This window comes from Dipodomys spectabilis, unplaced genomic scaffold (assembly GCF_019054845.1).
Source record: "Dipodomys spectabilis isolate Male_0828 unplaced genomic scaffold, ASM1905484v1 ptg000289l, whole genome shotgun sequence".
In the NCBI taxonomy this organism is placed as follows: Eukaryota; Metazoa; Chordata; class Mammalia; order Rodentia; family Heteromyidae; genus Dipodomys; species Dipodomys spectabilis.
In genome coordinates this window covers 3,489,234-3,561,322 of record NW_024870966.1, presented here as the reverse complement: position 1 = coordinate 3,561,322, position 72,089 = coordinate 3,489,234, and the positions used below count along the sequence as shown (strand labels likewise).

Below are 72,089 nucleotides of genomic sequence, written 5' to 3'. Positions count from 1 at the left end.
TGATTTATGAATTAAAATCACCTATGTAGATAATATACACAAATCTATCTGTCACTATGTTAAATAATAGACTATGAAAGAATCACCGACTAGTCATTAAAAGATATATTAATACAGTTTATCATATCTCCTAAATTTCATATCTGTAGGCCAGGTACCATTGGCTCTTACCTATAATCCTAGCTACTCAGGAGGCTGAGATCTGAAGATTGCAGTTCAAATCTAGCCTGGCAAAACGTCTGTGAGACTCTGATGTCCAACAAACCATCAAAAAGCCTGAAGGAACTGTGGCTCAAGTGGTAGAGTACTGGCTTTGAGCAAATAAAGCTCAAGGTCAGCATCCAAGCCCTGAGTGTAAGCTCCAGGACAAGCACCCAAATCAAAGATTTCATATTCCTTTCTGAGAGGAATTTTATTTTTGGTAAACTAAATAAATAACTTTCTTAATGTGGTCAAAAATACATCAAGGAAACAGACAGCACTGAACAAATGCTGGGCACCAGAGACACTCCTAGTCAAATGTGGACTAAAGCAAGAATGCTAGACTCTAGAAATTCTGACCAATTTAGTAGGAAATACCAAAAAATAAAAATTGGGAAGAGGGAAGTGAAGGGATTATTTATCATAGACAGGATTTTTACATTACTGAAAACACAAGGAAGTCAACTAAAAACATTAGAATTTAATATGGTGGCTAGTTTTAAAAATCATGAGCTCTCCTATGAACTAGCAATAAGTGGTCACAAAATAACAAAGAAAAGAGGTATCATCCAATGGAACTAAAAACATAGGTAAAAAAATAAAATATGAATAAAAAGTATTTTTTAAAATCAAATACAGTCAGGCACTGGTGGCTCACACCTGAAATCCTACCTATTTAGGACCCCAGTTCAAAGCCAGCTCAAAAAGTCCATGAGACTCTTATCTCCAATTAACCAGCAAAAAGAAGTAGAGCTGTGGCTCAAGTAGAACAGCACCAGCTTTGAGAGAAGAAGCCAAGGGAGAAAGCTCAAGGCTCTAAGTTCAAGCCCCAGTACTGATCCATACCCACACCCACAAAATCAGAGAGGGCAGCCTAGAGATTTCCTGAACAAAAATGTACAGGAGTTCTATGGATATAATTACTACAGGATTTAAAGATGTGAGAATGTGCTTAGGTGGAATAAAATATTGTATGTGTACATGTCTGGAACTTTCCAATGTCCAAGTCTGTGGATAGCACTTAACAGCATCTGGGCTCCTTCTTCCCTGGTCCATGCAAGGCCCCCCACACACACTGCCCCGCGGGGCCTCCCTTCCCCACTCCCCGCTCCTCACCCCCCCCCCCCCACCAGGTGCTGTCTGATGCTGTCTGGAGTGTTTTCTCCCACACACAGACCAGCCTCCTCTGCTCTGCCTTTGCAGAAAGCCAAACTAAGCTGCTGGCAAGTCCTCCCCACAAACTTACCCTGTCCCAGAGCCAGCGGCACATGAGTAGGAGGACTTCCTCCTCCCTGGGTGCTTTTAGAAGACCCTTGAACCTCTCTTCCAGTTTGTAGAACATGTGACACCATGGTATGTTGTAAACTGTATAGCAACCAGATTCCTAGGGGGAAGAAAGTTTACTATAAATTTTACTGATACGTAGCACATGGTATACAAATAATATAGAACAGTCATTAAATCTGCTCGTTGCTTTTTGGACAACCTTCAGTTAAAGTACGATTTCCCACAATAGCCAAGCTATGGAAACAGTTCAGATGCCCTACAATAGAGGAGGGTAAAAATTGGTAATTATACACAATGGAATTTTACACAGCCATTAGAAAGAATATTATCATATCATTTTCAGGGAAATTGTTGGACCTAGTTTATGTTTAGTGAGGTAAGCCAGCTAACCTTATATGTAGAAGCTAGATCTAAAATACACCGAGACATGATAAATTACCCAGAACTCCAGGCATCACACACAGTGAGACCAAAGGAGGACCCTTTTAGGGGAGGATCACAATGCCTATGAATTCCAGAAAATGGAAACCAGAGATTTCTTTTTTCTTTTTTTCTTTTTTTGGGTCTTATTTGTTCATTTATCTGTCTTTGGGGGAAAAGGGCACAGACATGAAAGGACAAAGGATAACAAATGCAGCCGTGGTACTCATGAGACGCTTATGGGTGGGTAGGAGAAGAGGGAAAAACTGGAGTGCAGAAAGCGGTCCAAAAAGCAATGTCCTCATTACCTGACTTGTGAACTGGTAACCCCTCTCTATATCACCTCTAAAATAACAAACTTTTTTAAAAGCATGATTTTCTGTTTCTGAATGATTGAACTATGAAGAACAGTACTTCAGAACACATGAAAACCATATGGAAATTGAAACTCCAATACCCAGGAAGAACTGCGTTGGAGCCCAGCCTTGCTCATCCATTTTGTCTATGTTTGCTTTTGCTCTGTCACAGCAGAATTGCTAATTTGTGACAGAGACTGCACGGCCTGCAAAGCCCAAAACATTTACTATTTGGCACTTTGCAGAGGAGGTTTGCCAACTTCTCATCTAGACAATCATCAAAACAATGAATCATGCCCTAATTTGCAGTTTCCAGTCTCCGTGGTGTAGCTACTCCCACTGTGCCAGTGTGACATTACTGAGTGTGGAAATCGGAAGAGGTGGGCCGCACCTCATCATCACACACCCGTGTCAGCCAGACTCTTACTGTGACAAATACCTGAGAGAATAGTGGAAAGGAATGAAGGTTCCTTGCGGCTCACCAGAGGTTTCAGTCCATGATGGGGTGCTCCCATTGCTGGGGGCCTAGACAACACTGAACATCATGGGCGGGAGGCTGTTGTGGAAGACATAGAGTACACGTCATGGAATACAGGAACCAAAGAGAAAGAAGGGGCCAGTGATCAGGTATAACGTGTGTGTGTGTGTGTGTGTGTGTGTGTGTGTGTGTGTGTGTGTGTGTGTCTGGTCAGGTATAACGTGTGTGTGTGTGTGTGTGTGTGTGTGTGTGTGTGTGTGTGTGTGTGTTTCCGCGCGCACGTGCCTGGGCTTGAGCTCAAGGCCTTACACTCTCACTTAACTTTTTTTGGTTAAGCCTGGGGCTCTACCACTTGAGCCATATCTCTACTTCTGGTTTTTTACTGGTTAGTTGAAGCATCTCAGAGATTTGTCTTTCTGGGCTGACTTTAAACCATTGGTCCTCAGATGTCAGCCTTCTGAGTAGTTAAGATTACAGGTGTGAGCCACCAGCACCTGGCAAAGGTGTAACCTTGAAAAGCGGGCTACCAGTGACCTACTGTCTCCAGCTAAGCCCAACCTCCTAAAGTGTCAATCACTTCTCACCCTAGGACCACCGTGTGGGGAATAAAGTTTCAATACTAGAGCCTGTGGGAAATATTTCAGATTTAAATGTCACAATACTGGACAGGATTCAATAGCTCTAAGTAAACTCAAGAACACAGACAGTTCTAAGAAGTAGTTAAAAAAAAAAAAGGAAGTAATGAGTTGGAGTATTTCTTACCTTTTGATACAACTGATTGTAAGTGGATAGAATTTAAATTTTGATAATGTGTTCAACAGCCAACCTACACATTTCCTGAAAGTTTAACAATTGGCTGTTCCAAGCCAGTACCTCAATGACTTGGAGTGCCAGGATGTCAGTCCTCGTGGCTCTTGTTCACACCAAGCCCTACCTACAGAGGGTGAACACCCTTCTCTGTGCGCTGCTCTGCCTCTGTGGTCCTCACAGCCCTACGTCTTGCCACCCTACTTCATTTTATTTTTGGTGCCAGCCTGGGACTTGAACTCAGGGCCTGCATGTTGTCCCTGATCTCTGTTGCTCAAGGCTAATATTCTACCACTCAAGCCACAGCTCCCCTTCAGGCTTTTTGGTGGTTAATCAGAGATAAGAGTTTCACAGGGCTGGGAAGGTGGCTCAGTGGTAGAGCGCTTGCCTTGCATGCCTGAGGTCCCGGGTTCAATTCCTCAGCACCACATAAGCAAAAAGAAAAAAGCCGGAAGTGGTGCTGTGGCTCCAGTGGTAGAGCGCTAGCCTTGAGCTGAAGAGCTGAGGGACAGCTCCCAGGCCCAGAGTTCAGGAAAGAGTTTCACAGACTTTCCTGCCTGAGCTGGCTTTGAACGACAATCCTCAGATCTCAGCCTCCTAAGTAACTTGGATCATAGGCATGAGCCACCTGAGACTTGTACCACCCCACTTTGAACCACAGATCATTCACAGCCATGTTCAGAGCCCTGAACCAGTCTTCCTCTCTCACCATGCCCACACCAACTGGAGGAAAACTCCCTGAAAGAAACACCTGGGAGACCCCAAGTTGGGAAAATCATCTGTCTAATCATGAGATGCAGCAAAGGGTTTGATGAGAGAATTCAATCTCCCTCTTACATTGGATTCTTAATATCCACCCTGAAGGTACTAAGAGGCAGGGCCCTTGGGAAGTGAGCAAGCTATGATGGCACCATGCTCAGGCATGAGATTAGTATATTCTGAAGAGAGGCCCGAGGAAGCTCCTCCTTGACACCTACAGGGACAAAGTAACAATGAGCACAGAGCCAGCCCTTACCAGATGCAATCTGCTGCCAACTTTATCCTGGCCTTTCTGGCCTCCAAAACTGGAAGCAATAAATTCCTGTTGTCTTAAACATTTCCCAGTCTGAAACATTCCATCATAGTAACCTCCAATGAGTAAAAGGCTACCAACAGCACACCTAGCATGGGCCTCAATATCTGTTAACTATGTGTCCCCGTGAGCACAGGGACACCCAGAGCAAGGTGATGTAGTGAGAAATTGAGAGGTTTTCATTTTTATGGTTTTGTATGGTGTATGATGTGTGGCTTACTTACAAAGACCAGGACGATCCAAGTCCTGTCTGAACTGATTGTGGTCTGGATGACTTTGTTCTTTGCTTCTTGTGTGTTTGTTTCCTGTAATAATATGTACTTCAAATACAAAAGGGTATTTCAAATCCTGAAAAAGGAGGTGGAGACATTTTTACACACATGCGCGTGCGCGCGCGCACACACACACACACACACAAACAAACACAGAGTTATTTACATTCACATGTACTGAAAGACTTGTGGTAGAGCCACTATGTGCCAACCCAGGTCACTTTCGGTGAGGAGATGACAAGTCATTTTCACTTTTGTTCACATAGATGTTCTGCATTAATGTGTTCACTTTAAAATCAGAAAACAAAATGAGAATTATTTTTTAAACAAAACAAATATTCTTTCCTTTTTTTCTTTTTCTTTTGACCAGTACTAGGGTTTGAACTCAGGACCTCATGCTTTCTTGGCTGGTACACTATTACTAGAACCACACCTTCAGCCTGGCTTTTTGCTCGTTATTTTGGAGATGAAACCTCTCAGACTTTTCTGCCCAGACTAGATTCAAATCATGATCCTCTCGATTTCATGCTCTTCAGTAGCTAAGATTACAGACGTGAGCCATTGCTGCTGGCCAAAAGAAATATTTTTGTCTGAAGGAACTTAGAGCCTTGCAAAAGAAGAGCACAAATGACACATAAGACAATATGACCACAGCAGTCTGAGGAGCATGGAGTCCTAAGGAAGGAATGGTCACATGAGCAAGGGGAGGCTTCCCAAAGGATGTCACACGATGTCACACTGAGTCACCTCACCACAGCAAGGTGTTTACAAATGGACAAGAGGGAAGGAATTATGTACAATGAGCTGCTCTTGGCTCTAAAGAATTTTTCCACCAGGCGCCGGTTGGCTCACACCTGTAATCCTAGCTACTCAGGAGGCTGAGATCTGAGGATCACAGTTCAAAGCCAGCCTGGGCAAGGAAAGTCCATGAGCTCTTATCTCCAATTAACCACCAGAAAACTAGAAGTGGTGCTGTGGCTCAAGTGGTAGAATGCTTGCCTTGAGCTGAAGAGCTGAGGGACAGTGCCCAGGTCCAGAGTTCAAGTCCCACAACTGACAAGATAAGAAAGATAGAAAGGAAGAAAGAAAGAAAGAAAGAAAGAAAGAAAGAAAGAAAGAAAGAAAGAAAGAAAGAAAGAAAGAAAGAAAGAAAGAAAGAAAGAAAGAAGGAAAGAAAGAAAGAAAGAAAGAGAAGAAGAAAGAGGAGGAGGAGGAGGAGGAGGGAAGGAAGGAAGGTAGGAAGGAAGGAAGGAAGGAAGGAAGGAAGGAAGGAAGGAAGGAAGGAAGGAAGGAAGGAATTTTCATATTCTACAAAGTTGGTCTCTATGTTGCTCGGTTTCTTGTAGCCCAGTTCACACTCTGAGTTTCTAGTTCATGCCTGGAAGATTCCCTGGATTAAAAAGACTAAATCTCATTCCATCAAAAAACAGAGGTCATTACAGAATCCAATGCTTCCCTCCCCCACCTCCGTTGTTTTTTTTTTTCATTGCCAGGAAGTTCAGAGTCAAACTGATGCTTACAGGTTCTAACACACCTTTCCTCAGTTCCTGATAAAATTCTGTCTATAGGGACTATCAAATAAAGAGCACTTACAAGTTGCACTGGTCAGAGTAGGTCCACACCCAACAGCCTTTCTCCATGGGGTTCCTCCTTTGAATCACAGATCACAATGATTGGGGTGACTTTTCTGTGCTCTCCTAGGATGCTATAGAACACTGTCATTCTAGATGCGTAGGAAAGAAGCTAAATCATTATATGCAATATGTACTTGTAAGTCTGCCCTGGGAAGGGAGGGCTGACTCCTCCCTCCTCTTGGTTAAGTCTCTACCCAGTACCTGTGTCACCTAGGTAACTGGTACTCTTGGAGGCAGTCACCTCTCCCTCCTCCAAGGTCACATCCTGGGCAACCTGTCATGCCTCCCATAGGACCAAGGGAGGGTCCCAGGCCCTGAGGTCACATCTGCATCCAGTGTGGCCACACCTCCCCTCCCCACCTGGACACACCTCCCAGCCCCTTCCCTACTTAAACCTGGGTGGGATTTCAGCTTGTCCCTTCTGGCCATGCGGTCTCTACCATGCATGGCGGGGTAGCAGTTCAGTTAATAAAGTGAACTTCTCTTCCTACCTAATTAAACCTACCTTACAGCCCCTTAGGTCAGAGGGATATAAGACTCCACTGAAGGGCTTGATAAAATGTCTATTGCTGGCCTCATTTCCAGAAATAGAATAGGGTGGGCCAATAATCTTCAATAGTGAGCTTGTGGGTCACCCTGGAACGCTTTGAGAAGCACTGCCTTAGGGTATTAGGTGTCATTTCCCTCATTGAGGTGACTGGGGACCCTGGAAACTGAAAGCTAAGGGAACACAGAAAAGGGCGAAAGGGGTGCATGTGGGGACGCTGCCAGAGGATCTGTCTGGATTCTGCTCCCTATTTTATTTACCTCACCTTTAGGCCAATTTAATCAACAAAGACCTGGACTTGGGCTGTTTCCATTCTGTAATCTCTTCCAAAGTTTGAAATCCTTTGGCTTTTAAAAGGGACTGCAGTGGAAAGAGGAAAACGATTCAGCCAGCCCAGAGTTCAAGTGCCAGCTCCCATGAGGTGAACACTGGCTTGGGAACAGCCACGTGACTGGGTGTCCGCAAGGCCTCCGGGAGAAAGCTGTGTTTTGGTCAGAATTGAAGCCTAAGTGGAGTGAGAAGGCAGTGATTTATTAGGAAAGTGGGATTCCAGGCAGAAGGGACAGCAGGGATGGCTGGGAGGGAGGTGGGAAAGTTAGGAAACAAAGAACGGTTCAGTAGAATGAGGCCAGTATTGGATAGACACAGAAGCCCTCCCTGTGGGAGGGAGTGGAATTGGAAGGTCAGGGAATGTAAACTAGAAGTTTAAATGTCAATCAGTAGTGTTTTTCAAGGGGGAGCCTAGAACGTTCTCCGGGGATCACAGGTCCTCTAGGAGAAGTTAGGCCTTTTCACGTGGAACTTCATCATAAGACAAGCTTAGATGGCTTTCTCTGCTGAGCACTACACTGTTACTCTGGTGCCCTGCTGCCGTCATTCTGCAGGGCGTCACCATCTGCCAAGAGAAAAGTCTCCACGGTGGTTTGTATATTCCTGCTGAAGACAAAGGAAGGTCTGTGACAAAATGATTCTCTTTCAGTAGGTCTGAATATGTTGCTCAGCTTTGTGCAAATACTTCTGAAAATATAAATAAAATGTTTCATTTTCTAGAAATCATTTATCACAGCATGTCCCCAAAAGAGCCTTAGGTTCCAGAGAAAAAGGGAGGGCCCCCACCTGCAAGAGCAGATGATCTGCTCTGGAACAATGTAGAAAATACCTCCCCAGTGAAGCTAGTAAACTACCACAAAACTGACAAGGACCAGACCCACACAAAAGAAGAATACAGACCAATACCATACCCAAATCCCCAATAAATAATAACAAACATAACCAAGCAGTATGTTAGTGCTGCTGACCAAATGTCAGAATGTTTTAGAAAGCATATCAATAAAATTCACCAAATTAATTCATCTAAAGAAGGGGGGAAAAGATTATTTTCACAGATACTGAAGATGTAGTTGACAAAATTTACTAGTCTGCATTTAAAACAGCTCATTAAGCCCAGAGTGGAGGTGCACATGTACAGTGCCACCTACTCCAGCAGCAGAGGGAGGACTGAGGGGTAGGACTTGAGCTGGGCAAAAGCCCAGTAACCTAGCTGAAAAATAACCGGAAGCAAAAAATGGTGGAGGGGAGGTGGTGGGTACATAGTTTAAGTAGCAGGCATGAGGCTCTGAGTTCAATTCCCAATATTAAAAAACATGTAATAGTTAATTTTTCCAAATCCTCAATAATGGATGTACAGTTTGGATGGTGAACTATTTGGCTTAATCTAAAACCAGAATTGTATGTAACTATAATCCCTCTGTACAATAGCAATTAAAAATTATTAAAGCCAGCATGGTGCCCCGTGCGAAGCCAGCATGACCCCTCCACTGAGCTCAGGGGCATGGCAAAAATGACTAACTAGGCTAACCCAACACTAATTCATGACCATGGAGGTCAAGTGGGCTTCTGTGTACCCCAATATCCCCAATTTCCCCAATTCTGGAAATTCCTTCTCTTCTCAAACCTTCCCCACCTCGTTCCCCATCTCGGGGGTAGAGAATTCTGCTTCCTAATTCATTGAAATTAAGGCAAATAGTACCCCGGACGTTCACCTCCACATCTACTCTCTTAACCAAAGGTTGTGACTAGACTGCCTTTTCACCCCAGAGAAACAAATGCGACAGAATAACGCCCTCTTGTTGTACATAACTTTCCATTTTTGTTGTACATAACTTTCCATTTTATCTCACTTCCTCCTGTGTCCTACCTCATCAATTTTTCTTTTGCTAGTGGGTAATTCCATTCACCAATAAGATGTTAGTTCTCCAACTCCACTTTTGACCCCAGCAATTTTTCCACTGCTCCTCTTGCTGCATAACACTTTTACTTGCCCCCAATATTCTGCCAGCTCTCACTCCTGTCAAGACCATCAGCCCCTGGGCATTTGTCTGTTAATTTGGTCCATATGCAGGGCTGGACACAGCCAGTTGCTCCTTCTTCCTAGATGCATTTTCTTTCCAAATCAGCACATACTGTTGGCAGCCTATGGATTCATGGACTCAGTGGTCAGGTCTTCTCTTCTTTAGAGCTTTTAATGGTGGAACACCTCCAGCTCACTCTGGTCCTTTCTCTTCACTCATCTTCTCCTTCCCCAGTTAGAATTTCATCCAATGTCATAGCGCTGAGTAGAAGCTAATACGTTGAAGACTCTGAATTCCCTATTTCCAATGACTTCTCACATTCCAGACTGCTTGCTTGACATTCCTACTTAGATCTGAAACAGGCATCTCAAATCTAACACAGTACTATGTTCATCATCCTCCCCTGAGCTTGCCTACCACGGCTCATGGCTTCCCTATGCATCTCTACGAGTTGGTTGGGGAAAAAACAAAACAACTTTCACCATTCCTGACCCACTAGAAAATCTTCCACCTTCGAAACACAGACAAAAAGAAAAAAAAAAAAGAGGCGGGCAGGAACAAAGACTTCTAATTTCCTAATGGGAAATAATCGTAACTAAGTGTTCACAGGTCACAGATTATATTACTATCACGAAGGTACTAAAGACAGGCAAAAATTAGTGGGGGAGGGGGTGTGCTTGATTGGGCAAGTTCTGGCTCATGGGGCATTCCCCACATCTGCCACCTCACTCTTACTCTACCCCTAAAGCCAATTATGGTGAGAGTTGTTAGTACTACGGCTTGAAAGGGCCAATAAAATCTTCAAGAGAATGATTAAATTTTCTGTGCCAGTGTGGAGCCTTCAGATCCCAAATGAACATTTCCAAGAGTGTTGTCAGGTCACTCAGCTGCTACTTAAAAACTTGGATTTGATAAAAGCCCTTCCACACATTATTTTCTGTTAATCTCACCACCATTCTTTGACCACCAGTCTCTGGATGCACAGCTTCCCATTCCAAGCTAGATTTGATCATGTGTTGCATTTTGTATTTCTTTTGGCAAATTCCTTGCGGATGTTTTCATTATCTTCCTGCTGTGCAGCCTGCTGTACCCTGAAGAGACAGAGTTGTCTTAAGGTAGAGAGGTATTTCACACACACTCATTCTTCCTTACTGTATTGCAACTGGTTATCTTTATAACCAGTCTGTAACTATTTCCAATCTAAGAATTTGATATATTAATCGGGTTGTCTTATACTTTATTTATACTTTATACTAGTCATAACATCAAATGTCAGAGCTTGAAATCTTTCGGGGAGGTTTTCAACAAGATACCTATTACTGTTTCTCAAAAGTCAAGTTAGAGAATGTCTAAAGAAATGTTAACTTGATAAGTGGTTCTGGAAATGTTGAAAACAAGCTGAAAACTCAGCTCAGTAACTAATTGAAGAGCAGTTTTCCAGATTACTCTCAAGACAGTAAAACCATAGGGGTTAAAGTTTAAACCTTGGTATTAAAAGATTGCACTTTAAAGGTAATGTGACTGAGCAAGTGATTAAATCTGTTCCCAAACCTTAAGACAGCAGATGAATGTGACAACCAAGGATCCTTGCAATGATTAAACTGTTCCGTATTTTCACAGTTTTCACTATCAATATCCTGGTTAAAATGCTGTATTCTTTTTCAAGCTGAGCACTGGTAGCACCCTGGGTTCGATTCCTCAGTACCACATGAACAGAAAAAGCCAGTTCAAGTGGTTGAGTGCTAGCCTTAAGCAAAAGAAGCCAGGGACAGTGCCCATGTCCTGAGTTCTGAGTTCAGGCATCAGGACTGAGGACTGGCAAAAAAAAGGAAAGAAAAAAGAAAAAAAAGATATACAAGTTCATGCTCATTTCTTTTCTGAGCAGGAAACTGTCTTGCTCCCTTCCTTTTCTTTTGCCCTCCTTCCCTTTCTTTTCTTAGAAATGCTTTATTCTGTAAGACATAAAGTTAAGAAAAACTTGTTGGAAATGTTCTTCTATACTTAATTTCTCATACATTTTCTTAAAGTATGTATTTTTTAAGTACAAAGGTTCAAACTCTGGGCTTTGCACTTACTAGGTGGGTGTTCTACCACTTGATTCATGCCCCCCAGATCTTTTTTGCTTTAATTTTTGAAAAGGATCTCATGTCTATGTGTCAGCCAACCTGGATGGCGAGCCTCCTAATTATATTTCCAGCATAACCAGAATGCCATGTACATGTGAAGCTACAATCAACTCCAAATAAAAAGTTTAATTAGAAAGTTGTTGCTTTAAAATAGTTTAAGTAAGACATTGAGGTACCAAGCTTGGTGGTACACACCTGTAATCACAACTACTTGATAAGTAGAGACAAGAGTACCACAGCCAGCCTACTGAAAAATAAAAGTGAGGAGGGGGGAGATAGGATCATGATTCAAGTGGAAAACCTTGCCTAGCAAGTGCAAGGCTCTGAGTGCAAGTCCTGGTACTACATGAATACATACGTAAGTATTAATTTCAAAGCTACCCTAGGGAGTCACATACCTAATTTTCTGTTAGATGCAATAGATGTCAAATTACTTTTAGTGCAGCAGAGATATCCAGAAGGTGGCGCTATTATCACACTAACATAAATAGTCAAGTCACCTGTGGGTGGGGAAGGAAGAAAAACTAGGAGGAAAGGCGTTACATTGTCAAAAAAAAAAAATGTACTCATTACCCTCTGTACATCAGATTTATAGTAACAACTAAAAAATAAAAAGTTTAAAAATTGAATAGGATTTCTACAAATAACAATAACCTCAGATCAGATTTTCAATGCATGTCTTTGTTTGGAAAAGTATTATAAATCACTTTAAAATGATTAATTTGTGATCCTACAATAAGGAATGTAGCAAATGGAAAACCAACTCACTTAATTAAGTGTACTTTCAATCATGTTCTATATTTGTCAAACCCTTCCAAACAAAATCAAGTTCTGGTATTGTTGGTCTACAAAATCTGGTATTAAGCCACTAGTTTTAAACAGCCGTCAGGTGGTCTTTATATTTTTCTATAACTATTTCCTGTCTCACCACCAATATTTTTGTTGCTGTTGATTTGGTTTTGAGACAGTGTTTCACTATGATCTTTAACTCTTGAGATCAAGTGATCCTGACTCAGCCTCTTGAGTGCATACTACCACACCCAACTTTTGATAATAGTTTTAAGTACCACAGAAACAAAATAACTAAACTACAACTAAAAGTAGTAGGAAAGCTGAGAGCAAAAATCTTGAGGCTTTCCCTCCATGGTTTTCTTTAAAGTGGAAACATTTGATAGTGTGTCCAAGCACATGAGTATGTACGTGTGTGTGTGTGTGTGTGTGTGTGTGTGTGTGTGAAAGTGACAGAGAGTTTCTTTGTAGAGTATTCCAGAATTTCAATTGAATGATTTGTATTTAAAAGTTTAAGGTTCAATAATTTATTATGAGTACTCTGTCCTCATTTGCTGAAGAGGTATATTTGAGTTTCATTTGGGTTCTAATAACAGGTTGACAGACTGGCCAGGGTTTCCCATGGCAGTAAAAGAACACTTTCTATCAAAAAGCAAAAGGAATCTAGAAGGCTTGGTGGGATGTGGGGGAGAGGGGGGAAGAAAGCCTGGGGAATGGAAGCACATGTGCCAGTACTGAGGCTTAAACACAGGGCCTTGAGTTCTCTGTCAGCTTTTCCATGCATGGCGGGTAAGCCACACCTCCAGTCCCAGCTTAGCTTTTTGCTACTTAATTGGAGATAAGTCTCAAATCTGTCTGCCTGGCCTGGCTTCAAATCAGGATTCTCAGATCTCAGCCTGCTAAAGAGCCAGGATTATAGCTATGAGCATTGAGCACCCAGCTTGGATGTGGAGACTTACTGGTATACCTCAAGAGCCTAGCCGGAGATCCAGTCCCCTCTAAATTGAGCAGATTCTGCATCTCATCCACCAATAACCAAGCACACAGAAAGCAGCTCAAACAACTGAAATGTGCTCCACAGGTAACACCTTTAACTGTGCTTCTGACAACATGGTTTTTAATTAGCAAAATAACTTTTTTTTCAAGAGAAAAAATTTTCCTTGTACAATTTACATGAAAATGCCTTTAATATATACTCAGATTTGCAGTTTCCTATTCTTTCAGAAATTACCAAATAATTACCACCCTTCAGTCTGTAAATTCATGTCAGTCAAGCAAAATTATTCTGTCCTTATTCCATTGACTTTCCCACACAGAGACCAAGTAAAATGAGAAATAAGTAGAAGGAATTCTGAGCAGTTTATTCTCAAGTCATTACAGTGTTCAACCAGTTTGACACATACAGGTAACAGAGGTAACAGTGAACATTGGGACGTGCACATTCCCACTGTGAAAGAAGACATGTTATACACACAGGAAAAATGCAGCACATAGTAAGGGATGTCAGATTTTGTGACATTTCAGATGTGACATATTTACAGGAAAAGTGTAAGTTTTAAAATAATTAAATAATTTCCATAGAGTTATAAAAGAATTGAGATAAATATTAAGAGACCCTGACAATCACAAAAACATTTCCCTATGCTATTAGGTAAGGGTAGTTCTATCTAAAAAAGTTCCAAAATAGAGCTAGTATTTTGCCACCATGAAATATATCAAATTACCAATACCAAAATATGCTAGCATGGCATGCAATGTGGAAGCTGTACCAAAGAAAATGCTATGAGGTTCTTAGGTACTGCGAAAGGACTACACAAGATTTTAGATGTGTTCATGAAAAAGAAACTCAAAAGAACCATTACAATGGCTATGTCAGCAGAAAAAGTGGCAATTTACCTAAACCTTTTCATTCTACCCTTTCAAATGAAGGTGCAAAAGAGAAAAATCTAAATATAGCTTTTAAAAAATTAGCTTATGAATAAAAAGTTGAGCGGGCATTCTTAGGCATATGGACTTTTAAACCAATAGATACTGTGTAATTCTAGTATAATATATCTTATAACCTCTGGACCCTACTACCTACCACTGTAGTAGCAACTTCTCTCTTAGACAAGAAGTCATCTTAGAAAATAAAAAGAAACGGAAGTGGTGCTGTGGCTCAAAGTGATAGAGCATTAGCCTTGAGCGTAAAAGCTCAGGGACAGTGCCCAGGCCCTGAGTTCAAGCTCCACGACTGACAGAAAAAAAGAAAGAAAGAAAAAAAAAAAAGAACAGTGATATGCATGAATTCAAAACAAAACAGTACTGTAAAATGGTAAAATATCATAAAAATAGCAGCATGTGAAATTCAAGACTTCTTTTCTTAAAGCAAATATTCAAGACTGAACCACAAAATGGTACTTGCTCAAACTGGTCTATCATTCAACTCTTGAAACTAAGACTTCTTTTGAGAGGTGCTAATATTTATGATATCCCCAAGATTAAATGTATACTCAAATTTGCTTTTAAAAAACATATATTGCACAGATAGTAGAATACCAGCATTCTGGTATATCTAACATAAAATGCTATCTTATTTAACACATTAAACTATTCTACTGAAAATTAATTTTATCTCAATGTTTAAAGCCAATCATATAGGACTTTTGAGCATATTCCTAGACAAGATGAAAAACACAGGCACTTGAATATAGGTTATTAATGACAGAAAAGTAGAGGCCACACCTTTTTGTGACTGGGGCAGTCCTGACTTTACATATAAACTTGAAGTCTTTCACTGATTCAAATATCAAAATAAAAACTATATAGAAAACTTTGATAAGAAAATTAGATCTCCAAACATTTCTGACCAAGTAATTTTCACTGAATAAAGCACTGACAGCTCCAAGTCCTGACAAATCTTTTCAAACAAGCATCTCAGATACAGTCACTTGAATGTTCATTTTCCCCTCTTCTACAGCTCGCTATCTTTAACCATGGTCTAACCATATCCTATCCTCTATGCAAAACCTAGCAGTCACCTTGAGATCCAGAATATCAAAAATGTATCATTTCAAAACAGTCCACCCGCAGTATACATCTGGCAGCACCACAGACACCATGAGTTTTAGAATCTTAATCTGGTGGTATTCCGTTTGATAACAGTAACCAATAAGAAAAATATTGAACATTTAATAGGAAGTCATAGTAGCATTTTTAAATGACCAAAATAATTAGTAAGCATTTTTCATGTTTTAAGTTGTTAAAACATTTAAACTGTCCAAGTCACTAGGAAAAAAATACCACATATAACTTTTTACCACCCAAATGAGAACACAGAAAGCCTCAGACAAATGATACTGAAACCATTAGGCATTTTTCTCTCATTCTTAAAGAAATGACATTCCCTTTGGCTACTCCCTAGATTCTTGGTTTATCAGCTTATATATAGACAGTGTACATCTAGGAGGCAGTCCAATATGAACACTAACCCATCTCACTATCATCTTTGGCTACAGCCTCATGAAAGGACACTGAGGGATTGGGATGCGTGGGACCAAGAGGCCCCACACGCCTCCATTTTACACGTCGCTCACTGGAAGGCTTGCGTCATCCAAGTCCACTGGGTCATGATCTATTTCCTGAGGGCCATTTTTACTTTGATGTTTTAGCAGAGCTTGCTCAGTCACTTTGGAAGCTGGTTCTCTTGAAGAGACAGTCTGGACCTTGAAGTTCCCTGGCTTGACCTTGGCAAGAGATTCATAAAATCCTCGCTTCTCCATGGTAAAGCTTGAGACCAGAGAGTGGCTGCGACAGGCTGCGGAATGTGAGGTGGTTGCTGCTGCACCGGCAGGACGGGGAGTGTACTTGGATTCGGAAGGACAGCTGGAATGCTCCTGGAAAGAGTAGCGGTGGTCAAACCCAGTCAATCATTAATAATAAAGTTAGTAACTCAGTAAGACTTGATTCTCTGAAAAACAAACACACATAGACACACACACACTCAAAGCAGAAGCATGAACCATGCAGCATAAACATGCCAAGCTCTTTCCCAAAGCAATGCATTTTTAGAAGTGAGTTCAAAGCAATGACAGCCAACAACCATTTCCACTAAGAAGCTAGTTCTGTCACCAAAGCTGAATTCAGTAGTTTATGACCCTGTAAGACAGCTTATACTGGGAAACAGTGTTCCAACTGCAACTGGACTATGTTTAAAAGTAGGCTACCAGCTTCACCCTTTTATCTATGAGTATATTCTCAACTGACAATGGGAATTGATGCGTTTTAAAAAGATAAAAATAAAATGAACATCAATAATGGAATACGTGTTTTGGGAGTACTGAGGTTCGAACTCAAGGCTGGTACTTTACCAATTGAGCCATACCTCCAGCCCTAGTTTTTACTGATTATTTTCAAGACAGGTTCTCTGTCTAGGCTGGCTTCAAATATTTCATCAGTAAGAATCAAGATTTTTCAAACATTATTTTGTCTAGCAGTTTTTTGCTTTCCTGAATTTCACTGCAGTCAAAAATAGCAAAGTCTTTTCACTTTTTAATTTAGTTTATTTAGTTGTACGCATGTGGTTTATTCACAGGGTCTAAGATTTTAAAGGTAAGGGTGCAATTGAGTCTTTACTTTGGTGAGTATCAGTTGTGAATATTCTAATATGCTTCTAACTAGATCAAATCTGAAGATACCATTAAATATGACCATTCTAAATGCACTGCACTATGCAGTTCCAAGCAGAGTGTGTTGATTTATGATACTAGTAGCTTTGAAAACAAAGTGCTTGAAAACATTATGAAGTCTTACTACATGGCTAAATTTCACTAGAGATTTAAAATGTCATGCAAAACATAACAATATACAGCCTATGCAATATATCTGCATGCAAAGTTTGCATGTAATTTCCTTAAATTGCACGCGTTTCCTTAAAATAAAGGTGTATTTAAAATGTTATCTAAAATATCTCAAAGTATATAAACTATAAAAACCAAAACACTCTTGCAGCAATTTGGTCAATTAATTTTTAGAAGCTACTTTAATGTCTCTTTCCATTAGTAAAGTTGTATTTCTTTAATTTTAAGTGCACATACTCAACTTGATGTCTCTAATGAAGTAGTTTGTGTTAGTGTTGACAAAGTCAGTTATGACAACTGCGAAAGGCAGTTTGGTTAACTCAACTTTCTAAGATCAGTTGTCAGTAGTAAGTAAGTCCGGGCCCTCTACTAAGAAGGCACGTTTGCGTGAGCGCCCACATACGTGCTGCATTCACCAGTTCTTGATGTATACCTCTGTATACAAGGGTTCGACAGCCTTCTGGCCTGCCGCATCTGGAACACAGTGCAAAGCTACGATTAGAGTTAACCTATACTCAGGAGAGGGAGGGAGAGAGAAAGTTCCGCTGATAGTCATAGCTAGTCCAATTTGCCCCACCACAAAGCACAAAACACAAACACCCTTCTCCACCTTTTCCTCTTCCCAACAGACACTGTTTTTGCAGAGAATCTCATACTTGATTACTGAAAAAGTCACATGAAATAGATGCAGTTACAAAATTAACACCTAGGAAGGTGGCTTCTTAGATATCCCAAAAGATAAATAGGTAGAATTAAGAACTGAGAAAACAATTAAGAAATGAGAAAAACTACTATCTATAGATAGTACTATCAGGAAAAGACAATACTATCCAGGGAAACCTACAATGCATGGAGCTAGCACATATAGTGAATCTAGATAATAAAGGCTATTATATTACATATTAGACCAGTTCTGCTGGTGATACATTTTCATTTTTCATCAGGATTTGCATTTTTAGATCAAAGTTGCTAGAGTTGCTAAAGTATTCCAAGCAAAACCTAATTCTATAAACCTCAACATAATAGAAAATATTTTCTTACTATTTCTAAGTAGAACATTTCTTTTCAATTTTATTATTATCATACATGCACAAAGATAATCACAGTAGTTTTCAGAAGCAAACTTTTATATTAACATACTAAATTAGAATAAAAGCATGAAATAGAAAATACTAAACAAGAGCACAAAACTACATTTAAGACTCCTACTTGGTCAGGAGCCTTTGGTACTATTAAGCCAAATAAAACTTAATTGAAATTAAGGAAGTAAAGAGGAAATGGGATGTCACAAAAGTGTAACACTAGAATTGAAGGTGGTTTGCATAATTAGGCCACATACCATACTATGTGTCAAACTACTAAGGAGTAAGTAAGAATTGCTAAAAACAAAGCAAGGAAACATTTATTCCTTAGTTGTCCTGCTTGTGCATTTAACACAATACAGTGCACACAGAAAGTTATGTATATGGAACACTACAAGGAAGCATTACATTAGAAATGCATTATTTTTTGCAAGTCCAATTTGTATGAAAGTCAACATGCAAATAAATTTCAACAAAGGAAGAAAAGAGGGATTAAGGGTCAAAGGAAGGAAAACAATTCAACAGAATGGAGGACCCTCGGGAGTCTCACCCCAGAGAGCAGGAAACCTACAGAAGAGGCTGATCGGCCAGGTCCCCGCTGTGCTACAATGGCACCAGAGATGGCTTTGATCCAACTGTGCATCTCTTCAGGACTATCAGCCTAAAAGAAAGAAAGGGCTCATTCAGTCAACGTTTCCTCAAAACTTTGTACTTCTATAAATCCAATGTATTTATTTTGGTAACATACCGTTACTGACAAAATTATTCTAGGGCAATGGTATACAAACAATATCGTAGAAGCATTTTCTCAGTAAGTTACTATACTAAGACACAAGTTCGGCACTTAATATTTCAAGATCAGACACATCAAAAAATGTTAATAATGCACACTTCTGGAAAGAAAATGAGAGAGGAAGAAATAAAGCCATTTTTTGTTCTACCCGTTACAACACTGAATCAACTACAAACACACACACACACACACACACCTCGTTATATATTTAAAACTATGATTAAAAAAACATTTTGACATTTTTTTTTATTTCTTGAAATAACTTCCTGAACTATTAAAAAACCATTGATGATCATATACCAAAGAACTCTATTTCCAGAAAAGGACAGGCTACCAACATGAATTTAAAATCTTATGAAATTACTCTAATTAAAAAAGGGCCTTTAAGGGTGCAGATACAACTTCTTGCTTCTAAAAGTTCTTGTATCTAAAAGTTCAAAAATGTTACATACAGAATGTTTGTTGAATCAATGACATTGTAACAAAGACATTTTAAAGGAAAAATTTAAGAAGCACAATTCTAGAAATCAATCTGACAAAATTAAGACTCTTGCTGATGGTTAAAACTTTACCTAGAAACATATCCTTTAAAAAAAAATTGGAAAAAAATTCAGGCATATTGTTGTCCAAAGATACAATATATATGGTAGAAGATATATGAAACAATGTACATGAACAGTTCAGACACAGAATATGGAGAAACAATTTACTTGTAGAACATCCATACACTCAAGTATGGTTTTCAGGCCATTTTTAACATATGGGAAAAAGATGACAATATGCAAAACAGAATTTAACTCTACAGCTAGTATCACCTTACTAGCTCAGACTTGTAATCCTAGCTACTCAGGAGGCTGAGATCTGAGGACCACAGTTCAAAGCCATACTGAGTAGGAAAGTCTGTAAAACTCTTATTTCCAATAGGCTACTCTGAAAAGGCTGGAAGTGGCGCTGTGGCTCAAGTGGTAAAGTGCCAGCTTTGAGCAAAAAAGTTCAGGGACAGCGCCTAGGCCCTTAGTTCAAGGCCCAGGACAGGCAAAAAAAAAAAAAAAAAAAAATAGAAAGCAGGAAAAAAAAAAGGTTCTCAAGATGGAATTGTGTATGAACTACCACTTTCTTCATTTCTCTGTAATAATAAGCATAGGTAACTTTCATGAAACAATTAACTGACGTTTTAAATATTCTATTTAAATAATCCAAACAAAAACCACATTTTAAATTTAAATACAGATGCCTACTAACAGAATATAATAATATCTACCAACTATTTTGATAGTGGGTACTGAGCCTCTCATTTTATAAAATGACCAAAAATGACATGTTCCAAAACATGTAAAGATAATCTAATCTGAAGGTATACACTTAAAATGTGAGTTAAAATATCATTTCCTTTCCTCCATATACCATTTAGTTCCATTTCATTAATTCATCATAGATAACCCATTCCTGAGCATATAACCTACCAATAACCCTTCATATACAATGATCTTAATTAAATTAATGAACTGTAGTTTCTTTTAATATCAAAAGCTACACGCTTTATTTATATTTATTTCACTTCTAAAGTTGTAGATTCCTTATGAGAAGATCTAGTCTCCAATTAAGTCTTACCTGAACATAGAAAGTTCGAGATGTTGTTACAATTTCAAATAAGTTGTCCCTCATCATTATGTCACTGTTGAAAAAAAAATTATCCAATTGCACTTAAACAGCAGTTGTTTGATTAGTCTTTCACTTGTTTACTCAGTGCCAAGTTATGAATCAAGTAAAACATTGACTTAATTTACCAAAAACCCAATTACTTTCCCATTTTTTTGGTATTAAAATGTATCTATTATGTGTAGTTAGCTGGTTTTAGAAAAGGTTCATAAGGCAACTTTGAAGTCCAAAGCTTCTAAATGTTAAAAACTAGTTTATTCAAGTCAACCACAGCCCAGCAAATATAGTTTTTCTTCCTTTTTTTTTTTTTTTTTTTTGTCTGAGAACAAGATTTGAACTCCTGATCTGATACTTTTGCCGACTGGCTGACACTCTACCACCTAAACCACACCTGCAACTTCTTTTAATTTTATATTTTTTGCTAATTTATTTTTTATAATGCTCTATTCTGCAACATCTTTTACGCACAAAAATTAGTACAAAATCTGATAGGGTCATTCTATTATATTTTTCCTTTTCATTTCTGAGTTTTGTCTTCATTTTTACAAACAAAATACTTGAATAATGGTTTTGAAAATTTTAACATATCCCAACTATGAGGAACTAAAGATAACACTAAAACCAAAATGGAAAATACATGCTATAACAAGCACATAAATGAAATTAAGGCATGGTACTGTATTACTGAGTGTGCCAAATGTATAGTCAAGAGCAGTTCCTTACCTTTGTTTACATTCCTGGACTTTATGAACCTCTTTAAGTGGTATTACTCGGAGAGGTTCCTTTTCCTGGCCAAAAAAAAATAAAAGTAAACAGATTCAGGACTTTTATTCTTAAAATCCTTTCAAGGATTTTATCTGGAATTGCATCCTTTCTTGAAGCACATCTAAAACTTAACCATTTGAACCATTCAGATTTAAAACAGCTCAAATTCTATTCTCTTAGCAGCACTGTTGTTCCAAGAGTTCAGTGCAGCTTAGTAACACCAATTAATTAGCCAGCAAGCTAGGTCCTAGGTGAACTGGGTGACTCAGTCACTACAAACACTTCCTCTCTCGGAATGCCATTTTGGCATCTGTGATCCAGCTTGACTCAAATCTGTCACATTACAAACACATCACTTTCTTATGAAAACAAGCACCACTTATCAAATGCACGTTTAATAAATGCTGAGACACCTGCTACACTTTAAATGTTTTAATCTCCCACCTTCCACAGCCTACAATCTAGGTTTATGTTGCAACTTAACTTATTCTCATAAAGAAACTGATGATTTGACATTAAACATAATTAAATATAAGAAACAAATATAGCCAGATGCCGGTGGCTCACACTTGAGATCCTAGCTACTCAGGAGGCTGAGATCTGAGGATCACGGTTCAAAGCCAGCCTGGGTAAGAAAGTCCGTGAGACTCATCTCCAATTAACCACTAGAAAACCAGAAGTGACGCTGTGGCTCAAGTGGTAGAGCACCCCCCTTGAGCTGAAGAGCTGAGGGACAGTGCCCAGGCCTAGAGTTCAAGCCCTACAACCAATAACAACAACAAAAAGAAACAAATATAAAACACATTTATTCCTAGTAGCATAGCAATAATTTTCAAAAATCCATTAAACACTAATTTGTATTTCACTAAAAATGCTGTCATGAGATTAAGATATGCCTCATTTTATGCAGCACCATGAGGAAAAAAAGTAAACCATGACAGAACATTTGTTCTTTCAATCATAAATTTTTAGAGCTTTACAAAGTAAGTTTTATTCTGAACTTCTGACCATAAGTGACTTACAAAAGTAGTACAAATTATTTCTACATACCTTGCAATTGTTTTATGTCAGTACACCTATGCATTTGTGTATAAAATATATATATGTGTGTATATAGATTATTTTTTCCTGAAATATCTTAAGGCAAGTTGTAGATAATGGTACATCTTACTACTAACTACTTGGTTATACATCGTCTAAAACATACACATATTCTTATGTGATCATGGTACAATTAGGGAACCCAGAAACTTGACAGCTACAATACTGTTATCTAATTACTACATTCTGATTTCATTAATTATCTGACAAATATCCTTTTATAGCAAAAGAAAAATGACCTCTTTTCTGTCCAAGGTTCAATACAGGCTCATATCTTATTTTTGGCTGTTATGTCTCTTAACTCTCCTTTACTGTGGAATAGTTCTTTGGTCTTTTTTCTTTTCTTTTTAGTTTTAAATTTTCTAGGCCAGTTATTTCACAGAATGTCTCCCAATTGGGTTTATCTGATTATTCAATCAGATTCAAGTAATACATTTTGACAGGAAACCACAGATATGACGCTATATTCTCAGCATATCACATTAGCAGGTGCATGTATGGGGGGCTGGCCAGATATTGGCCAGCAAATGATCTTATGCTTACTGATAGTAACTGTTCTCAGTTGCTGTAAAGTTACTTTTTCCTCTCATCACTGTTATGTTTTGGGCAAATAACTAGAGTTCATGTAGTACCCAGGTTCTCACTGTAATTTTGCCCACAAGTTTCATCAAACATGGAACAAATCTTTATTGGTGTAGTAGCTTCCAAATGGTGGTTTCTCTAGCCCTGAAAATCCATGCAACATGTTTTAAGATGGAACTGGGCTCTGAGGAGACACCTTTCTTTCTGCATATATTTATTCATGGCTCATGGATTCTCTGGGTTATAATCCATAGTTATATTTACTTTGCTGCTCAAATCTGAGTGCAGTCACTCGGAGCACCTTCACGTTGGCTACCATGTCTTTCTAACTCACAGCCGTCAGTATCTGAGACTCTAATTTCTGGCACCACTAGTTGTTCTGGGCTCAGCATGTACTTTTTTTGTCCAAGCACTGAAACCAGACAGTTCTCTAGGGATCCTGGTTCTTCTGCTTACACAATGGCATTTGTAATTGTTTGTGGAAGACAGTTTATGGAGCTCTTCAAGCAGTTACAATCTTCTCATGACAGATGAAAAGTAATAGTGCTGTTTTAATTGCATTTCTTTCATTATGAATGATGTTGACTATCTTTTCACAATTTTTTTTTTGGCCCAGGATTTGAACTCAGAGCCTAGGCACTATCCCTGAGCCTCTCTGTGCTCAAGATTAGCGCTCTACCACTTGAGCCACAGTGCCATTTTCAACTTAGTTTCTTAGTAATTTATTGGAGTTAAGAGTCTCATGGACTTTCCTGCCTGGGCTGGCTTCAAACAGCAACTCAGAGCTCAGCCTCCTGATGAGCTAGGATATACAGGTATGAGCCACCAGCACCTGGCTTCTTTTCACATTTGTAAGACCATTTTACTTTTATTTTTTAGTACTAAGGGTTGCACCAAAGGCTTTGCACTAAGTGTTCTACCACTGAATTACATCCTCAGCCCAGTTCCTTCTTAAATAAATTCTTCTTTGTTCATTCTTCTCCTACATATTTGTCCTTCTATCCCTGCTTAAAACTTCGAAACATAGGCTAAATACTAATATTAAGAAACTAATTTAGTGGAGGCACTGGAGAGTGAGTTGCTGACCTGGTCACACAATCCCTGAATACTTCAGTGTGCTTTTCCTGTAAAGCCATCCTTTCACACAATCACAACCACCAGTCAGCAAACTACCCCCAAACTGTCTTTTATTAAAGCAAACAGATTCAGCTAGTCACAGGTTCCATTCCTTCCATTAGTATAGGAGAGTTGCTCACCCGTTCCTCAACTAATAATCTTGAAGACACAACAAGATATCTTGTTTGGTAGTATGTCCCTCATTTTTCCATGTCTGATGTTCCTTTAGGATTAAACTCAGATTATGTACCTTCAGCCAGTGAAGGGACTGAAGTAATGTTGCACTTAGTGCCGTAATTCCTGTCAGGTGGCTTTAATTTCTCACCATCAATGAAGTTCTGAAAAGGCTGGCTGCCTGCCAAGGAAGTGACTACCAGCCAAGTCACTGAATGTTACCTTTTGTGCTCAGTTTTCGACTTTGTAGATAGGTGTTTTGTAACTATGTAAATAGCTCATCCCTCAACATATACATACATGCATTCACCATTCTACTATTTACTTACACTGGTTTGGGCTCCTGAAGTCCTATTTCATTTAGAGGGCTATAATCTGTATTATCGAATTTTGTATTTTGATGCTCTGCTCCTAATTTGGTGAGGGGAATGTTTTCAAAGTGACCTTATCATTCCATAAAGATCACAGTCCAGGCCATTCTGAGAAAAAAGCAAGACCCTATCTCAAAAATAACCAGAGAAAAATGATTGAGGGCATGGATGAAGCAATAGAAAATCTACCTAGCAAGATGGAAGCCCTCAGCAGAAAGCCCTACTAGACAATGTCACCTTGATCCCTTCATTTAAATAATGTACATGGTTCTTCTCTCAATGATACCATGTAACTACATTAATTTATAGAACCATCTATTATTGAAATCATATCACCTGACAATTTTTACAATTTTTTTTTTTTTTTGTCAGTCATGGGGCTTGAACTCTGGGCTTGGACGTTGTCCCTCAGCTCTTCAGCTCAAGGCAAGCGCTCTACCACTTGAGCTACAGCGCCACTTCCGGTTTTCTGGTGGTTTATTGGAGATGAAGAGTTTCACGGGCTTTCCTACCCAGGCTGGCTTTGAACTACGATCCTCAGATCTCAGCCTCCTGATTAGCTAAGATTACAGGTGTGAGCCACTGGAGCCTGGCTCACCTGACAATTTTTAATAATGCTACTTGGACCAGTGGAAGAGAATTCTTATTTTCTGAGTCTACCTTCAGATAGGTCAAACCGTCTCATGTAATCCAACTTAGGAGTCAATCTGATCTAGGAAAAGAAAATATCAAGAGAGGGCTGAGAAGAAATGCAGAAATACAAAGGTTTAAATACTGACCTTCCAACTATGCTTCCAATGCCCCTACAGAGGAAATTTACAGATGAGGAGGTACTAGTAATTTTAGATCTTTCAAGACAGAATGCTTCTTTGAAATCAAAACAGTTTTATGTAAGATATGTTTAAGAATATTCTATTAGCCAAAGAAATCACAACAAAGTAAAATGAACTATCAGTGCCTCAAAACCAGAATTAGATTATTCTAAAAATAGAGAATGGCATAAATCATACAATTACTACATTTCTTAACCATTTGTAAAGCAATATTTGGGACACAGCAACATACCAGTTCTGATTTGAAGTAGCCTATTGTATTTTCATCCAACTGAAAGTATCTTCTTTTCCAGTTTTTCATCTACCAGAGATGAATACAGATGTGAGACTTCTAAGAATGCCAAATGTTAATGACTACTTAGTTCCATTATGAACCCACAGTCAGAAGTGCCAAGTTCTGAGAAGCCTTGCAATCTTCCCTTTGTGAGGTGGTAAATAAAACATTGTTTCTTTTGGTAATGAGGCCTTCAAACTTTTGGTAATTGGTTTTCATATTTGATTAATGGTACTATGATATTTCATAATTTTTTGGATTTTTTTTTTTTTTTGCCAATCCTGAAGTTTGAACTCAGGGTGTGTTCACTGTCCCTGAGCTTCTTTTGCTCAAGGCTACCCACTCTACCACTTGAGCCACAAAGCAAGGCTACCACTCTACTACTTGAGCCACAGAGCCACTCTGAGCTTTTTCTGTTCATGTGGTACTGAGGAATCGAACCCGGGAGTTCATGTATGCTAGGCAAGCACTCTACCACTAAGCCACATTCCTAGTCCAATATTTCATAGTTTTAATGCTCAAGTAAAAAAAAGATAAAAGTATTTCCTTTCCTTCCTACCACCTAAACCCCACAAAGCAAAGAGCAAGCACAGGAAATGTTATTTAACCACATCAGGTTTTTCCATTTATAAAACTTACAAATCTTTCTTCAAGTAGTTTATACATAGGAATAAAGCAGTAAGTACATAATAAAATGAATCTAGAAAGGAAACATTTAAGGAACATCTTACACAAGTTTTTTTGTCACTGAACTAAAATATCTCAAAGTTACTGATATTGTAGACTTGGTAAACAAAAGGGGCTATCTCCCTAAAAACTCCAATTAGCATACACACAGTGTGCATCAAAGAATTTTGTGAGAGAATTCTGACTCTAGTGTCCCATAAATACTCCACAGTGAAAATCTTCAGGTGCTTGCCTTCAATTTCTGAGACTGGAAGCATCACTTTTTGTACTGTCAGAAATTGATGAGCAGTCAAATAGGAGAGTTTGATGCATTTTACTCATGACATTCGAAAGATTTAGTTCACATAGAAAAAATAAATTTTTAAGTACTTTTTTTTTTCTAAGACAAGGTCTTCCTATTCAGTCTAAGCTGGTCTGGAACTCATGAATCTCCCAAGTGCTGAAGATCACAGGTATGTGCTACAATATTAGATTACAGGTATATACTCTACCAGGCAGAAAAGTACCTTAGATCTTTAATAACTTCGTCATAGAGCTGTCTGTGTAGGAATACCTGGGCTAACTTGTAGCACTCTCACTAGGGAGTACCAGGTACTATCTCAATGTATACACTGGTCATTTACATCTTTCAAAAAACACTAGGCTGTAGGTTTTATAAAATAGTTTTCTTTTCAACTGGACATCAGTTATCCTAGCTACTCAGGAGGCTGAGAGCTGAGGACTGTGGTTCAAAGCCAGCTCTGACAGGAAAGTCTATGAGTCTCTTATTTCTAATTAACCACCCCTCCCCCAAAAAGGCCAGAAGTAGTGCTATGGCTCAAGTGATAGAGCCCTGGCATTGAGCAAAAAAAAGGCTCAGGGACAAGTGCCCAGGCCCTGAGTTCAAGCCCCAGAACCAGCACCAAAAATTTAAATATATACATAAATATTTGATAACATATTATGCATAATATCAAATAGTATATTATATTGAATATTATCTCATATACTATATAACATAATTATATAATACATAACATATATTATATATTTAAAATGTATAATTTATTGTATATTAAAATATACTATATTATATTCATATGTGTAAATATATTTAAATTATTGTTTAAAATATACAAATATATATTATATATGTATGTTACATATACATATTATATATACATATATGTATATATGCATATATACATGTATATATATATATAAATTTGTTTTTTTTCTTCTCAAAAGAATCTAGAAGCCTACAAGTTTAAGTAACACCACTCACAATAGCTTTCCATGGAACTCAGTCAAACAATAGCAGGTCCTGAGCCCTGGGCCTACCATCTTCCCTACTGTAGGCACAGTGAGCTCTTTCCCTGACCTATTATTGGGGAATGGTAATGGTGGTGTGGAATCAACAGAAAAACTTTCTGAAAACTGTTAAGAAAGCTCAGTGGAAACAGGAAAGAAGAGCACTGCATTCATGACAAACAGAACAAGACCCTCTCTAGGTCCCAACTCTTTCTGGCATTCTAGTCTCCACTATAGGTGTTTCATAAAATAAAGCAAACACTTCAATGTTAACCTGCAAGCTTTCCTGGCATGTGCTCATCTGTGATCTCTTCACATTTGTTCAGCTACTCACCACTGCTCCTTGTTTTACACAATATCCAGCTTTGATAACAGCACTGTCTGGAGGTGGTTTAGGAGGAAAGTAGGTAAGATGGCTTTGTGACCGCTTCAAATTATTTCTGTCAATACTTTCACCACATTCATTTACGTCTTCTTTCTAAAATAAAACACAACAAAAAGATTATTGTCGTGCTTATTTAGCATTCAAAACCTTCCTTCACTTCATGTTAACCTGGCAGAAAATCTCTCTCAGGGAAGTAAGGAACAGAGATTTTAAAGTAAGAATTTTTTTAATTAACTGGAAATACTTCATAACCTTTCTGCCATTCATTAGTGCACAAATTTCTACTTCTTTGCTTCTACTAATTCCTACATCAGTACTTTTTCTTGAAGGGAGAGGCTTTTTATTTTGAAATAATTATAAAAGATGCATAAGAAGCACCAAAAAGTGGGGGAAACCATTAAACTAGCCAGGCGCTGGTAGCTCATGCCTGTAATCCTAGCTACTTGGGAGGCTGAGATCTGAGGATCACTGGTTCAAAGCCAGCCCGGGCAGGAAAGTCCCTGAGACTATTATCTCCAATCAACCACCAGAAAATTGGAAGTGGTGCTGTGGCTCAAGTGGGAGAGCACTAGCCTTAAGCAAAAGAGTTCAAGGACAGCGTCCAGGCCATAAGTTCAAATGCCATGACTGACAATTTTTTTTTTTAAATCATAAAACTACACCAAACTAAACAACCACATAAGAGTCCTTCAATCAGAGTCCCCCAACAGGAACATTATATCTACAGAACACATTACCAAAACCAAGAAGCTGCTATTGGTACATTCCACAAACTGCATTCAGATTTTAATAGTTTTACAAGGACTTATTTGTTGTGGGTACATGCACAGATCTGTGCCACCATCACCACAATCAAGACACAGAACTGTTTACCATCACCAGGTTTTCTTATGCAACCTTACCCCTAATTCCTCAAAACCATTCATTTGTTCTCTAGTTCCGTAATTCTGATGTAAGTAGAACCATATAAAAGGCAATCTTTTGAGTCTTCTTTTTTTTTTGCCATTCAACATGACTCATTCAGGTTGTTCCTTCTACCAATCACTATTTCTTTTTAGTGCCACATCTCATGTAAGGACATACTACCAGTTGGTAATCACACACCATTAAAGGGCATGGGAATTGTTTCCAGCTTTTGACTACTAGGAATAAAGCTTCTATGAACATTCATGTACAAGGTTTCACATGGATATAATTAGCCATTTCTTTAAGATGATGGATTAGGAATGCAAATGTTGGGTTGAAAACTGCAAATTTACTTTAATAAAAATATATTTACCAAACCTTTATAGAGTAGCTGAACTATTTTACATTTCCCCCAGCAACAAATGGAGATAAGGTTTCTCTTCGTCTTTGTTAGTACTTGCACTGATTTCTGACAGGTTGTGTTTTATGGTTTTATGTTTTATGTCCCAAAAAGTACTGGCTTCCTGTTTGTTTATACCAGCCAATAATCTAGAATCCTACAAATAAGGCAAATGAATATTTTTTTTTGGCAAATGAATATTTTTAAGAAGTCCTAAAACTCAAGAGAAAAGTTGTGTTAGCTGTCATACACATCTTGAGGAATTTTTCACCTGTTTTATATTTAGGTGAACAATAGTAGGTACTTTTTAATCCTAGTACTTAACTATTTACCCAATACTTGACAAATAAATTAATCATGCAAATGATAGTTAACATTTTTTGATACTAAATTACCTAAATGCTTTCAGAATGAGCAAATAAAACTTTATGATTTTTTTTTTTTGGTCGTGGGGCCTGAACTCTGGGCCTGGGTGCTGTCCCTCAGCTCTTCTGCTCAAGGCTAGCGCCCTACCACTTGAGCCACAGTGCCACTTCCGGCTTTTTCTGCTTATGTGGTGCTGAGGAATCGAACCCAAGGCCTCATGCATGCAAGGCAAACACTCTACCACTGAGTCACCTTCTTAGCCCAAAACTTTATAATTTTTAAAAATTATATTATAAAATAAGAAAGCAATGAATTTGTTTATAATTCTTTAAGGCTATCTCCCAAGGAATCCAAATTATTAAACAACATTAACTACTATAGTATCTTAATACAAGTACAGATAAACAGAACTACCCTTAATATTAATGCAATATAACATAGGGAATGCTTAGTTTAGCTATATATCAACAGGTTAAAACCATTACCTTTGGAATAAGCAAACATTCATTTTATTTTTTAAAAATCTAAGATTGGTAATAACTAAACGTTCTTGCTAGAGCAAGGATTTTTATTAATATGTCCCTTGTCAAATATAAAAAAAGCTTTTCATAATTAATGTTAAGATTTCTTTCCATTAATCATTTTTCCCTGGCAAAAGACCTGGAAGATAAAATATATAACTTTAAGGTCTACAATATTAGTCTTTAAAGTTCAAGAGACATAAAAATAATAAAAATGCCCAGTGATTTCTTTTAAAATGTTGATTTCTCAACTACTAAGAATTTAATTTGCATTACAAATTCTCACAAACATTAAATTCATAGAAATTTGAATTTCACTTAAGAAAGTATATATTAGTATTTTGTTCCTACTACCTGAGCAATACTTAATTTAGCTATAGGTGCTTCTGAGATAAAATTAAGTCAAAGTTCCACTTCTCTGTTTGTTTGGCTTATGACTTCAGGTTGTAGAAAAAAACAGGCTTTAAAAAATGGCATATATTTACAAACTGTTAATTCAGCAATTTCATTTCCAGGAACTTATTCTTTAGAAAAATCATCTGTAGCTAGGTGCCAGTGACTTATGTCTATAATCCTTGCTACTTGTAGGCTGATCACAGTTTGAGCTAACCTCAGCAGATTTCGCCTCAATGAAGAGAAGTTGGACGGTACCACCTGTCATCCCAGATGACAGGAATCCTAAAATGGGCAAAGAGAGGTGCAGGCATGCGCTTGGACAGGAAGTGAGACTACCTTAAAAATAACAAGTATACAAAAGAGGTGGAGCTGTGGCTCAGCGGTAGAGCACCTGTCTACCAAGTGCAATGCTCTGAGTTCAAACACAATACCACCATCAAAACAAGACAAAACAACAACAAAAAACTAACCTGTGTCCCTAAAATTTAAGACATTAAGAATGTTCATTGAAGTATTGTTTATATAAGAAAGATGAAAGAAAAAGAGGGGAATAAACTTCTACATTTCTAATCACAGAAGATTTGTAGATTATGTAACTCCATGGCAGAACTAATTCTTGGAGGCCCGGCACTCATGCCTGTAATCGTAGCTACTCAGGAAGCTGAGATCTGAGGACCGCAGTTCATAGTCAGCCTGGGCAAGAAAATCCCAGAGCTTATCTCCAATTAACTACCAGAAAACCAGAAGTGGCACTGTGGCTCAAAAGAGCTAAAGGTACAGCTCCCAAGGCCCAAGGCAGGCCCCAGAACTGACAAAATAAATAAATAAATAAATAATGCAGGATAACTTGATCACTAGGAACTTGTTCGTAATGTAAGTGAAAAACACCAAAAAATTTTACAATCAACATATGTTTTTGAAAATAAAAGACTTTGTAGTAATTTAGTAATGAACTAACTAGATAAAATCCATCGATTTAGGGTTTTGTATTGTTAGTCAGTTGTTTGGCTTGACCTCAGGACACCTGGATGCTATTCCTGAGCAATTTTGCTCAAAGCCAGTGCTCTACCATTTTGAGCAACAACTCTACTTCTGGTTATCTGATAGATAACTGAAGATAAGACTTTCAGGGACTTTGCTGCCTGGGCCGGCTTTAAACTGTGATCATCAGATCTTAGCTTCCTGAGTAGCTAGGATTACAGGCTTTAGCCATCGGAGCCCGGCTGTTTTAGTTTTGATGACAATATAAACATCAATGTGCAATGAGCCCCTCACATAATAGGAGAATGAATTTATTACCTGAGTTGGAGTAATGATGGGTACACCACCAACAATATCAGTTCTGTAAGACACCTGCTTCTTCCCACCTTCACCCTGGCGATTCAGGTTGTCAGAATTAGGCTGTGAGTCTGACTGCTTTGGTACCTGAAATAGTAACATGATTCATTTTGTAAACAGATTATTTATGAAACTGTCTTTTTCTGTTCTTAACTGTTTATATATAACTGATAGGTATGTACAAGACATTTACAATGTTGTACATGTGCTTCAAGCTCTCCCATGTTATTTTCTGCTCCAATCTGCTTTACAATAGTACAGCATCCCTTATCAAATGCTTGCTTGTACAGGTACTATTCCAAACATGTTCTCATTCCTCCTGTTGCTAACCCTATGCACAGGGCAATACATCCATTTGAGAAATAAGGAAACAGTTAGGCACAGTGGCTCAAATCTACAATCCCAGATACTTAGGAGACAGATGCTGAGAGAATCATGGTTTAAGGCTAGCCTGGACAAAAATTTGCAATGCCCAATCAACAAATAAGCTGGATGTGGTGATGCACAGGAAGGATAGGTAGAATTGTGGTCTAGGGTTGACCCCAGCAAAAAATTATCCCAATCTAAAAGATAACCTAAAGGATTGGAAGCGTGTCTCAAATGACAGAGCACTTGCCGAGCAAAGGGCCATGAGTCAGTCCAACACTGTACTGTCAATAACTAATTAATCAATTAATTACGTGGAAGCTGAGAGCCATTAGGGAATACAGGTTTCCCAAGTTGTGAAAACTTGTTCAAAACTCAAACACCATCATCTAGATCCTGCTGATTAGAGCACTTAACTTTGGGTCACAGAATATATTAAAAAAAGCAGTGGGGGGAAAAAACCAAAAATCTTTAACATATATCAAAAATCAAAATGTTTTAACTAGCATTCTCTTTTTCAAGAAGTTTTAAGTTTAGCTATACATGGGAATTTCAGGGAAAATTATTTAATATAACCCTAAAAGTACACTGAAATTTCTATTAGTTTTTCCATTTTTTTTTCTGGGAGCAACAGTATATTTAAAACCCTTGCCTATGCTATTAAATCAAATGCTTCCACTTTATCATTATAATAAAATCATATTAAATATCACATATCAATGTTAAAGTCCAATATTCACTTAGAATTACATTTTTACAATAAAAATTATCTAAATTGTAATCATCTCACTCCTTAAAAAAGGAGAACATTCAAGCAAGATATCATAAATACAGTCAACTCCCTCAAAAACTATAAACAACTGAATGAAAAGTTAACTAAATTTAGATGTGTAATCATTTTCAGGACAACCACACATGCACAGTGCCCCTAAATCAGCCAACTGTTAATGAGAATCCGAAAAGTAATCCATCCCCCATGGCAGAAACCATGTCAAGAACTGAATAGGCTTGGTTTTTTCTGACTGTTGTCTTTCCTAGTTTTCTATCTTTTTTTTTTTTTAAACAAGACTGCTTCTCATGAGAGATTCGAATGCATTTTTAGCAGGTATTTGTTTGTTTGTTTTTTGCTTATATGGTGCTGAGGAATCAAACCCAGGGCCTCATGCATGCAAGGCAAGCGCTCTACCACTGAGCCACTTTCCCAGCCCTAGCAGGTATTTGTATACAATAGAAAATTCTAATACTAAAAAAAAGGGTGAAATGACTGAAGAATATGGAGATGACTACAACAAGACTTCAATATTTATAACCGAAAAAAGTTAAAATGCTGCAGATTTCTCAAAAATAAAAGGGAAAATTAATGTTCAATTCATCAAGAATAATGAGAGTAAATAAAGATGGAAACTGAAAATGGTTAGATACAAACTCCCAGCTAATAATATCTTTTAATGTCATATCCTATCCCTAACCAGACCGGCTAACACTTTTGCGCAGGTAGGGCATCTTGTTAAAACCAAACTCTTATATTTAGCTTAACTCTTCTACTTGTTCCCAATTAATATTTTTAAAAAAAAGAAAGAAAAAGGTTCATGAGTTTTGTCCCAATTTCAAAAAAACTAATTTTTACATTAAAATTTGTATTCTTTTTTATTTTTTTGGTCAGTCATGAGGCTTGAACTCTGGGTCTGAATGCTCGCTGTTGCTCAGCTCTTCAGCTCAAGGCTAGCGCTCTACCACTTGAGCCACTGCACCACTTCCGGTTTTCTGAGTGGTTTATTGAAGATAAAGTCTCACAGACTTTCCTGCTGGGCTGGCTTTGAACCGTGATCCTCAGATCGCGTAGCTAGGTTCAGTAGCTAGAAGCCTGGCTGGAAAAATACACTTTAGAAACAATGGAAGGCTGAGTGCCAGTTCATGCCTATAAGCCTAGCTACTCAGGAAGCTAGGATCAAAGTCAGTCTGTGCCAGAAAGTTGAGATTCTTATCTCCAATTAACCACCAAAAAGCCAGAAGTGGAGCTGTGGTTCACATGGTATAGCACTAGCTTTGATCTCACCCTACATAAAAATAACTAACTAAAACCTGTGGATTTCTGTTTAGGATTAATCATAAGCCATCTTGAATATTCTTTTTTTTTTTTTTTTTTTTTGGGGGGGGGGGGGTCCGGTCATGGGGCCTGAACTCAGGGCCTGGGCGCTGTCCCTCACCTCTTCAGCTCAAGGCTAGCGCTCTACCACTTGAGCCACAGCGCCACTTCCGGCTTTTTTCTTTTTGCTTATGTGGTACTGAGGAATCGAACCCAGGGCCTCACGCATGCAAGGCAAGCGCTTTAACACTGAGCCACCTTCCCAGCCCTTGAATATTCCTTAATATCAAAAAAGGACCTAACACTCTGAGAACAAATAAACAGATGCAAATATACCTTAAATATTGATTTTTCCAGACGTCAGTCACAGATACTCCCTTTAGGACGAGTTCCTCTAAGCCTGGCACTGGTGGCTCATACCTGTAATCCTAGCTACTCAGGAGGTTGAGATCTGAGGATCGTGGTTCAAAGCCAGTCTGAGCAGGAAAGTCCGTCAGATTCTTCTCTCCAATAAACCACCAGAAAACTGGAAGTGGCACTATGGCTCAAATGGTAGTGTGCTAGCCTTGAGCTGAAGAGCTGAGGGACAGGGCCCAGGCCCAGAGTTCAAGCTCAACAACCAACAAAAAAAAAAGACTGGTTCCTCTATTTTTGCTCTTTTTTTATAATAATAATACTAGTAATAGGAAAAGAATTTAAAATGCTGATCCACATTCACACAGACTTTGGCAAAGTAAAGAAATGCAGGCCATGGTGCTGGAGAACAGTTCACTAAGATGACAAAAACTACTGGAAGTACAAGGTAATAGCTAACCACCATTCTCTCACCCATTCCCCTCTAACAATCTCTATGTTGAAACCACTAATTCTCAAACTCTAATTTTGGATTTCTAAAAATTTTCACTCAACAGACCACCAATTACAGTTGACCAAAATGTTATTTGGAGTGATTCCATAGGAAAGCAAGCTGCACATGTATTAAAATAGAAACTAATTTTTCAAAGAATTTAAATATAAACCATCAGCAATTGGTTAAAAAAAAGGTGATCACTATTTTTTTCTTAGAATACTAAGAAACCATTGTTTATTATTACAAATTATAAAAACTGGATTTAATAAAATTACTACATACTATCTTTCTACAGAAATTTTCCAAGTAGGGAATAGTTATAAAGAGAGTTATGGATCAACTAAAATTTTTGAAGAATATATACTTCTGAACCATTTCAAAACATTGCTTTCCTGAAACTGCACAAACCCAAAATAACTTCTGCTTCATGTACAGATCAGATGTGGTGTGTGGGCGTTTTCTGTCATGTGGTAACAAGCTGTTCTGTTGCAAGACAGAAAACTCAACCTAACTCTGAAAACAGATTTAATTATATTAACCCTTTATTGTGTTATACAAACAGGGACTCATACATTTCAGATAGACACTAGCCGTGATTAATATATGCTGAATTTCAAGGCACAGATTTAGGGACAGTAAATACGTACATTTTAGTAAACACACATCAACTGATCCCATACAGGAACTCCTTCCCAAGCTGTTCCAGGCAGCCTACGACATGTTTTTCTATGTGTCTAAGGAAAATGCCTAGCAAGGCTCAGGGAGTAGATCCATGTACTTGCTCAGTAGCAGCAGTAGGAAACTTGCTTTGGTTTTACCAACAAAAGTTATCGGGTGAAGGCTTTTTCTTCACTGCACTTCAGAGTGCAGGCTCCAGAGCCTGGTAGGCTAGCCTAGGCTCCTCATCTCCTTGTTACAAGTAACTCAATCTTTCTATACCTTGCAGTTTTGTTTGTTTTGGAGGTTGACAGTCATGGGCTTCTACTCAAGGCCTGAGTGCTGTCCCTAAGCCTTTTTGCTCAAGGTTAGCACTCTACCACCTTGAGCCACAGTACCACTTCCAGTTTTCTGGTGGATAAGTGGAGACAAGTGTCTCACAGACTTTCCTGTATGAGCTGGCTTTGAACCATGATCCTCAGATCTCAGCCTCCCAAGAAGCTAGGATCACAGCACCCAGCTTAAACCATACTTTCTTCCAGTGTCTGCACAATAAAACCATTAGTCCAAAGCCTAGAGTATGATGTAAAGCCTCAGGAAATGCTAATGTTCATTAGAAAACCAAACAGAAAAAAAAGGCTAGAAGGGTATAGATTATAATGTTGAAAAGAGTGCAAAGGTACCAACCCCTGGAACTCAAGGAAGAAGTTGGGAGCTTGACACAACTAATCAGGGCCACAGGGCTGTGTGCTACCTAGTCCTGTACTTAATCTTTCAGCCATTCAACTCCACTGTCCTGCTCCCACATTCATGGCTTCATAGACAAGAATGCTTATGCCCATCACCCAAGTAGTGGCAGGACTCCAGAAGTAAAACTCATGCCCTTCAGGCAACACTCTCCATGCTACTAGAATCTTCCCCACAAACATTACTTAAATCTACAATAATATCTTTTTTATTTATTTTTTTGTCAGTCATGGGGCTTGAACTCTGGGCCTGAGCGCTGTTCCTGAGCATTTCAGCTCAAGGTTAGCACTCTACCACCTGAGTCACAGTGCCACTTCCTGTTTTCTGGTAGTTAATTGGAGATAAACGTCCTATGGACTTTCCTGCCCACCAGGCTGGCTTTGAACCTTGGTCCTCAGATCTCAGCTAGGAGTACAAGCGGAGCCACTGGCGCCTGGCAATAATATTCATCTTTATAAGGCACTTGATAGGTGAAAACATTTACAGGCCAATGAAAGGGCTGAGAGTCTCCAAGAAATTGTCTTCACTTTCATCTTTTTAAGGAAGCTGAAGTATGAAATCTGTGGCAAGCTGATGACATTCAGTAAAGCTATTTTCAAAGTACGAAGATTACTTCCATATAGTAAAAACTTTAAAAAAAAACTTACTGTAATTTTTATAGCTTTGTTCAAGACGTTTACCCATTCTACTAGGTCTTGCTGATCATTGGCTTGTAGAAAATACTTCCTCATTCCAGCATTCATCACTGTCGAGAAAAAAGAAACATGAGATATTGTACTTGTTACTTCCACATTCATGCTTGCAGCAGCTGAAAAATCTTGCTAGATTTAACATAACACACGCTTTGGCTATCTCCAGTTTTTGAAATTAGATAAAATATCACAATGAAACATCACATATGCATCTCCATAGCTTGACTAACATTTCTATAGGATAATTTTCCTGACAGTTTTACTGAGTCACGGAGAATTCACATTTGCAATTTTTGTAGGTATTAGCAAACTGTCTTCCAAATTGCATATGAAAAGTCATTCACTTAATACCCTTAACCAGGCCTGGTTTCTAGCACTTAGGCTAATTATATAGCTCTTGTTCTCAACCCCAAGGCTCTGGACAGTGGGTCTAGGAATCTGCAAACACCAATCCCTAGGTTTCATGTTCTGCCAGTAGTAAGTAGTGACAGGGTCACAGAAAGTAGAATTGAGGAGGGTGAGATTGGCTGGCTCTAATCTTGATGATCTCCCTCCAACAGCAGCACAGAACCACCAGTAGCACAGAACCACAGTGCTAGAGCCTTCAGATACCCGACCAGCCTTGAAGGGTCATGAGCTCAACTTTCTGCTCCTCCACACTATTTCCTCTTTTATCTCTCCACCTCTGGAGAGCTACTTCAGATAGGTTCTAATTTCGGGATTATTTCAACATTCTCTTTGTGCTCTCTCAACCTTTCAACATTTAGATTACCAATTCCCCAAGACAATTCTCTTGGAACTGCAGTATCTCATGTTCTCTTGCCTATCTCCACTGACACAGCACTCTGACACCTTAATCAGTGGACAATTATACCCGTGAAATTTCTTTGATTGCTGCAAAAGTCATTTTTTAATGTCTGTCACTTACATTTGTTTTGTGACAGTTGTGTACATCTTATTAATATACCTGCGTAGTTTACCACTAATTCATGGGAGCTTTTATAGTCCTTCTTTCTGTTGTATTACAAGCACTGTTCACAGCTGCCACTTTATTTTCACACTGTTCACAGTATCTCTCATCAAGCAGAAACATTTTATCAATGTTTTTTCCTTTAATGCCTCTCCATCCCAAATATTTAGAAAACCCAGCTAAGTTAAGATAATAAAAACTGCAATACATTTGTGGAGTTTTAATGTAATTTGCACTGACCTCTCAAGAACTGGGTTTGTTTACTTTATAAAACAAAGAACATCTAAATGTACAGTTGTCTGCAAACTACCAGTCAGCTTTTGAATTAAACTTACTTACTATATATCTTATGTATTTATTTGGAAAAACATAAATACTATTCAAGGAGCTAAGGTTTCTAATCAGCTACACTGTTCCTTTTATTCAAATGTAAAAATGACTTCCCGAATCTCCAAAACTTTACTTTTTTTTTTTTTGTGAACACACTGTACAGAGGGGTTACAATTACATGGGCAGGTTAATGCGTACATTTCTTATCAAGCATTGCAGCCTCCTCTTTTGTTTACCCTTCACATCCCTTCCTAGCCTCCCCCCAACCCCCCCACCCAATCCTCCCCGCTTCCCCCCCAACATTGTAAAGCTCGTTTTCAACATGACAACTTGTACTTCTCATTGTTGCAACAGGTCCACCTGTATCCTTAAACGACTTGTTTTTCCCCATCTCCTCTACAAGTTATACTGACATCAAATATAGTGAAAGCAGGGGTTATACTGTGGGGGAGGGACATACAAAGCTACAAAGAGATAATCTTATAAATGCGTTAGAAACAAATGCATGAAAGGAAAAAAACATTAAAATACATATCAACTTTACTAACTTTAATAACACCCAAATGAACATGACTAAGAGAAGTGGGAAATGAAGACCCTCAAGGAAAAACATTATTTTCTCAAACACACAAGATTTTGAAAGTAGGACTATGATCAAAGCACTCTAACCTAGACCTTCCTGGTGAGCTGAAAGTCTCAAAAAGGAAGTCAAAGGCCTATCTTGTGAAGTGCTATAGAACGAGGCTGGAAACAAGGAATTTCACACATTGTAAGCTGTTCTTTACCCTTGTAAGATGGAGAAACTGTAAATACTATAAATATATTTTAAGATTAACACCTCACTAGGACAATACATCTGTCAACAAATAATTTATTTTTAATTCCTAGCAATGCTTTTGCATTCCAGTTTGGACTCAAAGTGAGCTCTCCTCCTAATTGTTTTTCTCAATGCTGGGCTGGGCATCTATTCAGAACACTATAGAGTTTGAAAATCTAAACATTTATTAATAAATTACAGTACCTGTTACACAATAAATGAATATTGTACATATTTCGAAACAAATAATATTTAGATAAGAACCTTTCTTTTAGGAAGAGAGAGGCCAATATGCCTCTACAAAAGACTCTTGATGGATGGAGACGCAGTCCAGTGATAAAGCACTTTCTAGCATGCACAGGTTTGGGGTTTTCCCCCAGGACTGAGAGAGATTATTAACATATCTTATGATCAAAATAAAAACTCGTTATTATTTCATGACAAAAGTGGCATAGAGATCTACTGTACAAAAATCCAAGTCTGGAATCAGTTTTGGTCTTACAATTACTGCCATCTCATAAATATCATTTGATCTCTCTGCATTGTTTTTCTCATCTACAAAGTGTGAGTGCCATCCATCCCTTCCTTGAGGAGTGATAACAATCTCCCCATCACCATACTCTGTAGATTTCCAAAGGTTATGTAAGTATTGTGGAAAACATACAGCAAATTACTGAAAGTGGTATGTGTGCAATGGAGGAACAGGTAGAAGGAAAGGGAGAAAAAGCTCTGCATAGTAAAAGACAGAACTAGGACACTTGAAGTTGCTACCCTTTAGCAAGGGTTTCATCAGGAATAATGTGCATCCCCAGAGGCTTGTGCAGTTTCTGCCTTTTCATATGAGTGTTACTTCTAATCTTTACCATGAGATGAAAAGCAAACAGATAAAAACTAAAGCAGAAACATTATCTTAATTGCAAACAAAACTCTTCTCACAGGATAGGATTTACTGGTTATAGCTCAAATGTGGCTACAAATCAAGAAGTAATGAGACCTTTTATCGTATTTTCTCTATTATCTATTCTTTATCATCTTGTCTGTGAGATGTTGGACTTCAGTGATAAGGGTATAATTTTCTTACTTTTCTCCTATTACCTCCCTTTACCATTGCTCCACTTTTTTTAACTTTCCTGATTTTTACACATTGCTTCATGTTCATTTCCTATGTATTTGATAACTGTCCTCAAATATTAAATCATCTTTGATTGGCAGTTCATATTTTAAAAGGAGGGACTATAAAGACTCATTGGGCACTTTCTTGGGATGTGGAGTTGCTAACTTGTAGAGTTCACCATACAGCAAATTCTCCTACTAGAAATGTCCAGATGGCAGTGCCAGTAGGGTTCTTCTTGAGGGTACCCAGGTTTTATTCCACCTACATCTGGCTGCACATTCTCTGGGCTACCTGCAGGGCACAGGGCTATCTGTGCCATTTCACTTCATCCTCCTGGTTTCACTTTTCTTATTTCTGTCCCATTTTCTTGTCTCTGTCCTATTTGATGCTTAGCTCCTTCCCTTTTCTGAGACTAGAATCTGCAAGGATATAGCACCTCATTAATTCTATTTCTGGAGATACCACACACCTCATTGCCCACTGGGATAGGGGAAAGGTGACTGCTCACCTAATCCAGACAAAGGTAAGAACTAAGGTTTGTTTTAAATACAGTCATTCAAATAAAATCTGTTTTTCAGATTTTCCTCACTGTTACTTCCCTCAAAAGTGTATTTCATTACCTAAGTGATGCAGAGTCAGGGTGAGGTAGGACCATGAAAATGTTAGCTTTTTATTAGTGTCTTCCTCTTTCTGCCAAGTCATTTCCTATTCCCCATCCACTCTCCACAATTATATAACAAGGGGCACACAAACATGTCTCCTACTTTCATCAAAGACAGTTTGAATGCTTCTTCCCACATGCTTTGTTTTGGGACAAGCTGAGAGGAGATACGTTGCCAATTCCAAAGGAAATCTCTCTTTCTCTCTCTCTCTAAAAGCAAGCATTTTATGAATGTTTTTCCTATTCCCACTAGTATTAGAGGTCTAAGAAACTACAGAAAGACTAATCTTAACCTTTGTTCTAACATCATGTTTTCTAAATAGGAACAATTTTGAATGTTGAGTCTATTACTTTATATTATTCCTTCAAACTATGAGATTTGAAATTATACAGAAAAATGTCTGAAGTATGTACATTATCTACATTATCTATTCTAAAATACGAAGTTCTTTGTTACTTGACTTGCCCCAGTAGCCTTCATTTACAAAGCTCTAAGGCATTTTCTCAGCAACCAAAATTAAGACATGTGGTAAACATTTATTTTAAAAAATGGTTTCACAGTAATGATAAATGCATGATAGAAGATTGTCTGAACAGTCCTATTTTATCCTGCTTATACTTTGCCCAAGTGGATATGTAGAACTGCCATCAGATAAATAGGATTATCACTTTTTTTCTAAATATAAAAGAATTGGTTTATTATAGATCACATGCATAAAACTGTACAAACAATAAATTTTAAAAGTTTAACATTTAAAGAGATAGTCTATATTTGAGCCATACCACACTTGTATCACTGAAAAATTCTGTCCTCATCTTTCAGGTGCTGGGCTAGCTTCTGAGCTCTGTTCTGCTGAACAGTTTTTTAGAGGGCATTTGGCTTACTTTTCTGTCAAATCTAAGAAACTTTAAAACTTAAGTTGACTTCTACTTGTCAGAAAGACAGTCTTCTACATGCTGCAATAACTATCACTACCTGCTTATAGAGTTAGTGTCACTGGTGACAAACAGGAAGTGGCCATGTCCTCACTAGTGGAGGGCTCCAAAGGACTGTCATTCTTTTTTTTTTTTTTTATTGTGAAAATATCGTACAGAGGGGTTACAATCACATGGGCAAGGTAATGAGTACATTTCTTATTAAGCATTGTTGCCTCCTCCTTTGTTTCCCCTTCACATCCCTTCCCATCTCCAACCCTCCCTCACCCCCACCCCCAGGACTGTCATTAACAGCCTGCAAAGGAAAACTGGGAATGCGGCTCAAGTGGCAGAGTGCTAGCCTAGCAATTGCAAGCCCAGAGTTCAAACTCCAAGCATCTAAGAAAAGGACACTCTTTACAACCAAAAGAGAATAAAGAACTTTAACAGTACTTCTATCCCCAAAGTATCTTATATTACTTCAATGTAACATATTTCCTTCTTATGCCAGTTTGGATCTCCTCATTTCTGTCCCTTTCACTGCTAGGACCCACAAACATATTTTAAGAGGGTACTAATTCTTCTGGCTTCAACAATCACACACTATCTTAACAGACTCCAACTTTGTAATTATTATAGAATTGTAATTAATGCACACTACTTGTACAAAATAGTGGGCCTCACTGTAATACTTCCATTTGTGCATTTATTGTGCTGATTAAGCCCACCTTCCTACCACCCTACCCTACCCCTACCCACTGTTTCCTTGGTCCTCTTCCCCTTCCCTAATAGTACTTCTTCTACTTTCACATCAGCTTTATAACCTAGTGTCCACACTTCTATGTTTAATATGGAATAACACAAAGTACACTTCTAGAGGTGATTACAAACACCAAAATCATGGTTACAGATGGATGCAGTGACATAGAACCATGTTTTAAGTAGAATGGGACACAGAGAGGCTTTTAGATAGAGATGAGAGTCAAAAGTTTATTTCTTCATTGGATGGTGGTTGAAAGGGAATCTGCCTTAGAATAATTCACAGAAAAATATGATCTAAGTACATCTGTCTACTTTAAAATTTCTAACATAAAATAAGGCTACTTACCAAAACAGAACTCAGCCTTTGGCCTTAGCTTAGTTGCATCACTAACCTTGTGAGAGAGAGGAATGAGTTACTCACTTCTTCAATTGCTGCTAGAACCAAACTCAAATTCTGTGTGAATGTCTACACATACAATCTCCCATACACATACAGTACATAGATCTGAAACTAAACTTTAAAAACTGAAAAAGAACAGCTAATTAAATATAGGGTCTGCATCCCAATTGTAATATGCTTAAAACAATCGATATTTCCAATGTTTTCTATGAAGAAATTTTTCTACTCCAAAGGAAATGTGAGGCAGTTGAAAGTGCAACAGTGGGTTTGGGGCCACACAGAAATATTTTAGCTTAAAAAAATCTTCAAAATGTCCTCAATGATAGAAACTATTGACTATTCCCAAACTGTAGGCAAAATGGTGGTGGGCAAGCATGACATTGCCCAATGTTGTGGTAAAATCCCAAACACTAAAAGACATTGCTCTGAGGAGTCAACATGGTACTCCATCTACTCTTAACAAAACCCCAGAGAAAGGGCATCACTTTGGAAGTGAAGCAACTAGAAAAGCCCACTTGTGACCAGACATGCTGCCATGCTGCTGTCCAGCGACAGGACATACAACTGTACCATCTTATACCTTTTAAAAGAAATTCAAGTCTGGGGGTCCTGATTCCAACTATAAAATTCACAGCTGAGTCACACTGCAGTTAGTTCTAGAAATAAATTTTGAGGGGAAAAAAATGGCCTATTGAAAGTAAAGTACAAACTGTACAAGTCAAACTTCAATAAGCTAGACGCTAGAGACAAAAAGTTAACTGCACAAAAAGGAAGGTTGTATTTTAGAAGACAGAAGGAAAGCAGCTGGTCAGTCTTTCTACTTATTTTATTAAATCAATACTATACTTCAAGCATGATCTCCCATTTTAAAAAAGACTAGGTTAACAATTGAAAAGATATAAGTAGAGAAGCCATCTCTCTCATTTTCAACTGCTTATTCCAATAAAGTAGGCCTTTCCACATTAATTCTTTGGTGTAAAAATGTGGGGCAGTACATTTACATTACAGTATACAAGAACTGTAGGCACTCAAGCAAACAATTTATTTTACAATAAAATCCTATCTTTCTTAGTAACAGTCTCTATAGAAGCTGGGCTACAAGCTACCTGAAGTATTTTTTTAAATACCTTAATTTATAGGAACATTTGGGTTATCCAATATTTGTCTTTTGTAAATGTATACAATATGACTTAAACAGAAAATATTTTAAATATATAACCTATATTATTCAAAGGCTAGAATGATATTTTGTCAATGAGAGTGAATGTCTCTATTGTAACACTGGTCACAAATTACTTCATTCATAAAAATATGTCTTCTAAACACACTGATATCCAACTGATATTAAGTTGATATTCTGTTAAGATGATTTGCCTTTGTTAAAAGACCACAACATATGCATAACAGTACCTGCACAATTAATAGCACTCTGTTGCTACCTCTTATATGTGTTTTAAGTTACTGACAAAGTTTTATGGCTTCTGTGGAAAACAAAGAAAAAGAACAACAAAATCCCAAAAGGCTATCATGTCAATATTTCTGTTTTCAAAATAAAAGAAAGGAAAACTATGTGACCAATAAAAAAATCTAAAGTTTTGAAATTTAAAAAAAAACTATTTCAAAAATATCAAATCAACAAGAAAATAGAAATTAAAAGAGGCAGAGTAAAAAAAAAAAAGTGAAAAGAATCATTCTTTCAAGATAAAAATGGTTCAAATTTTCACTAAGATAAAATATAGAAGCCCAGTAAGACTGGCTCATGTATATAATCCCCTTTTTTGGGGGGGAGGGGAGGTCCGGTTGTGGGGCCTGAACTCTGGGCCTGGGCGCTGTCCCTCAACTCTACAGCTCAAGGCTAGCACTCCACCACTTGAGCCACAGCACCACTTCTGGATTTTTTCTTTTTGCTTATGTGGTACTGAGGAATCGAACCCAGGGCCTCAGTCATGCAAGGCAAGCACTCTACCACTGAGCCACCTTCCCAGCCCTCAGGTGTATAATCCTTAAAAGCTGAGATCTAGAGGATTATAGTTCAAAGCCAGCTTAGGTTTAAAAAAAAAGTCTTGGAGACTATCTCCAAATAGCAAGCAAAAACTAGGGTGAAGATGTGGCTCAAGTGGTAGAGTGGCAGCTGTGAACAAGCAAGTTGAGTGACTCGTGCGGTACCAAAGTTCAAACCCTGGTACCACCAAAAATAAACAAAAAGCCAAAAAAAGTCAAAACTGGACTTAAGTAAAAAACAATCTAAAAATAGGTAATACATATTTCATCTCTAGAACTTCTCAAGATAAAGCTTCCTTTTCGGATTTTTCCTTTATTTTTTTCTTTTTTCTTTAGTGTCTCACTATTGTAGTTTAGGCCTCTAACTCACAATTTTCTAATCTCAGCCTCTGTAGTACCAGGATTACAGGCACATACCATCATACCTGTGACTGCTTCCTTTTCTAATATTCATGTACTTGATAATAAAAGTCAAGCCATTAACTTGTACAATTCACCAAATCCTTTGAGTTCATTTCATATTCTCAATTTTATCAATTAAGGAACTTCTAACCATAGTAATTAGGTCTGTATCACTTTCATCATAAAATCTGAACATCACCAAGTAATATAGCAAGGTATCTACTGCTACTGCTCACTTTCATTTAGAGGGATTGTAATAGAAAGTAACATAATGTATAAAGACTACCTTTGAAATGTAGGTAAGTTTAATGGCTCCAACACGTGATGATCCTGAAGGTAAGTTCTAAAAACAAATTATTAATACATAATTAATTTCCAAACATCATGAATTCCACATATTCTAAAAATGGTTAAGAAATTCAATTTTTAATATTCTATTTTACGAATCAACTTTACTCAGTTTAAGTATCTACTTGCCTAGCATTTGTAAAGTCCTGACTTACTTTTACACATACACACACAGAACAAAAGATAACTTGGATAGCCAAGCTAAACCTTACTTTTCATCATGATACATGATGAAACTAAAAGGCTACATTAATCTTTGGAACTAAACACTCAAATTTTTCATGAGAGTCAAAAACAAGATCATATTTTGTCCTGAAAGCAATGGGAAAAAATACTTAAAGACATAAAATAAACATAATTCTAACAAGTTTTAAAAGGCTTTGTCCTAGTAAAACTTTAACAAATTCATCCCACAAAAAGTATACTTTCATTTCATTTAAATGGTTTAGTGTTAAGTTACCATACTTAATCTACCCTGATATTTCTTCAAAAGTATTAACTGATTCTCTTTAAATCTCATGCAGAGTGTGGGTAATTGTAACTTTCATAGAAAATATTCTTATTTCTTAACAAGTTTGGATGGGGATTGTGTGACAAGGAGCTTAAGCTAAGGACTTAGGAAGAGGGAATAACTTCTGGCTGAAGCTATCAGGGCTGTGAAGGAATAATCAGCAATTAAGCTGGACATAACTTTGAAACACAAAGAGCAGGAGACAGAACATTCCAGGCTAAAAACAAGCTTTTCAGCAAGCAGCTGAGAAAGCTCAGAATCTCTGTACTAGATTGACAAAGCTCTGGTGCTGGGCTGTTAGAGAAATGATCATATGGGAGCTGGAGATGTAGCTCAGTGGTAGAGTACTTGCCTAGGGTGCTTAAGGCCCAAGGTTCCATGATGCACACAAAACAAAGGAAAAAAAAAAGGTGGTTTGGAAATTTGAGCTGAGAAGCTACATAGACAATCTAACTAAAAACAAAGACATAAGAAATTTAAAATCAGGGCTGGGAAGGTGGCTCAGTGGTAGAGCGCTTGCCTTACATGCCTGAGGCCCTGGGTTCGATTCCTCAGCACCACATAAGCAAAAAGAAAAAAGTCAGTAGTGGCGCTGTGGCTCAAGTGGTAGAGCCTTGAGCTGAAGAGCTGAGGGACAGCGCCCAGGCCCAGAGTACAAGCACCACGACTGGACCCAAAAAAAAAAAATTCAAAATCAGATATATAAGTAGATCTATAATCAAAAATCAATTTTCAATATATCTTGAAATATAATAAACTAGATTATAGAAGTGGAAGATGGAAGTAGTAAACCCAAATTTAAAAATCTCTGAGAAAGTAATAATATACCAATGAAAGGACTGATAGAAGCCAGGCACAAGTGGCTCATGTCTCTAACCCTCACTACTCAGAAGGCTGAGATCAGAGAATCCTAGTTCAAAGCCAGCCCAGGCAAAAAAGTCCCCTAGACTCCATCCCCAAAATAATCAGCAAAGGCCAACCTGTAGATGTGGCTCAAGTGGTAGAGCCAGCTTAGCAAGTATATGGTGCTCAGTAGGGGGGGAGGGGAAGAACACAGAGGTACACACTTGTCATTCCCCAACAAATGAGGAAACACATGTAAAAGATCACAGTTCAAGCTAGCCTGGCATAAAGCAAGACCCTACCTCAAAAATAACCAAAGCATAAAAGGCTAAAGGCACGGTTAAATTTTAGAGCACCTACCTAGCAAATGTAATGCCCTAAGTTCAACTTAAAATACCAGTTTCTATGAATGGAGTGATAGAAATATTGTCAAGCCCATTTTTTTAAAAGGGGGAGGACTTTAAAATGTGTTATTTGACAACAAGAAATAATAAATTAATCATACACTTAAAAGAGAAACAAGCTATATGTTACCTAGGAGTTCAATTCATTTTGTCAAATTCACTTCCTAGAAAACTATTTAATTCTTTACCATTTCCAACTTCCAACACATAAAGCTGCAACTGATCCCTTATAATACACCTGAATGGGTTTTCAAACCAATGGTCAGTGGTATACAAAGCAGTGAAAAGGAAATGGCTCCCTAAGGACAGGCAGGTCAAGCGAGCTACCTTTCACAAGGTTATTACACTCAATATAACCTCACCACTGCACCTTGACAAGAGCAGCAAATTGAACTGTTTAAAATAATTTTTCAGTAATTAAAAAATGGCTATAAATTGCCAATTTGATATTACTTAACCAAATAATCTTAGCAAGAGGTTTGCCAGGAGAGGCATATACTGATCATTACATTTAAAGGTAAAACAAGGCTAAAGCTATTACTTGGCTAATATAGTCGATGGTAGAATCAAGATTTTTAAGGATTTCTGTAAGAGGAAATAAAAATAGTAAGAAGTGGGGGGAAAAAGAAGTTTAAAATCCTGCACTACCAATGCACTAACTACAACAGGATCATTTGGCCATGTGAAAGTTCCTATGAGAATACATGAGGCTAGGGGGTGTAGCTCAATGCCCTGCATTCAATGTGAAAAAGACATAGCTGAGCTCATACTTTAACAGGTTCCCTCCCTGACAAAGTGAATTACTGCGAAGGCGTAAAATTCAGAAGAAACCATTTCTGTCATCCAGACCCTGGGAAGACAGAAGCCTACAGGGAGAAACCTGTGCCCTGCCTGTGGAAGAATCATAAGCTGGGATCTGGAAAACAGATCAGAGGGAGTCAAGTAAGACACAGTTTATCTTGAAAAAAGAAGTCAGTGTGGGGACTGTGCCCCAGATAGACAAAGGGACAAAGAAGGGAAGAATCGGATTGACATGTTTAGAAGGAAAAAAAAGTAAAAAGTTTAATTTTTGCTAACCTGTTTTTTATTTCACTGTAAATAAAGATAATAAAGGTAATAATCATGTGGTTGTACAACCAGGTATCTACCTTCCAAAAAAGATGACTGCACATAGAGATACAGTAGTACAAGGTGTCAAAAGCCTGGCAAGGATGCTGACCGAGAGCAATGAGTTCCAAGCAAAAAAGTATGAAATATGTATTACCCAAATAATATAAACTGAGTTAAAATAGAACCTACCTAAAATTTGAAAGGCTACCTATAAGGACTAAACTTACATTATGAAGAATCAGAGGGCAGAACACTAACAAGCAGAAGATGTAAGGAACCAGATTTTTTTTTATTCACAGCCAAAAATAATAATTGATACTATGCTAAGTATAAAAAGTACTTTTTAGATATGTGTAAGTCAAACAACATCTAAAATGAACTTGAGAACCTTGATTGAGGAGACTGAACTAATACTAAGATCTCTTATAACTCCAATTCCACATAAACATTTATATACTAGAACATATCTAATCTAAAATTTGTATAGGACAGTGAAGAATACTACCAGTTACTGGGGAAACAGAACAGAACCTCCTACAAGTCCCTACTTATCCCTAGACCTCTTGTTCCCTACCTACATAAGAAGCACTTGCTTTCTATATACTTTATGATGTATAAAATCTCCATTTTTAACCTTTATAACAATTTTTATTTGAAGAGTTCCACAGTAGGGAAAGTTTAAAATTACTTAATAGATGATTTCTAACTTCAAGTCTCTCACATATATTAAAACTAGGATTCTTGTTTTTAATTTATGACATTGTTCCCCAGTGATTTGTAAGGAACAATAAAGTCAAATTGCATTTCAGTTCACTATGGCATAACAAGGACTAAAGCTCAAGTCTGACCAAAACAACAACAACAAAAACTACATTATGTTCAAGAGTTCCAACTAGATATCAAACACTAGCATTTTCTATTCTAGACATAGCATCATAAATCTGTATGGGTTAGGAATTTTCTAACATAGTATTTCTCTCCCAATGGAAGTATGTTTATACAGGCATAAAGTATAATCAAATAAATCTAGTTTCATTTTCTAAAATTTAAACAAGACAATAGGGGTCAGGAGTACAGGGCAGAAAAAAGTAATGGAGATAAATCTAAATATATACTGTTTAGAAAGACAAATCCTAAATCTATATAGCATGTCAAATGCTTTAATAAATAGAACTTTTATGTGCTTTTAAGAGGCAATCTGTGGCTTTTACAAACCTGTGGATTATCCATGTACCATACAAAACTATCTTCTCTGGTATCCAATATGAAGTACCTTCGAAGAAACTTCCCACTATTTTCATTTTCTTCAATATCCAGAAAACCACAAATGCGGTTCTGACGATCCACATAAGGCATTTCTGGGCTTGAACATTACACTGCAAAATAAAGACATTAACAGTAAACTCCCTAAGAATAAGATAAGCATTTCCCAGAGGACATAGAGGTTCACTTTGTACAGTACTGGCACAATCTGTTCAACAAGAAACCTAAACAAAAAGCCCCTGTTAAGTGAGGCTACATAATATAAACTCACACCGATATCTGAAGCATCCAGAAAAATCACTTAAGGAAATAAATTTAGTATGAATGTTCACTAAGTCACCTGTTGACACTGACCAAGACAAAGAAGGGCCTGTCTTTGAATAGTTTAGTTACTCTTTCCCCTAAAATAAACCTATATGAGCCAAACTAACTTACAAATCAAGATATGCTACATTTTTCAGTTGTTTCAGAATATTTTTAATTCAAAAGACTCTAACAATAAAAGCTAGTATTTACTGACCAAATATCTATATTTAGGTTCTTTTTTATGCATTATATATTTCATCTTCCTAACAACTGTTGAGCAGGCTTCATCTCCACTTCACAGATAAAGAAATTAACACTGCCGGGGAGACTTGTCCTGACTACAAAACTAGTAAGGGGAAAAAAATCAATACTTAAACCTAGAGTCTTAGGTTCTAGGGCTCTTAAATTCTTCATCATCCTGTCTCTCTAAAACCCTTTAGATTTCTGTAAACTAAAGTTAGCTACCAAAATAAAAAGAGGGCTAAGCAGGTACCTCCAAATAGAAGCCATTCAAAAGTCATCTATGCAGTGAATTTAACAAAATCCAGGCTTATCTAATTCTGATCAACTACCACATTACGAAAATACAGAGCATAGAGGAACCTATTGAACACACCACAGGATGAAGTCAGCAAAGCCACACTATGGAAAGTAAAAGGACAAACAATATAACCCACAATACACAAAGAAAAGGAAGTTGGGAGGTGGAAAGCAAAAGAAGGGAGGAAAGAAAGGAAGGCTTTTACTTTAAAAAAAAAAAAGTATCTAAATCAGTAAGATGATATTCCACCTAAAAGGCTAGTAAAAATAGAGTTAAAAGTTAACGAAAATAGAAAAGAAATAGTTAAAAAATTAACTAAAATCAAAAGCTGGTTCTTTAAAAAGATAAAAAGGGAGGGAAAAACAGAGAGAGCAAGAGAAGGGGTGATATTGTCCAAAAAGAAATGCACTCTTCCTAGCCAGGCACAGGCGTCTCATGTCTGTAATCCTAGCTCCTCAGGAGGTTGAGATCTGATGGTGGCAGTTGGAAACCAGCCGGAGAAAAGTCCATGAGACGCTTATCTCCAATTAACCACAAGAAAACCAGAAGTAGTGCTGTGGCTAAAAAGTGGTAGAAAGCTAGCTTTGAGCAAAAAAGCTGAGGGAAAGTGCCCACAGACAACAAAAACAAAAAAACAAAAAACCACCAAGGAAATGTACTCTTCACCTGACTTATGTCTGTAACCCCCTCTGTACGTCATCTTTATAATAACAATACAAAAATGTTTTTAAAAAGATCAATAGAACTAGTAAAACCTAAAATGCAGCTATGTGGATAGACCATGCAGAGCAAACAACAGCCATTATGAGGAACTTCAGAGAGGTTCTATATTGTACAGTTTGCAGACACTAAATGGATATTACTGTACACTTTTATGCAAACAAATTTGGCAATTTACAGGAAATAGACAAATTACTCAAAAAATAGATTTTTGAAAAAGTCTGACACAAGATGAAAAACAAACTCTGAATTATACTGTATCATTTTCTTTTTTCTTTTTGGAGGAGGGAAAGAGCTGGTCCTGGGGCTTGAACTCAGGGTCTGGGTGCTTGTCCCTAAGCTGCTTTTGCTCAAGGCTAGTGTTCTACCACTTGAGCCACAGCACGACTTCTGGCTTTTTCTGTTTATGTGGTGCTAAGGAATGGAACACAGGGCCTCATGCATGGAAGGCAAGCACTTTACCTCCGAGCCACATTCCCAGGCCCTTCCCACATCATTCACTATCCATAAGTGGCAAAAAAAAAAAAAAAAAAAACAGAAGCAACCTTCAACTGTAAATGAATCTCAACTGTAGTATTTCTAATACTATGAAATACTTCTTAGAAAAACAAACTTTTGATATACAAAACATCACAAATAAATCTCAAATTTATTTTGCTAAGTGAAAGAAAGAAGACTAAAGGACTATGGAGACAAAGAACAGATTACAGGGAAGAGGAAGATTTTTAAAGAGGTGCTTCAGGAGGTAACACAGATGTTCTCAACATTGACTGTGGTGTGAGGTACAAGACTATGTACTTCAGAAAACAATTTCTAATGCTGTGAATAGGTGAAAAGCTGATGACAGAGGACATAAGGGAACTCTATGTGTATATGCTGGAATTGTGTAACTTGATTGTGGTGGTAGTTATACATTTTACGTACATGCAAAACCTTATAGAATCTATACACTAAAATAGGTAAAATTTATTGTATGTAAACAATATCCCAATTACCCTAAGTTTAAACAACAAAAAAAACATACACACCAGATCAATAAAAGCAAAGAGATCATTAAAGTGTGAAACATCTATAATTTATACACTGTTGATCGAAATATAAAATGATACACCCACTTCAGAAATAGTTCTGACAATAAAACAAAAAAAAAAAACTATTCCATCCCAGGTATCCATGCAAAAGCAATGAAAACATATGCACACAAGGACTGGCAGCTTTATTTGTAACTCTCAAGCTAGAAACAACCCAAAATGTCCATCAATACGTGAACAGGATAAATAAAATGCTGTATATCTATACAATGGAGTACTAGTTTACAGTACAAAGATATTATTAACAAAGGCAACAATATGAACAGCTCTCGAAATCATTACACTAAGTAATAAAAGGAAGACATGAAGAGCCATATGATTCTATTTCTAAAAATCTCTAAAACCTACAAATCAATCCATAGAGACAGAATGCAGATCAGTGATTGCTTGGAGCATAGGGAGAAGGACTGACTTGAAAAAGTAAATTAAGGATATGGTAGCAACTGAAAATCATTGAATTATTACAAATAATACTCCCCCTACTTTTCTCTATCATCTATCCCTAGGGTTTGAACTCACAACCTTCTGCCTTCTAGGCAGGTTTTCTACCACTTATGCAGTGCTCCTAACTCTTTTTTGGGTTTAGCCTTGGACTACAAGCTTCTCACCTATTCTTGCCATAGCCAGCCCAACTGTAATCCTTCCTATGCCTCTCATATAGCTGGGCTTGTTGGCTAAGAAGGGGTTGCACTAACAGTTTGCCTGGGTTGGCCTTGAACCATTATCCATCTGCTGTCATCCTCCCATGTAGCTCAGATTACAAAAGTGCACCATCATACCTGGCTCCTATCATTTTTTTTAAATTTTACATGGCAAATACCTGAGCAACACAAAAAAAAAAACAAAGAGAAAAATATTTGCAATGTACAACGAATAATCTAACTTGAAAAAAATCTCAATGAAAATATATCAAAAGTTTGATAGAAAAAATGAGTAAAAGCAGCCAGGCATGGTAGTTACACACCTGTAATCCTAGCACCCGAAAGCTGAAATGGGAGGGTCATGAGTTTGAGGCAAGCGTGGGCCGTATACTGACTTAAATGCTAATCTGGGCTATATAGCAAGACCCTGTTTCAAAAAAAATTTTTTAATGAAAAAAGAAAAATGGTAAAAGATATTAACAGATATTGTTGAGAAAAATAATTTTACGATGGCTTTTAAACAGGTAAGGTGTTCAACATCATTCATAACAGAAATTTTAAAAAAGAATATATACTGTAAAATTCTTAGGACAGACAACTTGCATCTTCAAAACTAAATTAAAAAGCAGTAGAGGAAAGGCACCAAGGAGTAACTTTAAAACTGAAGAGACTATGAAAGACCTATAGACTGATTACAACATGTGGCTCATACTTGTAAGTCTAGAGCTACTTGAGAGCGTAAGAAATACTAGCCAGGACATAGAAGTTGGTGAGATCCCATCCCAGCTCAATCAATAAAAAAGCTAAGTGGAACACACCTGTTATCCTTGCTGTGAAAGATTCATACATACAAGGCCAGCCTGGACAAAAATAAAACCTATTCAAAAAAATAACAAAAGCAGCTACGCATCAGTAGCTCACGCCTGTAATCCTAGCTACTCAGGAGGCTGAGATTTGAGGATCAAGGTTTAAAACCAGCCCTGGCAGTAAAGTCCATGAGACTCTCATCTCCAATTAACTACCCCAACCCAGAAATGGTTCAAAATAGTAGAGCACTAGCCTTGAGCACAAAGGCTCAGGAACAGTGACCAAACCTTGGACTAGCATTAAAAAAAAAAAAAAAAGTAAAAAGGGATGAAGGTGTAGCTCAGATGGTACAATGCAAAGCTCTGAGTTCTAACCACAATAGTGCCAAAAAATAACAATTAAATTAAAAACTGACATATTTAAGAAAACTAGAAATAAAAATATTGCCTGATAATATTAAGGAAATAGACATATATTGGTGTAATAATGATAATATGGTTGTTATCAAAGAAAAAAATTAGTCCTTATCATTTCCTGACAGAAAGACAAAATATACAGCATTTGGAACTGGACTTGCTACATAAGAAGGCATTACTTGGATTGATGGTTGTTGGGACTAAATAAATGGGGCTAAATAATGGTTACATGAAGTTATTTAGAATACTCTATCTACTTTTGAGGATGTTCACAATTCTCCATAAGAGAAAACTTTAAATACAACTATGCTACACAGAGATACCATTTCTCATCTATCAGATTTGTAAAATTCAACACCTTGACAATACACAGTATTGGTAAGGCTGTAAAAACCAAAGAACTTTCTTACACTGATAGTGAGAATGCAAAATGGTGAACCCTATTGAGATGTATACTGAACTTTAATACTATCACACATGTATTTATCCTATAACCTGGCATCCCTACTTGTTATTAGAATCTAAAACTATTTTATGTTTATGATAGGACATGTATAGTTATATACATTATAGGATAGTGTATATTGAAATAATTTATATTTAAAAACTTTATTAAGATAGAAAACATTTATTAGAACTAAGATTTTTATAGCAAAAGAGGTACAGACATAAAAAAAATTCTACACAATGTATCAGAATTTGAAATTCTATATATAATTCATGATCTTTGGAAATACAATAGAAAATCACAACTTTGCAATCCCCAAATAATCACTGATTTAAGCAAACATCTTCAAAGAACACTAAACTCACCAGATTAAAGGTTGTTAGGAAACAGAATACTCAGAGTCTCAAAGTATCACCCCACAATTTTCTTACTAATTATAAAGGAGACAACATATCTTTATAATGGAGATATATTATAGCCCCTACATTTACTAGATGATTTAGAATCTAATGAATCTAGAAGATAAGTTCTTATGGATACCATTTTTCTCTCAGGAGATCAAACATTGTATGAGTCCACTAATTTGAAGTATTCAAAATGGGCAAATCCCTAACTATGGGTGGAGGATAAGAGAGCAATGACTTGGTTGCACTCTGCTCAAAACTCTTCGAAGTAGTAGTATCAACCTCAGCTGTTTATCAGAATTGTTTGAAAATCTGATATCCCAGACTGCCTGGTCCTTTCTACCAGATCAATTAAATCTGAAACTTGGGGATAGAATCTAGAAATCAGTACTTTTCTAAGGCTACCTAAGTAATTATTATGTTCAGCCAAGATTGAAAACCATTATTTCAACAGTACCATATCCTATTCAAAATAAAAACCAAAGCATTAAGGCCTATAAGCCTCACCTTTCTGCTCACCCCATCTCAATACAAACAGACTGCTTCTCCTTCATCTAGCCCCCAGACTCATCAGACTGACTGACAGACAGACAGACAGACATAGATATAGACATACACAGAGACACACACACACAAAGTGCCTTAAACTCAACTGTCATTTTATTTAGTGACCATTAAGGTCCTAATCTGATTTGCCAAGTCCTCTCATTAGTATTTATCAATATCTAAGAAATGATACAGTTTATTCTTTGCCTGCTTCTTTCCTGTTTCCCTACACAGCAATGCAGGTACACTGAGAGCTGGGATTTTTTGTTTTTAATGCTATTCACTGTTGTTTCTAAAATACCTAAAACAGTGGCTGATACATGAAAGGCACTCAAAAACTATTGGCTCATTGAAATATTGAGTAACCCATAATTACTGCATTAAATACTAACAATGGAAGTTTCCAGATAAAAGCTAGCTTTTCCTTCACCAGGTAAGAAATTATTTAGCAGATTAAACTGTCTTATTTAGAAGGAAAAAGGCCCAAATATTTCTTTCTCTTTGAATTTATATTCTTAGTAAAACTCACATTAGGCAAGGAAATAAAATTATTAACCCTCCCCCCCATTTATCCTTATGCCCTCCTTCTGCTCTAAAGCTAATTAGGCCGTACAAATCACTCGTATAGTAATATAACCACAGTCAGCATCTCAGGAACCATGAGGTATACCAAAACACAAAATGACAAAAAATTTTTAAAAAGGAACAATCAAATTCTGGTTAGTGAGACCTCCTCAGGTTCACAAAACTTCAAATAATGAGATGCTGCATGAGCTATCATGTCGCCCCAGAATTTGACAGAAACAAAGTTGAGGAGGCACCGTCATCCCTCCTTATCCAGAGATTGGTCCTAGAATCCCACAGATAACCAAAACTTTGACACTCCAGTCCCTTATATAAAATGGCAGTATTAGCGCATGACCTCTGTACATCTTCTCTGCATGGTAACACACCTATTTGTACAATACTTACACAACATTTCACCCAATGTAAATGCTATATAGCTACTGGACTGCATGGCTAGGAAATAATGACAAGCAAGGTCTGTAGATGATTAGGATACTTTCCATCTCTGATTGGTGGTATCTGCAGACACAGAGGGCAAGCCGTACAGACATCAAGGGTCAGCTATCAGTGGAGTCAGGCATGGCTCACTCACCTCCCTACCACACCCACCTTGGGGATCTGGCACCTCCTTACCATCCTCACCTTTTATAGAGGCAACTGTCAAAGGTGAGGGGGAAATCACCTATTCAACTCTTCAGAGAGTCAAGTGAAGAGGAAGGTGTTCACTAACAATGCCTAGAGCCTCCAAGAGGAATCATTCACTGAGATCAAGTGTCATGAAGATGGGGTGACTGGCATCACATTCTCCAACTCAGTGTCTGCATACACAGTGAACTGTGTGACAGACTCAGGACAAGGACAACCAAGGAGAAACAGCAGGTCACAGGAGAGACACAGACAAGCAGCCTGCACACCATTTGGGATCAGAAGGATAATAATTTGCAAACCTTGAATGGCAAGTAGTAGTACTAAGCAAGTGGTTTAGTAGGACTAAACTCAAATGGTCTTGTCATCACCAAAGAATCTGACTACAGAGAAAAAAAAATCCTCCCCTGACTTACCCTAGAACACTCAAGAATATGCTGGCAGTGTGTTGGCTGGAAAGTTTAGCACAGAAAATTTCACATGCAGGAAATGCTCAGTAGGTGGTCTTCCTACAACTCTTACAAGGGAAGAAGGCTAGCCTAGCTATCAGTGGACATCAATGGCCGGCCAATGTTAATCAAAAGAGGGCTTTAGAAGAACCAGATAAAAAACATTTCCCTTTTTCCATTAATCTTCTCAGTACTCCCAGTCTAATTACATCCCTGAAGGGGAACAAGAAAGAAGTATCCCAAGAGCACGTGATTTAGGCAGAAAGTGGCCAGGCCCTGGGGTCAAGGGGAAAACAAGTTCTACAATCAATATAAAATTAATAGTTTTAGTGGTATTCACTAGACACTATGTTGAAAATGAACTAGATACATCCTGTGGGTGTGGATGGAAGGAAAAACTGGGAGAGTGCAAGGCAAGGGGTAACACTGTGGTGACACTGTACAAAAAGAAGTGTACTTTTTGCCTGACTTATGTAACTGTAACCCATTTGTACCCCTTTATAATAACGATTTTTAAAAATATTTTTAAAAGCCAGATGCCAGTGGCTCATGCCTGTAATCCTAGCTACTCAGGATGCTGAGATCTGAGGATTGTGGTTCAAAGCCAGAATGGGCAGGAACATCCAAGAAACTCTTATCTCCAATAAACCACTCAGAAAACTGGAAGTGGTGCTCTGGCTCAAATGGTAGAGCGCTAGCTAGCCTTGAGCTAAAGAGCTCAGGGACAGCACCCAGGCCCAAAGTTCAAGATCCATGACCAACCAAAAAAAAATATTTTTTTTAAAAGATTAATAGATTACACTGGCTAGATTAGACTGGAGTTCTTCAAAATGATGTAAAGCTATCTCGATATATTGAGGCTGCATGGAGGAAAGGAGAGAAAGAACTTACCAAAGCATTGTTGAAGCAGTGAATGGCAATAATTTAACACTGTCTTATATCATACGTTTGTTCTCATCAAGTCTGGACTGCTCAATGACCTGACCTGAGGACATATGCGTTAACACTGCTTGCAAGGGGAGAAAGCACCTGACATGGAGATGCTCAGGGAGGATTTACTGCACTGGGCAAGAAGCCCTGTTAGAAGCCCTCTGAGATAGCTTCCAATTCTAGTGTTTGTTGAATCCAGAATCTAGAGCTCAATGGCTAAACTAAAAAAAGAAAGGCTCCCTGAAGTGGGAAAACCACAACCTTTTGAAGAATAAAGCTAACAACAGACTGACAAGTCTGGTAAGTTTCACTTGGAAAAAGTATTTTAGTCTAAAACTTATTTAATTTTTAAAGGAATATCCTAAATGACTTATTTTCTTTTACAAAATTCCACAGAAATTTCAGCTCAATAATGAAAGCCTGATATCCTAGCTACTCAGGAGGCTGAGATCTGAGGATTGAGATTTGAAGACAGCCCAAACAGTAAAGTCTATGAAACTCTTATCTCCAATTAACTATGAAAAAAAGCTGGAAGTGGAGCTGTGGCTCAAGTAGTGGAGCACTCCTAGCCTTGATCACAAGGCTCAAGGACAACACCTAGGCCCTGAGTTCAAGACCCAGAACATCAAGACCCAGAAACACACACACACACACACACACAAACACACAAACACACACACACACACACACACACACACACATACACACACACAGCTTGATATAAAATCCCTGAAACACTACCTTCCCAAATCAAAGCTATTCAACCAGTCAGGAGGCTTACTAAAATAAACAGCAAACAAATACTTGCTTGGATCTCATTTAGAAGTTACAAATTCACATACTTTATCACATAGTACCTACAAGGAAAAATATTACTTTGTTAAGTGGTTTAAAATTACTAATTTTAACAGAGTCCTACTGCTTAGCAAGTATCAACAGAAAGTTTACCTTTCAAACAAAAGCATGTTTCTAAAACTAATTAAGCATTACAGGCAAGCATCTAAAGCTACCAAAAATATCTGAGTCATGAAGTCCTTTCAGATACCAAGTCAATAACCATACAAATGCTGTGTACTCACGAATGCTCAGAAAACTTAAAATTAAATTTAATATTTATCTCCTACTGAATCCATTTATGATTGCAGATCTCAAGTAATTTCTTAAATTTTGAAACTTAAAAGTCTTCACACTATCAATGAAGGGTTAAAAGTAACTCCATTTCGAAGCAGTAACCATTCTGCTGTTCATATTAACCCAGTGCCCATCCGAATTAAAATAAACTGCTCAAGTAGGTGAGCACCCATGTTCACAGCAATAATCTAATGAGAAAGTACTTTGGGCAGTCACTGCTACAGTAGTTGAAACTTTCTATATCATTAAAGCAATTATGAAAGTTTTGTCCTATCTGAATAGTTACTACATTCTATGAGAAAGCTATCTTCCTCATTTTTACTAATGCCAGGGTTAAACATTAAGAATAGCAAACATCAAGATATGTTGACATCAAAGTCTGACTAAAATTATACTAAAAAAATGATTTTTTAGATTTCATTCTGGGCTTTCCAGTACCACACCATCGAAGTGATAGTCTTATAGTCTTATATGACTAAGAATATTCAGCCTTAGGCAAAACATTCTTTTTTTTTTTTTTTTTTTTTTGCCTGAACTCTGGGCCTGGGCGCTGTCCCTCAGCTCTCCAGCTCAAGGCTAGGGCTCTACCACTTGTGGCACAGCACCACTTCCGGCTAATATGGTGCTGAGGAATCGAACCCGGGGCTTCATGCATGCAGGGCAAGCACTCTACCACCAAGCCACTTTCCCAGCCCCTTGGCAAAAATATTCTTAAAATTGCTTTTTAAAAGCTCTATCCAATGTAAGGGGGGTTTTTTTGGGGGGGAGAGACATCTCGATAAAAATACCAAATGTTTCCACCTTCCCCAAGTATGTTCTAGGAGTTTTCAATAACATCATATCCCATAATGTGTTAGCCAATACTTAAAGATTGGCCACAATGGCTTTCAAAGAAAAGAACCCAATGCTATTCTTAACATCCTTGAACACGTCTAAAAAGGTCCTTCCGGCTTATGAACTCATGGCAGTTTCCTCACAATTGTATACTTATCCTGTTCACTGTCTCTCCTGGTCTCTGACAAACGTATTTACACACCATCTCTCTTTCCTATTTTGCTTGCTACATTGCTAAAAATATAAAGGAAAAAGTTACAAACCTAATCTCCTCTCTCCCATAGCAACAATAAAATTACTAATTAGCAAGATAAAGAAAGATGGAAAGCAACATGCTCCGTGTGGTAAAAGTAATCCACTGGTTGCCCATAAAGACAAATTCTCAAACCTGTATCTTGATATAAAAGGAAAGAAAAACCTGTCAATGAACACACTGTAGAGTTTATAGCTTCTACAAGATAAATTGGCCTTCAGCCTAAATTCTGCCAAGCTTAACACTGTTGTTGAAACGAACCAATAATCTAAAGTGTAATTTCCTTTGCGATGATTTGGCTAAGATGAGGAATATTTGAACAAAATTATTTGGGGAAGTATTTTTTTTCACCACAGGTGAAAAAAAAAAGTATGAAGAATAAGAAGCAGTTTAGTCAAAATAAAACTTACTAATACTGAAATAGTTCCAAGTTCTCCAGATTCCAAAGAAAAAGGTTGACTTTTTTTCCCCAAAGTTTTTCTCTGACTTACACATCATTCACTCAAACATTGCCGCATTTTTTTTCAATGGTGTAAAACGCAAGCTGGGTACTTGGGGGAAGTAAAGTCAATTGCTCAGTAGTTCTAAGATAAAAGACAATGGTAAGAACCTTAGAGTGCACGATTTGTTCCAGTCATTAAACACACAGGAAATAAGATTTTCTAGTTAGAAAACCAATTCACAAAGGGCAATGACTTCATTACAGCAAAGAAAACCTTATTAAAGCACACAACACTCAATTGTAAAGAAAACGAGTACTGCATGGGGTCGGGAGAGGGGCTCGAATACGTGCTCCCGACCGTTCCGGGACGTTCTTGGGGTGTAGCACAGCCAGGACCTCCGTACCCAAAGCGGCAGGTGCAGAAGCCGAGACCACTTTCCCCGGAGGGGCTACCCCCGGGCCGTCCACACCAAGCTTCGGGAACGAACCACAGGCCGCCCGGGACGGCCCGCCAGCCTCGCGCCCGGGTCCCGCCGCGTGACCTTGAGCGCGGAGTCCCATCCAACTCGCGCCCCGGCCGTCCGCGCCACGAGGATGCGAGCGGACGTCACCCGCACGGCGCGAGGTCCACCTGGACGGGCCCGGGGCGGAAGCGCGCTCACGCTCCAGGAGGGGATGCCCGCGGGCACGCGCCCCGGGGTCGCCGCCGGGAATCCCGGACAGCTGGCCGGCACGTCCACAGAGGCACAGGGAGGGGGAGGGACGGGGCGGGGGGAGGGCCGGAGGGGGGAGGGAGAAAAGAGGAGAAGTGGAGGGAGAAAAAGAGGGAAGGAGGAAAGGGAGGAGAGAGAGGGCGAGAGAAGGAGGGAGGGCCAGAGGAGGAGGGAGGGCGGGCAAGAGGGGAGGGAGGGCGCGCCCGCAGTCCCCGGCGGGAACCCCCGCCCCGGTGGCCGGGCTGAGGCGGGGACCGCACCGCGCGCCGCCGGAGCCGGACGCCGCCCGCCCGCGCAGGTGAGCCGGCCGCGCCCAGGTACCGCGCCGGGCGGCGGGGCGCGACCCCGCACTCGCCCGGCCGCCGCCACGCCGCTCCCGGAGCCCCCGCCGCCCCGCGCGTCCGGCCTCACCCCCTCCACCTGCCCCAGCCCCTGCACGTCCGCACGTCTCACGCCCCACTTTACCGCGGCCTCGGCCCGGAACACCGGCGCCGCCGCGGTCCCGGCTCCCACAGGCACCCGGCTGCCGGGAGCGGCGCCCACGACGGCCCGCCCGCGCACTGCGCACGCGCGCACGCGCCGCCTCAGCCCCCAGACGGCGGCTGAGATTCCCGGGCGGACACTCCCAGCCCCGGCGAAACTACAAGTCCCAAGAGGCCGCGCGCGCACCCGGCGGCGTGGCGGGCCCCGGGATCCGAGCGTCTTCCTGGTTCCAGGGCGGCGATCCGGAACGCGCCGGGTGGGCGGGACGCGCGCAGAGCTCTGGGGGCCCCCTGCGCCGTGCTGCATCCTGGGATTCGTAGTTTTCGAGAACCACGAGGCTTAGCTGCGAAGTGGAACTCCGAGTTCTCTGATGTCATCACCCACAGCTGCAAGCTCCAAGTACCTTTAACAATAAGCCGGGTTCCTATGCTGAGAACTTGTTTGCTAGCTGTTATAGTCTATCCAGGAGGTAGGACTTCGTAGGCTGCAGCGTGACCCGGAGTAAAGCCCTTTTTTTCTTTCGCGCTAGGTTTTTCCACTCCTGCTTTTTCCTACAGATGGAGCTCCACCTCCTTAGAATTGGTGTTGACAGGACCAGAGGCTAAATCCAGACATTTAGAGAAAGACCTGGGAATGCTTTCGGGACTGTTACGTTCTCGTAAATACTTACGAATGTCTAACGTATTTGTGGAGCAGGTTCAGTGCGTCAAGGACCTGCCCTCATTGTAGCCTGTGTTCTGTATGGCGAGCTAGCTCCTAAGTTACACTACCGAGTTCCGGAGAGAGGGGCAGAGGACACGTTCTCAGAGAGGGTGCTCAGGAAAAGGCCTCTGAAGAAGTGATACTTGACAGAAACCTGAAGAATGAGAAATATTCAGACATGCAAAGGGCTGGAAAAGAATCACATACCACACTTTTCGTAGGACTTGCAATTGATTCTCCAATATTTGTTCCCTTTGTGTCCTTTCTTTCTTCCCCCTAAACAGCCTTACATCACACCCTCCCGCCTTCAAAATCTTTATCAACACTTTTTAAAACCCCCTGCCTATGTGAAGATGTACATGATACTAGCGATGTCTAGAAGTAGGACATACTGTTCTCAGCGCTGGATAAACGGGTGGATTAGTGGGGAACCGCGTGGAACACTCCTGTGCTGGCTCTGATTGTTCCCCTTCTGCTGCTTGTCTTTCAAACTGATTGTTATGGTATCTTCTGAAAAGCCTCAGCTGTACAGCCTGCTGGCACCTCTCTCTTCTTCCTGGTCTCCTTTTCCTTGTTTCTGTAATGGTTGAAAGGCTTTGGACCCACCCGTCTATGAAGTAGCCAGAGCACTCTGTTTCCGTCACTCACTGAGTTGGGTTTTATTGATTTAACTGGTGTGTAGCTGACATTTAAAAATAAAAGTTTTCACCTAAAAATCCAGATGTCACCTCTGATTTGGCTAGGCATTTTGGGCTGGCTTTTCCTGGCTTGAAGGTCTGGAAGAAGTCCTCATCTTTTGAGCTCTAGAGCCCTAGAAAATTCCATCGGAGAGATTTGAGACATACAAAACAGATATTTCCTGTTTGTCTGTAGTTCAAATTTAACATCTTTTATTCAATCTGTAAACCCTAGCCCTGAAATCAGACCACTGAAGCAGTGAGCCTCTGAGTTCTTCCTACCTGGAACCATTAGTCACCATTGGCCAAATAGTGTGAAATTATTCCTTTGCTCTATTTTTTTTTCTTTGCAGAATGAATCCTAAAGTTTGTCTGACTTTGAGAGCCAAATCTATACACAATGAGGAAAGCCATAGAGGTGACTTGATTTGTCCAGAGATGTACAACAAAGTAATCCCAGTAATCCCAACAAAGTAATTGAAGTTGAGATATAGCGAGAACTGGCTATATCTCCTGATCTGCCAAGAAGTGCAGAGAAGAAGAAGAAGAAAAAGAAGAGGAGGAGGAGGAGGAGGAGGAGGAGGAGGGGGCAGGAGGGGGGCAGGAGGGGGAGAGGCCGGATAGAGAGAGGAAGAAGAAAAGAAAAACCCAAAGCTCTCTGCTTTTCCTCAGGATTTTTTTGGATGGATAGATTTATTATATAACAGTTCTTTCAGTGTTATTTAAAGAAAAAAAAAGTATGTGGAATATTCCCCTGTTGAAATTACAGCCTGAGCAAACCAAGAACAGTCAAGGCCCACTGAGGGCACTGAAGTGTGCTGGAATATTCCATGAATCCTGTGAAGAACAAAGGAATAGGAATTCAAGTATATCAGACATTATCAGGTAAGTTATTTTGATGTTCTGCTTCAAAAAATATTTCTTGATCTCTTTCTGCATATTTAGTGCTAGGTCCTAGATCCTTCCAAAAGATATCTGCCCTTTTAAAATGAAATGAAGTAAAGCAATGTAAAGAAGTCATGTAACTGATCGAAAGGCATACAATATTACTGGGCTCTTACTCTCTCTCTCTGATTTGTCTTCTCTCCCTCCATGAATACTTCCCTGCTTTATTTTTTCTCATGAACAGTAGTCACATATTACTTACTAAATGTGAATATAAAATCACACATTTGTGTTGTTTATTTTTTCTCATCCTACTAGAATCCCTACACACACAGAGAATTTTTTTCAGTCATTGTTGTATTCTTAATGCCTTGAACACAAACATCTGCTGAATGAAGAATTTCACAAGCACTCTTTATAGACAGAGTGAGACACCTAACAGAAGAAGCAATTCCAGAGGTAAACCCCTACCTAACTAGAAATCAAAGCTAAAGTAGGACAAGAATTAAACATGAACTGAACACTCCTTGAACCCAGCGTGGTTCTTCTGTATCCTCTGCAGAAACCAAGCAGCAGAGAGTTAAAAACAGCTCTTCCCTTTTCCATGGCATAAAAGTAAAACCAGAACCAGGGAAAAGAAGTAACCTGGGCTTACTTCTGTGGCTGGATTTCCAGCTGGAGACAGAGGCTGGCCCTAGGCCACGCCCACGCACCTGGCAACAACCTAGTGAGGGAGGATAGTTCCCAATAATTACCCAGGGCAGGCTAAATGAAGGGACCTGCCCAGATTACAAATGAGGTACGTGGAGTCTCCTGGAGATGACTCTCGAATCCCAGGGTTAGGCACAATCCTCCACCTCCAGGAAAGAGTGGGAATGACAGCGAGATTTCCTTATAGCTCATTCATGAGGCCCACAAAGGGGAAAGAAAAGAGAATTGGGGAGATGATGGCCTCCAAGATCTGTAGAAGGCAGAATTCAGATCGTTCCTGCTTTCTAATCCTCGGGCAACAAGAATAGGATCCTAACTCTGAACATCTGGATTAATGTGATATAAAATCACCATAAAGCCACTGGAGCCCTGAAAGTCCCCAACAACCCCATGATCTGGGAGGCCAGGGAGATTCCAGCAGCATCAGACTTCTTGGTTAGCTCATACTCTAATTATTCTACCCACATAAGGCAGTTCTGGGATATTACTAAGCTGTATAATTGAGGAGCACTGAGTGACCGCTATCGTCGGAACATGTGGCCTCTTGCTCCAGTGTGTCTTCCACACTTGAAAAGAAAGGTTTTCTGAAGTGAAGTAGATCATCTATATTGCTGAATGGCTAGGTAAAATGGGGGGCATTCTAGAAGATGACAGCTTTTTCCAAATAAAGTTGGGGGAGGCTAGGAAGAGAATTCCATCTTGCCTTCATAAATACCTCCCCTTGTGGGAATTACTTGTCAGATCTTGGACACTTAACTGTCTAACTCCAGCCAAACTCCTGCTTCAGTCATTTCTCTCATCCATCTTGGCTTTTGCCAGAAGAGATCATTCACATCCCACACAATCAGTGTCTCAAATGGTCCAGAGGCCTGGCTGTGTGCTATGCTCTGACCACCAAGGAACAGAGACACAAGAATTGCACCTTATACCCTGAGACTCTGGTTGACAAAGGCTCCGCCTCAGGAAAGGAAGGCACCCCAGGGAAGCAAAGCATCCCAGGGAAGCAAGGTATCCCAGAGAAGGAAGACACAGGCAGAGCTCTGGAATCCATCAGTATTGAGCAGTTGAATGATGCTGGGAGCATTCTCTGAACTTTGACATTTCCTCATCTGGAAGATGGAGATGAAAACAGGCTCATTTCCAGTCTTAAATAATCATGGAACGTTCTGGCACATGAAGGGCTCCATTGACATTGGTGATAGTATTATCAACTCCTGAGCCTGCCTGAACAGGGCAATAGGTAATACATGAAGAATATCTACCCAGGGATGTCAGTGGGTGTGGTTCTAGAATTCCTTTAACTACTGTGGATCTCATACGTGGCCACGGGACAGGATGGGGTGGTCAGGATGGCTAGAAAGGGGAACCATGTGGATCTGGCCTTTCAGAAATAGAGTTCTGCCTTGGAAGGTCTCAGGTCACTGGTCTAAAGGACTAGGATTGCAGTTTGGCTCTTGTACATTGCCTCCTCTTTCTTGGCCACAAAAAATGAATCTAAATTGACAAAGGTAGACAAGGGCAGGACTGTGGTGGTTTCATCATTTCTAGTCCTCCCTGTTTCCCTAAGGAAACACTTCACTTTTATCTTAAAACTCCCAGGTTGCTTTCCTCCCCTTACAACTGTCCCATCCCCCGTGAGTGACAGAGTCAGCTCTAAAAATAAACATGCCTTTTCTGCACCCCCCTGCATGTAAATACATCTTTGTTCCCAAATGGCGTTTAATAACTGTACTTTATAGTGAAACAAAAGCTGTAATCAGAGCTCAACAATGGAAGCTGCAGTCAGCGCTGAGCAAGACTCAGAATTCCCATGGTGATCCCTCACCCCACCCCGCATCTGCAGCTGTGAGAACCACAAGTATCAAGCATGAATTCCATTCACAATTATTCGCCCAGTCCCACTGTGGTGTATTTGAATCGCGGCTTTCCTGTCTCTTCAGCGGGGCTTTTGAAGGACTGAGAAGGGGGATGTCATGCCTGGACTCCAGCCAAGAGCAGGTGTACACACAGGGACTGGCTACAAGAAGCCTGAGCACTGTCCTGGCTACAGAGCCACACTCTCCCAAAGCGGGAGGCTTCAGCACCCTTCCCTGCACTAACACTTCATGCTAGAATTCCTTCAGATAAAAGAAAGCTCAGCACCGACTTCCGGAGGTGACACCTGCAGTTTGTGCGTTCCAGGATAAGCCCAGCAGCTGGCCTCTGCACCAAGTCCTGGAACTTTGGAGACAGAAGGTCTTTAAGAGGAATTATGGAAATGAGTAGGGGTCAGGGTCTGCTGAACGTTATAGTCATTGGGGCTGCTTTTGAAAAACAAAATCCAATCAGAATCTCTGGTCATGCATTGTACTCATAAGCTGCCATGTTGAATTGAAACCCCTTTGTACAATTACTTAAAGGTAATAATTTTAAAAGGAATCTCTAACCAGGCATGGGTGGCTTATGTCTGTAATCCTAGCTACTCTACAGGCTGAGATCTGAGGATCATAGTTCAAGGCCAACCCAGGCAAGAATGTCCATGAACTCTTATCTCCAATTAAATACCAACAAACCAGAAGGAAGTTGTGGCTCAAATGGTAGAGTTCTAGCCTTAGCAAAAAAAAAAAAAAAAAGCTTGGGGACAGTGCCCAGGCCCAGCGCTCAAGCCTTAGCAATGCTCTTCCCACCCCCCCACACCCCCAACACACACACACCCCAACACACACAGAGTCTCTGGTCCTAGGAAGTAGCATGGCTTTTGTTTTTGGTCAGTCATGGGGCTTGAACTCAGGGCCTGGGCACTGTCCCTCAGCTCTTCCACTCAAGGCAAGTGCTCTACCACTTGAGCCACAGCGCCACTTCCCATTTTCTGGTGGTTTACTGGAGACAGAAGTCTCACAGATTTTCCTGCCTGGGCTGGCTTTGAACCTCGATCCTCAGATCTCAGCCTCCTGAGTGGCTAGGATTACAGGTGTGAGCCACTGGTATCCAGCAGCATTACTATTTTCTAATTGCTTTTTATTTTGCTTTGAGGTATAACCTAAAATATATTTCATATAGCTCTCATCCATATAATGAATATATAGTATATGTACTGTATAATGCATCTGCAGTCTATATGCAATTTCCTTTTTTTTTTTTTTGGGTCCAGTCGTAGGGCCTGAACTCTGGGCCTGGGCACTGTCTCTCAGCTCTTGAGCTCAAGGCTAGCGCTCTACCACTTGAGACACAGCGCCACTTCCAGAGTTTTTTTCTTTTTGCTTATGTGGTGCTGGGGAATCGAACCCAGGGCCTCATGCATGCAAGGCAAGGGCTCTACCACTGAGCCACCTTCCCAGCCCTCTACAGTCTATATGTATGACCACCTGCACAAGGCCTTCCCTGACAGGCAGAGGCTCTTCTGACTTGCATCATCAAAGATCACTTTTGCCTGTTTTGAACTCCATGTATTTGTAGTAGCAGAGTGTATTATGTACTCCTTTTATCTATGTACTTTGTTATCTATAAAATGTATCTGTTAATGTGTGGTACATACTGTGTAATATTGCATTTTGTGAACAAAGCACAATTTACCTAACTTTTTAAACTGATGGATATTTGAGTTTCCAGTTTGGGATTATTATGAATAAAGTTTCTTAGAAGCACTTGTGCAACTCTTTTGGTGGCTAACAGGTGGTGTTGGTGGATCACTGACTGAGTACATTTAATTTCATAGGAATTTCACTCCTATTAGCACTACCTAAGAGGTCTGGTTACTCATTCCCACCAGCTTTGGTATGGTTCACTTTTCTGGCAAGTATGTAATGAAATCTCATTGTGGTGTCAGTAGCTCTGAGTATGGGTGTGTGTGTGTGTGTGTGTGTGTGTGTGTGTGTGTGTGTGTGTGTGTGTGTGTGTGCGTGCTGGTCATAGGGCTTGAATTCAGGGCCTGAGCAATGTCCCTGAGTGTTGCTCAAGTCCAATTATCTACCACATGAGCCACAGCTCCACTCCCAGCTTTTCTGGTGAGTAATTGGAGATAAGAGTCTCACGGATTTTCCTGCCGGAGCTGGGGTCAAACCCTGGTTCTCAAATCTCAGCCTCTTGAGTAGCTAGGAATACAGGCATGAACCACAAGCTTCCCTTAGTGTCAGGAGGTTTGCAAAATCTTTGGGTAAGTCTAATGCACACCCAATGCTGAGATCCAGACCCTAACTCTGTTTTGCTTTATAGGAAGAAACTGGTAAGGGAAATAAAGAGCCAAAATTAAACATGGCACTCCCTACTCCTGGTCCAGGGCCTCTTCCCCATGACCCACTGTTGCCTGGATTCCTCTGTTTTCCTCTCAGAATTACAGCAGCAATTCGGTATGACTGCAGCCTAGCAGAACCACCAGGAGGAAGCAGGAGAAATGGGTGGAGCTCTTCAAGCTGTCGTCTGGGACGGTAAGAGTCCTAAGTACCACCAGCCAAGAGCAGAGAAAGCTCCCAGCTATTCTTAGTCCATGGACAAGTCAGAAAGACAGTCAAGGGCATCGTGGGTATTTCCCTGCAGAACCAGTCTCCTCTTATAGTCTCATTACAGTCCACCGCCTCCCCGTCAGTAAAGAGAGGACTAGCTTCCTCCTTGAATTCCTTCTTCTCTCATCCTGTTCCATATCCAGTGAATGACAATCGTTGTTGATCCTGACTCCTTCTTAGGTAAATGTATAAAAACAATCCTCCCAACCTGGGTCTAGGCCTATACTAGAAAATATGCTCTCTCCAGAGCATTTTTTTTTTCACTTACAAAACAGATTGAAGCACCATCCAGCTTAAAAGCCTCCCAATTGCCTCCGAATAAGCTCTGGCGTTTTTTAGCATAACTTTTCCCTGAACTCTGAGCCTTCATAGGCTTTGCTCCAATCTAATGCAATCCAGGCAACTCCTATGCTAGACATCAGCTAGGGTGCAACTGAAATACAGTAAATCCCACATATATAAAGAATGAAATGTCTGGGGCTGGGAAGTTGGCTCAGTGGTAGAGCGCTTGCCTTGCATGCCTGAGGCCCTGAGTTCCATTCCTCAGCACCACATAAGCAAAAAAGAAAAATCCCGGAAGTGGCGCTGTGACTCAAGTGGTAGAGCGCTAGCCTTAAGCTAAAGAGCTGAGAGACAGTGCCCAGGCCCAGAGTTCAGGCCCCACAGCCGGAACCCCCCCCCCCAAAAAAAAAGAATGAAATGTCTAAGTTTTGTCCTATAAATACACCTGTAAAATCATGACAACAATCAAACTAATGAACATATCTATCACCCCTAAAAGTTTAAAAAGAATCCTTCTTCTACCTCTTCCTCATCCTCCTTCCCCCATCCCAACTGCTACTGTTGTTCTGTTTTCTGTTGTAATAAATTTATTTACATTTTCTAGAACTTTCTAGAAACTGGAAACTTTCAATCCCTATTGAGGGTGACCATGGGGAAAATCTGGTTTGGGGAGTAGGCTGGCAGACTAGGGGCAAGCTTCGGGCCTGGAAGTGATTGGATATCATGACAAATCTCCTGAAAAGGAAATAGAATGGAATTAAATTATTTACTGCCCCATGATCCTGGTCTCTCAATTGCTACTTGTTTCCCAGTGGGGTATTTTGAGCTGCCCAAGAAGCTGGCTAGAAGAAGTCATTCTGAAATTCATTGCAGAATTTCTTTTCTCTGATGTCTCTCTTTTCTTTCTTTCTTGTCAATTAGGTTCTCAAGCCAATATGGTACCCAAATCCCACCACTCTACTCAGAAAGCCTAACACCCTGGATCCGCGTATCTGCCCAGATCTAGAGTATGTTTATGTCATAAAGAGATGATAAGTATTGCTTAGGAAAACTGCTTTACAAATATCTGACCCTGCCAGGAGTTGTAATCCTAGCTACACAGGAGGTTGAGATTTGAGGATTGCGGTTTGAACAGGAAAGTCCCTGAGATTCATCTCCAATTAACCACCTAAAAACTGGAAGCTCAGGGACAGGGCCTAGGTTCAGAATTAAAGCTCCATGATATATATAAAAGAAAGAAAAAGAAAGAAATCTGACCCTTTACAAAAACTATATAGTCTAAGTAAAAAACAATTTTAAATTCACAGTGCTGCTGTAGAAGAATGGTTGCTGGTGTTAAACAGACCTGAGTTAAATTCTGCTGTTTGCTAGGTCTGTGATTTGAGCTGCTAGCTGAAATACATTGGGCTTTGGCTGCCTCATTGGACATATGACCCTCCTGCAGCAGAGAGGTCATGCAGATGGGGCTTAGTACCTAGGAAGTGCTTAATAAGTGGTTCTTACAATGGTGTCTACTGAGCC

The 72,089-nt window shown here is 39.2% G+C and overlaps 1 protein-coding gene across 9 annotated transcripts; it reads right to left on the bottom strand.

The window, feature by feature from the left end:
- Nucleotides 1-15,539: 15,539 nt before the first annotated feature.
- Nucleotides 15,540-62,914, bottom strand: Plekha1 (pleckstrin homology domain containing A1). 9 transcript variants are annotated; one of them, XM_042701333.1, is made up of 13 exons: nt 62,816-62,914; nt 50,419-50,579; nt 46,274-46,330; nt 43,531-43,576; nt 37,571-37,668; nt 32,179-32,304; nt 28,240-28,383; nt 25,887-25,955; nt 21,436-21,500; nt 20,665-20,728; nt 18,811-18,921; nt 17,582-17,652; nt 15,906-16,215 (listed from the first exon to the last, which is right to left on the bottom strand). In XM_042701333.1, the coding sequence occupies exons 2-13, from the start codon at nt 50,557-50,559 to the stop codon at nt 16,005-16,007; spliced, it is 1,203 nt and encodes a 400-aa protein (XP_042557267.1). In that variant the 5' UTR covers nt 50,560-50,579; nt 62,816-62,914; the 3' UTR covers nt 15,906-16,004. The 9 variants fall into 9 exon arrangements, with proteins under 9 accessions (XP_042557263.1, XP_042557265.1, XP_042557264.1 ...); XM_042701335.1 differs by having other exon boundaries at nt 17,612-17,652; XM_042701334.1 differs by having other exon boundaries at nt 18,832-18,921.
- Between the last annotated feature and the right edge of the window lie 9,175 nt (nt 62,915-72,089).

What these genes read in the sequence shown, in the direction of transcription:
- Plekha1 (XM_042701329.1), bottom strand. Translation starts at nt 50,559, where the DNA reads ATGCCTTATGTGGATCGTCAGAACCGCATTTGTGGTTTTCTGGATATT. An exon ending in AAAGGCTGAGTTCTGTTTTG is followed by an intron (nt 37,669 to 43,530) that starts GTAAGTAGCCTT and finishes TTTTCTCGACAG; the next exon opens with TGATGAATGCTGGAATGAGG. An exon ending in GCTACTTCAAATCAGAACTG is followed by an intron (nt 21,501 to 25,886) that starts GTATGTTGCTGT and finishes TTTTTTGGCCAG; the next exon opens with GAAAAGGAACCTCTCCGAGT.